General features: G+C 38.1%; 1 protein-coding gene and 1 pseudogene across 1 annotated transcript; one reads left to right on the top strand and one right to left on the bottom strand.

Moving 5' to 3' along the window:
- Positions 1 to 16,472: 16,472 nt before the first annotated feature.
- LOC149141248 (F-box/kelch-repeat protein At3g61590-like) lies at positions 16,473 to 53,065 on the top strand (annotated as a pseudogene).
- A 6,616-nt stretch (positions 53,066 to 59,681) lies between these two features.
- LOC149141247 (uncharacterized) lies at positions 59,682 to 60,077 on the bottom strand. Its single transcript, XM_089451198.1, has one exon. It carries the CDS (start codon positions 60,075 to 60,077, stop codon positions 59,682 to 59,684), a length of 396 nt encoding a protein of 131 aa, XP_089307324.1.
- Positions 60,078 to 72,089: the final 12,012 nt, after the last annotated feature.

Below are 72,089 nucleotides of genomic sequence, written 5' to 3'. Positions count from 1 at the left end.
TCTTGGCCGCATTAATAACCAATTCAGATTCTGCTTCAATGATGGACTTGTGTAAATTTGACTCGATCAATATTTCCAGGCACTACTCTAAGGCCATGAGCTCCACCATGTTATTAGTGGCAGTCCCCAAATGACTATGAAAGGTACCCTTTATGCGCCCCTGTTGATCTCTGATGACCCTACGAAATCCATCCATCCCTGGGTTACCCTTAGAGGCTCCATCTATATTGATTTTCAAGAAACGATGAGGATGAGGTTGCCAGAAGTCTTTACCCACAGTTATCTCACTCACACCCTTGTTTATGCTTTGGGGAACTAGCGAATGGAGACCCAACTACAACAGTATGCAGGCATCCTAGGGTAGAGTAGGTTCCTCAGGAGGTCTCCACAAAAGGGCTCCAACAATGTCATTGAGTTGTCATAATATTTGTGCAATAATGTTATGGGTTGATCTAGTTTTGTTCTTGAAAATCCTACCATTTCTTTCTTTCCAAACATCCCAGATTTTAAAGCCTGGAACAAGAGTCCAAGCTTTGTTGATGATTTCATTGCCTGAGAACTATTTTCTCCAATTCTTCAAAGTGTTAGTGATACTGAGTCTGTCCCTGTCAGTTTGCCTGAAGACTGAGGCCACCTAATCCCACAAGGTAGAGATGAATGGGAAGAGGTTGAGTCAGTGCTCCATCGTCTTGTCTTGTAAACCACATAGATGGCATTTGGATGGGCCAACAAAAACCCTTTCTAGAAGATTTTCCCAAGTTAGAATTTTCTTTTGTTGAACCAAACACATAAACATCTTTATTTTCATCCCATGTGGGTGCTGCCAAAGGTCCTTCCATACCTTATCAGGATTTTGATAGTCAAACCCTAGTGCCAATTGTTTAGCTTCTTTGAGGTTAAAGTTACCTTTTGTGTTTCTTCCCCATCTCAGTTGTTCAAACTAGGATGATACTAAAATCTTCCTTTGTTCCAAGTCTAGAGCAAGAGAGCATGCCTAGGCCTTCAAAGGGTTCTCTTCACTATAGCATATATCCTTCCATATTCTCCATTTACCATTTTTCCTTGCCTGATCCCAAAAGTCACTTACCATACATAAACCTTTGTTGTCAATGTCATTCTTAAGAGTGGTTAGTTCTTCCCTAAACAAGTTTGGTTCCTGTTGCGAGTCATCCTCCCAAAATATTGCTAGGTTCCCAGCTCGGATCTCCCAGAAGCTATGATACTATACAATGGCTCTATTTTCACAAGCAAGCTTCCAAATGTGGGAGCCCATGATAAACCCTGACATTCGGATATGATCCTTCTCCTGCCAATTATTTGCATATTTATGTTTCCAAAGTTTCGCCCAAGGGGTTTCTGATTCCTTAAGCCACCTCCACCAAACGTTTTGCCCCCAAAACTCTACTGAGGGTTTTGAGGGTCATGAATCCCCAAACCACCATGGGCCTTAGGTTTGCAGATCTTGTCCCAAGCTAACAAAGCTCACTTCTTCTTCTCTACCCCTTTGCCCCAAAGAAAATCTCTTTGAATATTCATGATTTGTTGCATAACTCCTTTAGGAGTAGGAAGAGCTGACAACATGAAAATGGGTATGGTCTGCAAGACAACCTTTGTAAGCACAAGACACCCTACCAAATTCAAATACATGCAAGTCCATTTCCTGATCTTGTCCTAAACTTTTTTAATTACTAGCTCCCACACTCCCTTGCTCAGAGCGTTGTCTGTAAGTTGGGTCCCTATAATACTAGTGATTACCCCATTACTATTGTAATTATACCCCTTATTAATATTGTTGTGCCCCTATTATCCCCATATTGTTATTATTGTGCCCCATAGAATCCCTCTATTGTTATTTTTGTGGCTTTATATTATTATTGTTAGGTCGGCTGGGTTATATTGTGACTCCTTAGACTCCTATATATAGAAAGGAGGTTTTGTCATTTGTGTCATCCAAGAATTATTCATTTATGTAATGTAAAGGAGTTTTCCCACTCGAAGAGGCTGAATTTTAAGGCGTTGATCTATCTTTTCTATCTCTTTCTTGAGCTGGTTTCATAACATTTGGTATCAGAGCTTTGGATTCTAGGGTTTCGCTGCTCCAAACAGGTCATCGTGGAATTTTCGCTATAACTCTTTTCTGCGTCGTTTTAGAAGCTAAAAAAAAAAACCCATTTGAGAAGACGTCGTGCTGAACGTCAGGCCTGACTTTTAGAGATTTTCTCGCTATATTTGTGGAGATATGATCTGAGGAAGTTGGTCTTTTTGCAGACTCCTGAATTACATTCCAAACAGGTGACCTGGGGAAAATCGTCATAACTTTCTCTATGAGCATTGGATTGAAATTTCATTAGAAGGTATAGACATAGGACGGACTGTAGCTTCATGTATATATTTTTCAGAGCCAAAGGTCGAAACAGTGACTCGTGGCACATCGTACAAGTTCGCTCTACTGAACTAGTCTATAATCAGGTCACTGTGGGAGATTTCACATAACTCTTCCTTGGAGAATCCAATTTGGATTAGACTAGTGGCATTGGAAAGAGGACACAGAGGGCTACTACAGGTGTCAATTTTAGAACTAGATGATTTGAATGTACAGAGATACATCAGAGGCAATATCGAGCTCCTACAAAGTGAAAAAAGGTGTGTAGATTCTTTTAAATTTTTGCTTAAGATTGGTTTGAAATTTATTTTGAAGGAATTCAAAGGGCATATTAGAGCATTATTATTGGTAACTGATGCCTCGAGGAAAGAAAATACAAACACCTAGTAAGGAACCTGAAAGCTCTAGCATGACTCATGAAGAAGAGGAAGAAATGCAACATGATATATCAAAATTACAAGACCAAGTGCAACAACTGTCCCTTGCACAAAAAGGAACAGAATCTAAGATGGATGGTTTAAAGAAAGATGTAGAAGCTAAGATGGATGGTTTAAAAAAAGGCATAGAAGCTAAGATGGACTGTTTATAGAAAGGCGTAGAAGCTAAGATGGATGATTTGAAGATAGATTTGAAGACAAACATGGAAGATTTGAAGACAGGTATGGAAGATTTGAAGAAAGATTTGAAGACAGATTTAACAAAGTTTCTACAAGAAATTTTTACTAATGGTGAAAGGGTAGTAAAGGAAACTCATGATGAGAACAAAAGAAATGTTAATCATGATTTCATAGACTCCAATGTTGGATCAAAGACCCACCATATTCCAAAAATCGATATGAGGAAGTTTGATGGCAAGGATCCCGCAACATGGATATTACAGATGGAGCAATTTTTCGATCTCAATAATGTGAAAAACACACAAAAGGTACGTATTGCAACTTTATATTTGGAACAAAATCAGTTTGTATGGTATCAATGGCTTTGCTCTCGTAAACAATTTATCACTTGGCCAATTTTTACGGAAGAATTGATAGCACATTATGAGGATACAAAAAGCAACACTTTTTTTAGTCAATTGATAAGTCTCAAACAAAAGGGTTCAATAATGGAGCACATTGAAGAGTTCCAAAAATTGAACATAAGGGTAAAAAATATTCCAGAGGAGCATAGGATTGATGTGTTCATAAGGTCTTTAAAGGATAATATCCAACATGATGTTTGCCTTTGGGAACTTGAATCATTAGAGAAGGCATTTAGGTTAGCAAGAAAAATGGAAAGCAAAATTATGGCAACCAGGAAGCATACCACTCACAACTATAAAGACGTAAGTGTTGTTGCCCCTAGTCTTCCATAACCTATAAGGTTGACACCACAACAATTGGAAGAAAAAAGAGCAAAAGGGCTTTGTTACAGTTGTGATGACAAATACACTAAAGGTCATAAGTGTGCCGAGAAGAAAATATTCTACATAGATTGTGAAGAGGAAGAAGAAAAGGAGAAAGAAGGGTCAAAAGAAGAGGATATACTGCAAGAACAAAGCCTACATAAAGAAGAAATGAATCCGACCATATCTTGTAATGCATTGGTGGGAATTACCACTCCTCAAACCATCAAGATAGAAGGACAAATCAAGAAGAAAAAGGTAATAGTGTTGATTGATTCAGGAAGTACCCACAATTTTATTCATTGTAAGGTAGCAAAAGAATTGAATTGCTTCTTATATCCAACACCAGAGTGTCAAGTGATGGTTGCAAATGGAGGAACAATAAATTGCTCTAGGAAGTGCCATAATATCAAGCTATCCATGGGAGAATATGTATTGACTATTCCAATGCTTTCCATTCCAATGGGAGGTGCTGATGTTGTACTAGGAGTCCAATGGCTACAACCCTTGGGTACAATAGCTTTTAATTTTCAAGAACTTTTCATCAAATTTTCTATGGAAGGAAAGGAAGTTGAATTAAGGGGTATTGCAAGGAAACCAGGAAAGATAATCAGCTCTAATGGTATGACAAAGCTTCTAAAAAAGGAACAAAGAGGTGTAATTGAACAATTATGTTCGCTAGATGTTTCCACATCGGAATCATCTATTTCTCCAGATCTCAAAAAAGTCCTGGACAATCATTCCAAGGTATTTGAGACTCCCAAAGGTCTCCCACCTATGCGTGATCATGATCATGCTATTCATCTGATTCGAGGAAGTGTTCCTCCAAACATCAGGCCGTACAAATATCCCTATGCCCAAAAGAGTGAAATTGAACGTATGGTTGCAGAAATGCTAGAGGATGGTATAATTCAACCGAGTCAAAGTTCTTTCTCTGCTCCAGTAGTATTGGTGGACAAGAAGGATGGATCATGGCGCATGCGTCTAGATTATAGGGAGCTCAACAACTCATTATTAAAGATAAGTTTCCCATTCCTGTCATTGATGAATTACTGGATGAATTGCATGGATCAATTTACTTCACCAAGTTGGATCTTCATTCAGGATATCTTCAGAATGAAGATTGAAGACATTCTGAAAATAACATTTAGAACTCATGAGGGTCATTACGAATTTTTGGTCATGCCTTTTGGCCTTACCAATGCACCTTCAACATTTCAAGGTTTGATGAATTCAATTTTCAAACCATTCTTTAGAAAATTTGTGTTATTATTTTTTGATGATATACTAATCTACAACAAGTCTTGGAAGGATCATGTTGAGCATGTTGACAGGGTGCTACAACTATTGGAGGAAAAACAATTATATGCAAAAAGATCCAAATGTTTCTTTGGAGTCCAAGAGGTGGAATATCTGGGTCATATTGTATCTCATGAAGGGGTTAAGGTAGACCCTAGCAAAATTAAATCCATTAAGGAATGGAAAATCCCCACATCCATAAAGCATCTGCGAGGATTTCTTGGGTTGACAGGGTATTATCGCAAACTTGTTAAGAATTATGGGAGAATAGCAGCACCTCTAACAACATTATTGAAGAAAGATGCATTTTCATGGACTCCAGAAGTAACAAAGGCCTTCGAACATCTTAAAGAGGCAATGTGCCAAGCACCGGCCTTAGCTACACCGGACTTCACAAAAACCTTTATTGTGGAATGTGATGCTTCAGGAAATGGAATTGGTGCTGTTCTAATGCAAGATGAAAGACCCATTGCTTTTGAAAGTCGTCCAATAAAGGGAAAGTTTTTACACAAAGCTATTTATGAGAAGGAAATGTTGGCAATACTCCATGCACTTAAGAAATGGTGACCCTACCTAATGGGAAGACACTTCAAGGTAAAAACAGATCATGATAGCCTTAAATACTTTTTAGAACAAAGATTATCCTATAAAGAGCAACAAAAGTGGGTCACAAAGATGTTGGGTTATGACTTTGAAATCATCTACAAAAAAGGGAAGCAAAATGTGGTGGCAGATGCACTCTCAAGAAAGGATGAGGATGTGGAAGCATTGTTGCGCGCCATTTCTATTATCCAACCAGATTGGATAAACGAAGCAAGGGAGGAATGGAAGAATGACGAAGAAGTGTGGGCACTTATTCGAAAGTTACAACAAGATTCTAGTACGTCTGATACATTTAGCTGGCAAAATGATTCATTATGGTACAAAGATCGCTTATACCTCTCTAAGAATTCATAGCTAAAACAAAATATTCTTATGGAATTGCACACTTCTCCCTTAGGAGGGCACTCAGGATTTTTAAAAACTTACCACAGGGTTAAGAAGGAATTTTTTTGGGATGGCCTTAAATCAGATATTCAAAAGTTTGTGGCGAAATGTTTGGTTTTCCAACAAAATAAAGTTGAAACAATTAAGACACCGGGTCTATTACAACCTTTATCCATTCCAAGCCAACGTTGGGAGGAGGTTTCAATGGATTTTATCACAGGTTTACCCCAGTCTGAGGGAAAGAGTGTCATCATGGTGGTAGTTGACAGACTTACCAAGTATGCACACTTTTGTGCATTATCACATCAATTTAAAGCCAGTACAGTTTCTACTGCATTTATGGAAACAATTCAAAAGCTACATGGAAACCCAAAGATTATTGTAAGTGACAGACATCCCATTTTCACTGGAAATTTTTGGACAGAATTATTTTCCTATCTTGGTACTCAGTTAGCTCATAGCTCATCTTATCATCCTCAATCTGATGGGAAAACTGAGATAGTAAACAAATGTTTGGAAGGATATCTTCGTTGCTTTGTATCTGATAAACAGACACAATGGGTCAAATGGTTGCCTCTGGCTGAATGGTGGTATAACACTTCCTTCCATACAGCAACAAAAATGACCCCATTTATGGCACTTTATGGGTATTAGCCACCATCCATCACATCATATTTAAGAGAAAATTCTAAGGTTCAGGCAGTGGAACATCACATCGAACATCAACAACAATTCCTCCAACTCTTAAAGGATAACCTTGTGTTGGCACATAATAGAATGAAACAACAGGTAGATCAACATCGCAGCGAAAGAAGTTTTGATGTAGGTGATTGGGTATTCCTACGGCTACAACCATATAAGAAAATGTCCCTCAAGCAAGCTAAGAAGGATAATAAATTATCACCAAAGTATTATGGTCCATACAAGGTGTTGCAAAGATTGGTACTATGGCATACAAATTGGAGCTTCCTGCAGCTTCTCGATTGCAATCAGTTTTCCATGTTTCATGTTTAAAGAAGGTTATAGGCAACAAGCTCCCAATTCAAACAATATTACCAGAACTTGACGAGGAAGGAAAAATTATATTGGAACCGGAAGCAGTCACAGAAACAAGAACTCGACAACTACGAAATCGACCAATTTCGGAGTATCTTATCAAGTGGAACAACTTATCCACTGAACATTCCACATGGGAGGATGAGAATTTTATACAAAAGTATCCAGAACTACTCAAGCGTTGAGGACAACACTTTTTTGAAGGAGAGGGGCATGTTGGGTCCCTATAATACTAGTGATTACCCCATTACTATTGTAATTGTACCCCTTATTAATATTGTTGTGCCCCTATTATTCACATATTGTTATTACTGTGCCCCATAGAATCCCTCTATTGTTATTTTTGTGGGTTTAATTATTATTGTTAGGTCGGCTGGGTTATATTGTGACTCCTTAGACTCCTATATATCGAAAGGAGGTTTTGTCATTTGTATCATCCAGGAATTGTTCATTTATGTAATGTAAAGGAGGTTGCCCCCTCGAAGAGGCTGAATTTTAAGGCGTTGATCTATCTTTTCTATCTCTTTCTTGAGCTGGTTTCATAACACCGTAAGAGAAATTCCAAGGTAGTTAGAAGGTAACTGATCCCTTTGAAACCCAAGAATTCTGGTGAGGTTCCTCTGAATAGCAATGTCAGTGATAAAAAAGAAGACCTTTGATTTGTCAAGGCTTACCTATGTACCAACGGCCATAGCAAAGTCGTTCAAGATTTGTTTGAAATCTTTGGATTCCTTAACTGTGGGAATAGCCTGTAGCATAGTGTAATCCAAAATTTGTTGATGAGTCGATGCAGCACCATCTATGGTTAGTTTCAATCCCTTGATTCTTCCTTTAGCATTTGGCATTTTGATGGCTCTGCCTAGCCCTTCCATCATGAGAACAAAGAGGAAGGGGGAGAGCTGATCTCCTTGTCTGGGACCTCTAGAAGACATAAAGGTTCTGGAGTGTGATCCATTAAGCAGGATTTAAAAACTAGCCATTGATACAAGGACCATAACCCATCTAATCCAGTTATGGTTGAAACCATAAGCTTTTAGCACTGCCTTGATGTAAGACCAACTTAGCTTATCAAAAGCGTTTGCTAGTTCAAGCTGTATGAAATACCAGCTTTCTTAATGATCTTAAGAGAGTGTACCACCATGTGAGCTTGTATGTTGTTATTGAGAATCTGTTTTCCTTCCACATCACTAGTTTTCTCCTCTGAGACAAGAGCTAGAAGAAGGGTGTTGAGTCTATTAGCAATCACTATGGAAATATTTTGTAAACCACATTACATAAAGCTATGAGTCTGAATCTATCCGGTGTCATAGTGTTTTCTTGCTTTGGAATCAAAGCTATGAAAGAGGCACTGAGAGCCTTCAAAACTATTTTGGATCTTCTTGAGTCTTCCACAACATCAAGGATATCTTGTTCGATTGTTTTTCAGCATGCTTTGAAGAAGTCCACATTGAAACCATCCGGGCCAGGAGCTTTCTCATTTTGCATCTCATTGATAACTTCACTGACCTCATCTTCAAACACTAACCTGCTAAGATTTTGATTGTCTTCCCTAGTTACAAGCCTCAGAATGTACTTTGTCAATTTGTTAATGAACTGTGATTTGTCGAGGAGAGGATCGTCTATTATAATAAGGAAGTTTTTAGCTAGGACATATTCCATTTCTTTGTGGGAGACGAGCTCTTTCCCTTGAACATATATGAGTTTTGAAATTACGTTATGTGACCTGTGATCCAAAGTTGATTTATAAAAAAACTTCGTATTTCTTTCCCCTTCTCTGATCCACTGCACCCTCGATTTATGTCTCTAGAAAATGTCCTCTTGCATGCACCTATCTTCCCATTCCTTCTCAAGAGAATCAGCTCGAATTTTCCTTTCCTCAGTAAAACCATCAGTGATGATGATCCGATTAATCCCTTCGAGTTTCTTTTGAACATCCTTTTTGGCTTTAAAAATATTACCAAACTCATTTTTGTTCTAATCTTTAAGTCTGTATCTGATATGTTTAAGTCTTTGTTGGAGCATGAATATTTTAGTGCCTTGAACGGACATATCTTCCATCTACCATTTGTCAATATTGTTGGTGAAGTCAAGGTGAGAGAGATAGACATTTTCAAACCTAAAAGGTTTGTTCCAAGGAGTACCCATAAAAGTGGCTTCAAGTTAGACAGACTAGTGCTACGAGCCTCCAAAGGGAAGGATTGAAGCTGACATGTCAAGGCCTATGAGAAGGAGGCTCTCTGAGATTATGAATCTAACTAGCTTAGAGGCAACTTGAGAAGCCCCTCCCCTCTTATTTTTCCTGGTGAAAGTAACATTTATCATTTCAGTATCCACTAGTCCCATGTTATTTAAGAAGTTCTGGAAGGCAATGGAGTATCTTCCTAGTATGTTGGTGCCACTTTTTTCTCTGTAAGAGATTTGATCATATTGAAATCCCCTGCCAGAATCTAGGACATATCAGGATATCTCTCTCTCAACTCCTTAAGGGAGGTGAGAATCTTGAGTTTTTCTTCTATTTTTTGTGGACCATAGACGTTTGTAATCATGTAGATCTCTTTATCACCCAAAGTTTGAATAACCAGTGATAGATAGTTCCTAGATGCTTCAACATCTAAGATTCCAAGTTTTTCGGGATCCCAAAGTGTAAGAATCCTCCCCACCGAGTTATCTGCCTTAACCTCTAGATACTCATACTTTATTAACCATTTTCCATGGCTTTCTCTAATCTTGTCCATCGAACACTTTGTTTCTTGAATAAAAACCATATCTTGTTTTTCTTCTTTTATTCTACTGCTAAGATTTCTTTGTTTCCTTTTACTTCCTAGACCCCTAATGTTCCAGTTTGTAAAATTCATTAAGAAAGGTTTGTAAAGGAGTAACTAGTGAGTTCTTTCATCTTACCTGAGTTAATCATAAGTTTCCCACATTTGGTCAGCAACTCATACTGTCTTTTCCTTCCTCTTTTCCTACCCGAGTTCTTGGAAGAGTATCCATGTGTTTCCTCCATTGTTTTCATCTCTCTATTCTCCTGGCTGTCATAGTTTCTTTTGACTCTAGAACCCTTCGATGGGGATCTCCAGAGGAAGAGCTGTTGAACCCTGTCAAACTCCTCTTTTGGCAGGAAGTCAACCCCTTTGGTAATTCCCTGCTCTAGAAACTTTTCCACATCTAAATTCTCCCTCTCTAGAATCTCTTGCAATTCCTGGTCCTCCATTCCCACCTCACTTAGGGTTATCTCATGGTCCATACTGAGCTCCATAATGCTCGGTATATCACCCTTTTTCTCATTGTTCTCTGGTATATCCTCCATGTTAGCATCCCTTTACTTCTCAGTGGGATTAGTCTCTGGTTGCTAGTTCCCCCCATTGTTTCCAACTTCTTCTTCTAAGATCTAGAAACAATTGTGGCTCAGTTACCCGTCCTTGTTCATTTTCTTTTGGTACCCCTTTCCTCCTTTCCCTTCACCTCTGACCTTAGTGAAACCCTCGGGATCTTTTCCTATGGTGGTTTTTGTGTTGCTCTCCAGTTTGTTTGATTGGCAGTCTCTGTATAGGTGCTCGTGTTCATGGCACTTATGAAACCTAAATGGGACATGTTCATAGTCCATCACGTGCACCCATTCTTCTTCATATATTTCTAAAACGATCTCAGCCGGAAGTGCCCCAGATAAGTCCACTTCCACACAAATCTTGGTGAAGGAAGTGTATTTTCCTCTTAGAGTTGCATATGATGTCTTTATAAAATGCCCTAGCTTGTTGCCGATATCCTTTAGAGACTCTGGCAGCCAATAATCTAAAGGAAGGGAGTAAATTCTTATCCATATTGGTATCGAATTGAACATTTCTCATTCTGGGACAAAATTCATCACCCATGGTCTCATGTAAAGGCCTGCAGCATTGTAAAGATAGTGTCCTCCCCCGAACATTCTGTCTTTATCCTCTAAGCTTGTCAACGCCACTGTAAAGAAGCCCTTGGACCCAAAGTGAAGGTTTATTTCTCCCATTGGTTTCTAGTGATTCGTTATCCATGTGTGCAAGGCCTTCTCCATCGGCCAAATCCCCATAAATTTGCATACAACCGCATGTTCCACCATGTGATCTCTGTGCACATGCATTGCTGAGTCACTTAAAACTACTCGAGGAAAAATGGTCGACTTGGGTTTACAGACCCCTGTCGCACTGAAAGGTGCAACTTTCTCACTACTACCCTTTATCCTCTTCTACCTACTATCTTCCGCACGATTCTCTTCCTGTCCCTGAGGTATGATACTTTCTGTGTTAATATCTTGAGTTGTCACCTTCGTTGGTTTCTTGAACCGACGCTGACCAGCTCCCTTGCTTTTGTTCGCAGCCACTTGACTATAGGAGGGAGCAGAACTCCCTCCTGTGTGTCTCGCCATGGTTACTAGCGGCCAAACCCTAACTGAAACCCTATTCAGATTGCAGAGCGCTGCTCCACAGTTCTTCCCTTGATAAACTTCTTTGATCAGGAAACTTTCACTTAAATTAGATTAGTTCAATTAAAAAAGTTTTAATGTTATAATTCTAGGTTAATAATATATATTATTTATAATGCGTTCACCTTAATATCATAATTTAAGTATTTATGTTTAATTAACGATATTATTGTAATTCAATAAATAATTTTAATGACGTATTAATTCATAATTATCGAAGAGAGGGAACAAATGCAGAAGAGGGAAGGGAAGAAGAGGAGAAAAGAAGGGGTGAGGATATTTCAAGGGAGAGGTAAGGAAGGTAGGAAATGGGGTTGGATTTAAATTTTAGAATACTTAAGAATTCTAAATTAGGGGAAACCTACATTTGTTCATTTCAAGACCATTGTCTCTATTTAGGTTGTTAGGGTTTTTTATTATCTCCAAAGCTTCTCTTAAGAGTCTTTTTAAGTAGTGGCTTTTCGTGGCAGTAATTTCAGTTTTCTCATGGTGTTTGGTATTGCTAGAGTGCTCGGCGATGGTGGAAGAGTGAACACGTTCATGTCTAATATTAGTAGCATGTTCTTTCATCCTAATTCCAAAGGATCTTCCAGTCTCCCTAATGTAGCATTTACCATAGGAACGAATTATTTTTTAGGTTCCTTGGCGTTGATGTGGGTCAATATGATCTTTGATGGACCTCATTTCATGATGGATGCTTTTCATTGGTTTGGAAGAAATGGAGAGGTGATTCTGTCTTAGAATTTTTGTAATTCTATATGTCACACCATTCATGTATGGTCATGTATGTAAGATAAATTTTTGTTTCATAATGGTTGGGGTTTACGTGGTTGTAGCCTTCTTTTTTCATCTTTTCTCAAAACTTTTATGATGTAATTTTCTTTGTAACCAATATTCTTGAAGGCTTTGATTAACTAGTTTTTTTGTTTGTGAGTGTGGTTAATGTGTGAAATTCTAAGTGCCCGTATGACAAGAGTGTTAAGAAAACCAATAAGGTTTCATATTGTTAAATATGATAAACATAGGGTTGACCAAGGTTGATCATGGTCAATTATTTAAACATTGAATATAAAAGTTGACTTTGTTTGACTATGTTTGACTATATATATATATATATATATATATATATATATATATATATATATATATATATATATATATATATATATATATATATATATTGTATCCGAGAGGAATCCAACAGTCTGCCTAACATGTAACTACTATTAAATCTCTCGGGGTCTATGTCATGTCCTCCTCTATGTACATCGGGTCACAACTGGGGATGATTTGAACCTTGGATCTCTTAGTTTTCTCATATTTCACAATACTTCGATCACCAATTCAATTGCCCCCCTCAGACATGTTTGACTATTAATATTACTCAACAAAAATAACAGGTGATTATATTTGATCGAAATTGAGAGTGTTGACTATCAAACATAGTGAACCACGTGTAAACCAATGTGTTTTAAACCATATCAATATTAATATTATTAAAAACTTTAAACAATGAGTATTGGTGGATTTTAACCATGGGTTAACATGGTTTCACTAGGTTCACCATGGGTGAACATGCTTTCAATAATTTGACCATGGTTGATAATAGTTTTCTATGAGAATCATGGGTGTCTATATTGATAATGAATGGCTATGGTTGACCATGTTCTACCATGGTGACCTGTGTTGACCATGTTAGATCATATTAACCATTCTTGGCCATGTTGAGTCTGGCTTTAACATGGTTTTCAAATGTTGACTACGATGATTGTAGTTGACCAAACATGACCATGATTAACCTTGGTTGACCTAGGTTTCCCATGATTGAACATGACTAACCATGCTTGACAATGATCAACCATGGTAACTAGAGTCAACTATGGTTGGAAATGGCTGACTATACTGACCATAATTAAGAATGGTCAATCATAGTTAATCATAGTCATCCATGGTGATGATATTTAATGATGGCTCACCATGGTTAGACTATGGTCGACTATATGTGAGCATTATTAAACATTGTTGACTATGGTTAACCATGGCTCGTTATGGGTGGATATGTTTTGACTATTGTTGACCAGGGTTAAACTTGGTTATCCATGTTCACCCTATTTAATCATCGCTCACTATGTTTTGACTATGCATGACTATGTTTAAAAATTGCTTGACTATAGCTGCAGATGGTTGATTACAGTTGTCCATGGTTAATCGTGGTCATCCATTATACACCTACATGGTTAACCATGGGTATCCACTATGGTTCAATATACATCATTATGACTCACTATAGGTTAGCTACAAATAGACCATGACCTTGACGTTACTTGTAAGTATGGTTCACCATGGTTGTCATGTTCACTATTGTTGACTATGATGCCCATGTTAACTATAATTGATCATGTCAACAATAGTCAACCATAATTGATACGTGTTAACGTATAAATTAATAGTTAAGTCATTATAAATATGTAAATTAGTATATTATTAATGTGTTATTAATATTATATTAAAATGTTATTAATATGTTAATAATATCTATATATATATATATATATATATATATATATATATATATATTATTATATTAATATTAAAATGTTATATTATATATTAATTTTTATTTTAATTGATTAAAATATTAAATATAACATTTGCCTAATAATTAAAACATAATAGATTTAATTACTATATATTAAATCATAAAACCATTAATAATATATAAAATGATTATATATTAAAAAAGTCTTATATTAATCATTATATATTAAATTACAATTTATTATATTAAATCAACATATATTAAACCAAAAATTAATGTATCCAAAAAGGAAATACAATATTTATCCACTAATAGATTTAACTTAATGGTAAACCACCGTATATTAAAGCACAATATATTTAACCATTATATTAAACCAATGCACATTAAACCACATTAAACGGCCGTAATTATATTAAACCGTTATACATTAAATCACAAAATATTGTATAAAACCATTATATACTAGAACAAAGTTCAATATTAAGTTAATGTATTTTAAATTACAAATTATTATATTAAATTAATGTATATTAAACCACAAATTATTGTATTAAACCAATGTATATTAAACCACCAATTATTGTATTAAACCATTGTATAGGACAGTGCTAAAAACTATACAGCATTATATTAAAACAATTTGGCATCTCAATCCCACAAGGAGAAATCTGGTTACTAAAAAGGCAATCCAGAAACTCGGCCATCCAACACAATAGATTTAACCACTGATAACTATAACATAATCTTTGACCACCTACAGATTTAACATAATCTTGGAGCATTCGAAATATCTAAGGTCTAACCAATCCAACACAATAGATTTAATCGCTAATAGATTTAACATAATCTCGAAGCATTCAAAATATCTAGAGTTTAACCATTCAACAAAATAGATTTAACCAATGTTCTGTTGTGGGAAGTTTGAGAGCATTGAAACTATACTATCTTGTTGATATGGCTGTCTAACACGACCATCTATATCACCGCTGTATCACAGCCATCTGTATACCTGCTGCGTTATTCTGTTTAGTGACTCATGAAGGAGACAAAGTCCTAAATAGCTTGTTGAAATCGGTGTAAGGTCACAACAGATAAATTGCTTGATATCACAGAAAGATCCATTCCAGTATTTTTCGGCATATTCCACAATCAATAGTTGATTTCAAAACCCTACCAGTTCTAATTGTGTAATTATTAACTTCATCATCTGCTGTACCCAGAGTATTGTGTTGTCCCTTTTGAGTCATTTTCGAATCCTATAACAATAGAATTAGGGTATTTTATGAATTTGTAGAAGAGATAGACATGGTAAGCCATCAAGAAAAAGAAGTCCTGTAGGAAGAACCGCCAAGTCTAGATTTATATATTGCGTTTCTGAAAACATCTTGCTTGAGCCACCTAATATCTTTTTAACAAATTAATTTTGTCCAAGCAGGGATCGAAAGTCCTCAGCCTTGTGGTTTACCGAGATTCTCAACTAGAGGCCCTGTAACAAAACTACCACATATATAACAATTCACCACACCGTCGTAGCTGACCCTCTTACAAGCGAAGAAGTCGTCACACGAATCGCGTGAACAAAGAAACCCTCGATGTCTCGACAACATAATAAATTAAATGCGCAGATTTCAGAGACAGGAGATTAGCCAAAATAGAATGGCAGGAAAGATCTACTATGAGAGGAAGTCACTACACTTTTACGCGACTGAGACCAACATTGGAAAATAAAAATGATAAGGATAATAATCGATCAAAACCTGTGAGCAGTTTTGGCTTACTAGCAAACCCACATTTTGGAACATAACCAGAGCACATATTCCTGTAGGTTGTCCATAAGCTGAATGAAAACGAACCTATGAATCGAAACCAATATTCAAATGGAACTATCCTCCTGGACGGCATGCTCGAAACGCGGAAATTGAATATTGAAACGAAACGATTCTGATAGGTTGTCCATAACATAACTTGAATGGCTATGAATTGAAACGAATATTGAAATGGAACTATCCTAATAGACATAACGGGCAACGAGGAAATTGAATATGGAAATGAAACGATTCCAATAGGAGTAGTCTATAATGAGACCTTTTAGAAGATTGAAAAGAAACTATTCCAATAAGAGTAGTTTTTAGTTAGTTTTTTTTTTTAAGATTTGGTCATCCAAAAAAAATACGCTATTCCCGCCATCCACCTTCATCCGTCACCTTGCGAGAAGGTTACTCGTCTCCTTTCCCTCAGCTCACACACCAGCTAGAGCATTAATTTCACCAACCCACGACACCAACTCAGCTAATGCATCAACCTCACCAACCCACGGCACCAACTCGGCTAATGCATCAACCGTCCCAACTCCATTTGAATTTTCTTGTGCTGGCCTCTCACAAGCATAGTCCGCCTTTGGTGTGTGTAAGAGATGGAATTCCCTCGTTCAATTCAAGAGATTTCAAACAGACTTATCTAAGGTTTCGAGTGACATGCCATGGTTCATTGTATGCATTATTCTGATAAAGAATGAGAAAAAAAGTGGAGGAGAGATTTCTTTTAAACAGATTACATTGTAAACATCAACAATAAATGACTAAAGTAGAACTCTACATCTATGGACTAGAACTGAAGTAAAATTGAATTGTATATGACTCATAGGAGAAAACAAAATCAAATAAGATGACACCTAACTTATTAATATTTCAACATCCCATGCAAATCTTAACTATTAGATTTAGAGATACTTATAATGCTTAATTGTTCTATTTGAAATTCAGATACGCTCTTGCTTAGTGGCTTTGTGAAAAGATATGCTAGGTGACCTTTGGAACCACAAAAAGAAAGTACTATGTCCCTATCATTGACAAGCTCATGGATGAAATGAAAAAGGGTGTCAATGTGCTTGCTCTTTTTGTGGAAAACATGATTTTTTGATAAAGAAATTGTTGCACTCTTATCACATTAGATTGGAGTTGGTTCCTTCTTAATACTTGAAATAACTTTGAGTAATCTACTCAACCACACAGCTTGACAACTTGCTGAATTTGTTGCTACACATTCTGCGTGTGTAGAAGATATTGAAATGATTGATTGTTTCTTGGATGCCCATGAAATGAGATTGGTTCCAAGATGGAAAAACATACCCTTAAGTGCTTTTGAGATCATCTAAACTCAATGTATAATCGTTGTCTTTGTAACGTGAAAGTGAAAACTTTTGAGAATGTGTATAGAACAAACCATAATCTATTGTACTTGCAATCTACCTTAAGATCATTTTTGCAACCTTCGAGTGAGTGATCTTAGGTGACTCCATAAACGTGGAGACAAAACTTGGCGCAAACATAATGTTAGGTCTAATTGTAGTTAGATACAACAAACAACCAGCTAAACTTTTATACATTGTGGAATCAACTTGTGGTGCTACATCTTCTTTGCTCATTTTTGCATCTTGGGAAATTGGTGTATTTGCAAATTTGCAATTGGTCATTCTGAACTTTTGAATGATATCAATGGCATACTTTTGTTTACTAACAAAAATGCCATTAGAAGACTGGTGAATTTCAATGCGTAAGAATTATTTCATGACTCCTAGATCTGTCATATCAAACTTTGTTTGCATTTTTTCTTTGAAATCTTCTAACATCATTTTTCCTGTATAAATAAGACCATCTACATAAAGGCATAAAATGAGAATTTTACCTTCATGCATTTTGGTATAAAAAGTTGGCTCATGATTGCTTTTGCAAAAACTACTTTTGATGATATAGGTGTCAATGCCACTGTACCAAGCTCTAGGAGCTTGTTTCAAACCATAGAAATCTTTCCTCAATTTATATACCTTATGCTCCTGTCCTTAAACATCAAAGCCATGAAGTTGCTCTATATAAACTTCTTCCTACAATATACCATTTAGAAAGGCAGATTTTACATCAAGTTGATAGATTTTCTATTTGTGTTGAGCTATTTTTAACAAAATGGTTCTCACAATATCTAACCTTGCTATTGGAGCAAAGGTTTCACCATAATCGACACCAAAACGTTGTGAGAATCCTTTGGCAACTATCCTTGCCATATGTTTCTCAATCTCTCATTTTTCATTCATCTTGGTCTTATATACTCATTTTACACCAATTATCATTTTCTCATTTGCGAGATCAGCTAATTCCGAAGTGTGATTCTTCTCTATGGCAAGATTTTCTTTGTTCATTGCATCTACCCAATGCTTTTATTTAATTGTTTCTTCAAAATGAGTTGGTTGAGATGAAACAAATGCAAACATATTTTGTTGGTCAAACTCATGCTCCTTCTCATATATTTCTTTGATGCTTCTTGTTTTCTGATTGTCTTCTGAAGATGTTGAATCACTTATAGATTCACTACTTGAAGATGTACCATTTTCATAATGGTATGGCTCTTCTTCAACCTAGAATATTGGTGGTTGTGGTGGATAAAAAGACTGATTTGAAGCTTCATCAACTTGATCAGACCAAGATTTATTTTCAAAAAATTTTACATCTCTGCTTAAAGAAACTTCTTGGTAACTGGATTATAAAGTCTGTAGGCCTTTGACTTCTCACTATAGCCTACGAAAATACATTTTTCACTCCTATCATCAAGTTTCTTTCTTAGCTTCTGAGGAACATATGAAAATGCTACTGATCCAAAAATTCTAAAGTGAAATACATTTACCTTTTTACCATCCCATGCTTCTTGGGGCACTTTCTGGAAACTGGTTGTTGGAGATTTGTTGAGGACATACACTGTTGTCGAAACTACTTCAGCCTAGTAGTTATTTGACAACTTCTTCTCACGAAGCATACATCTGACCATATTCATGATTGACTCATTTTCCCTTTCTGCTATTCCATTCTATTTTGGAATATATCTTGTTGTATTCTGGATTATGATTCCTTACTGTTGACAAAAAAACTTGAATTCATTGGAGCTTTACTCTCCTCCTCTATCAAATTTGAGTACTTTCAATGGGTTTCCACTCAGTTTTCTACTTCTGCTTTGAATTCTTTTAACCTTGAAAATGTATTTGATTTATTTTTGAGAAAATACACCCATGTCTTCCTCCTATAACCATAAATAAATGTCAGAAAATAGAGACTGTTGCAAATGGACTGTGTTTGCATTCGACCACATAAATATGTATGAACAAGCTCTAAAGGCTCTTTTGCTCTAGGGGAAGATGTAGGAAAGCTATCTCTTTTATGCTTGGACATAACACAAATTTCACAATTACAGTATTTTTCAATCATAGTAGGGAGACCAATGACAATTGACTTTTTCTGAAGTTGACTTAGATTCTTGAATGGGATATGGCCATATCTAGAATGCCATAGCTGAGATTCATCTATTCTTGACACATTGTGGACTAAAGACTATGAGAGATTTTGACTTCTAAGAGTCAAAGGAAACATCATATTCTTGGTTTTTTCAACCTTTGCTACGAGTCATCTATTGGGAGGTTTGTCATAAATATAACATATGTTCCCTTGAAATATTATATCATCACTGTTAGGCCCCTATACTACTAGTGTAACCCCTTATTGTCATTAGTACAACCCCCTTATTATATTGTTGTACCCATGTAGTCCCCATATTGTTACTATTGTGCCCCATATAAGCCCACTATTGTTATTATTGTGCGTGTCAGGCCAGGCTAACTCTAGAATGAATGAGCAGAAGAAAAGGCTGATTGCATTATTCATTAGATAACTATCATTTATATACATAAATATGATGGATCAGTTCATCTTCTTGATGACTGTCCAGTTCACCCATCCGTTGAGGATTAGGTGTCAACATTCCCCCCCTTAATCTGAAGGGATGTTGGTGAGTCCAAGCATCGTTCTGAATCTTTCAAGCTTTTCCCTTCGAAGCACTTTGATGAAGATGTCTGCAATTTGCTCGTTTGTGGAACAATGATGGATATGGATTGTTCTGGCCTCATCATGATGTCGAATCAGATGATATTTAGTATTGATGTGCTTAGTACGATCATGGAACTTTGGGTTCTTGGCCAACTTTATTGCAGAGGTGTTATCAATCATGAGTGGAGTTGATTGTATTTTTTTTACCTGCAAATCTTCAAGAATTTTCTTGAGCCACACAATTTCTTTCGTTGCTTCAACTGCTGCCACATATTCTGCTTCTGTTGTGGAATCTGCTGGTACTGGTTGTTTGCGTGATCTCCAGGAGACAGCTCCTGATCTAAGACTCATACCATATCCTGAAGTAGATACCCAAGTTTCTTTGTCTCCATCGAAGTCTGAATCAAAGTATCCAATCAAGTTGAAGTCATCCACCTGTGTATACTTGATTCCAAGGTCTTGAGTTCCCTTCAAGTACCTTAGAACTCTTTTTGCAGCAAACCAATGTCCCTCACAAGGCTTTTGCATAAACCTGGAGAGGATTCCAACAGCAAATGAAATGTCTGGTCTGGTAGTAGTGAGGTAGATAAGACTTCCTACAAGCTGTCTATACTTTGTTGCATCCTCAAATTCCTTTCCTTCAAAAGTTTTGTTCCATTGGAGTAGAAAGAGGATTGGACTCTGTCATGCGAAATCTATTTAACAAATCTCCAATGTATTTCTTTTGAGAAAGAAATATGGACTTTGGATGTTGGGTTACTTCAATGCCAAGATAGTAATGAACATAGCCCAAATCATTCATTTCAAAAAAATTTCCTAATTCTTTCTTTATGGATGCAATATAGCTTTCATTGTTCCCTGTCATTAAAAGATCATCTACATATACCATAAGATATACAACTGTTTTGCCAACTTTCTTGACAAATAAAGTTGCATCATCAAGATCAAAATGATTGAAGTTGAGTTTCAGAAGATGCTCAGTTAGTTTTTCATACCAGGCTCGTGGTGCTTGTTTGAGGCCATACAAGGACTTCACAAGTTTGCATACTTTATGTTCATGTCCTTTCACAGCAAATCCTTCAGGCTGGGACATAAAAACATTCTCTTTTAGATCTCCATTCAAGAATGTAGTTTTTACATCCATTTGATGGACTTTCCAACCATTCTGAGCAGCTAGTGCAAAGAGTGTCCGGATGGTGGCCCATTTTGCTGTGGGGGCAAAAGTTTTCTCATAATCGACCCCTTCCTTCTGTGCAAAACCTTTTGCCACAAGCCTAGCTTTGTGCTTGTCAAGTGAGCCATTAGCTTTGTACTTGTTCTTGTAGACCCACTTGCAGCCAATTAGTTTGGTTCCAAATGGAGGGTCAACCAGCTTCCAAGTGCCATTCTTTATGAGGGCATCATACTCCTTCTACATCGCTTCTTTCCATTCATCATGAGAAGCAGCTTCTTTGAAGGAAGTTGGTTCAAAATCTGTAGACAAGTTCAATTCACAATCATAAGTAACATCCATATCAACAGGTGAATTAGAGTTATCTACATCACCTCCATCTTGTCGGTTTGTATTTCTGGTTCCTGTTTTTCCAATTTCATCAGGATGAACACTTTCAAGTGTCTTTGTCAGCCACTTTTGGGGACCTTTCTGAGATGGTCCAGGCTGCTCTGTTGATTGAGTTGGGACTGAATCAAGATTAGTCTCCCAATTCTATCAATTGCATCACTTAAAACATCATCCGTTGTTGGAGTGTCATGCAGGGGAGATTGTTCTTCAGAAGAAGATTCCACATGTTGATCTAGTATACGAATCCCCCCTTCAAGATGTGGAATCTGATTATCAAACTCTTGAAATGATTTCGGTTCTGTGAATCTATCCAAGCGATCAAGTTGCCGCTCAACAACACTATCAGATTTGGATGATTCAAGAAAAATGACATCTGTAGATACAACAAACTTTTTATTTACTTCATCATAGAGATGGTATGCTTTAGATGTGTTTGAATACCCCAGGAAGATACACTTACGACTTTTAGCACCAAGTTTGTTTCTATGTACCTTTGGTATTAAAGCATAACAGGTGGAACCAAAGATCCTGAGATGTTTTACCGAAGGAACATGTCCATACCACAATTCATAAGGAGTCTTGTTTCTTATAGCACTAGATGGACATCTATTCTTTATATATGCAGCACATAGAACAGCATCAGCCCAAAAAATTATCCTTACATTTTTGAAGAACAGCATGGATCGTACCATATTCAAAATTGTTCTGTTCATTCTTTCAGCTACACCATTCTGTTGAGGATTATAAGGCACAGTTGTTTGATGTTTAATCCCATGTTGGTGAAGATAGTGTTCAAATTCATTTGATGTATATTCTTTTCCATTATCAGTGTGAATAGACCCAATATGAGATTGTGCATCATTTTCAATCCACTTATGAAAATTCTTGAATGTTTGAAAAGCATCATATTTGTTCTTCAATAAATAAACCCAACACATTCTGGTGTAATCATCGATAAATGTCATGATATATTTATTTCTATTTGCAGAAGGAACATGCATTGGACCACATAAATCTGAATGAATGAGTTAAAGCTTCCTATGTGCTCTTGAATGTGAATCATGAAAAGACTGTTTGCTATGCTTTCCTAGAATGCAAGCATCACATTGCTTATCTTTTCTAGGAATTGTAGGCAAACCAACAACACCATTTTTCTTCAACAAGCGGAGACTATCATAGTTTAAATGTCCAAATCTAGCATGCCATAATAAACTTGATGGAAGTGTACCTTCTTCATGATGAGAAATATATGAGAAATGTTGTGCATGAGCAGAGGTTCCTTGCAGTTTAAGAAGTCTTTCTTCTTCTATACCCCTCATGACAAGTGAGTGGTCAGATGCCTTTCTTACCTCAAGCTTTCCATCAAACATGTGAATGGAGTGACCTTGCTGGTGGATGTGGACGAGGGACAACAAGTTTCTCTTGAGCTGTGGGAGATATAGAACATGATCCAGAAGAAAGTCTGGAAGACCAGGCAGTTTAAGCCTGATTGTGCCAAGCCCTGATGGCTTGGTTTTTGATTGATCTGCAAAGTATACTGCTCCATCAACATTATCAGTGAAATCTTCAAAAAAATCTTTCCTATGAGTCATATGACAGGTTGCTCCTGAATCAAGCAACCAGTCATTTTTCGAAGAAGCAAGTGAAGCATTAAACAAATCTTCATTTACTCCAATGTTACATTGTGCCTCAATATAGTGAGTGGATTCAGGTGCTTTACCTTTGTCTGTGTCATCAGTTTTACCTTTCTGCTGATTTCTTCTTTGCTCAATTTTGTCCCATGGTAGCTTGCATGTAGAAGCATCATGTGATCCATTTCATTTGCAGCGAATGCAATGCAGATCTGCCTTTTCTGCTTGAGAATGTCTGCCCCCCCTGCCTCTGAAGTATCTTCCTCTTCCTATTCGTCCACCTCTTCCTCTTGTAGACTCTTGAGCAGGATGCTTTTCTTTATGAGCAAGGCAAACAGTCTCTTCAGAAGATTCAGGGATTGTTTTCTTTCCAAAGGCTTTCTCTCTTTCAGCAAACTTTATCACAAGAGACTCAAAGGTTATGTCTTTAAGATTTCCATTTGCTTGTAAAGACTCAAGATAATTGGAGTAGGTAGGATAGAGTGCTTTGAGAAAGGGAATAAGGGAGATATCCAGCTCAACCTTAGTGGATTTAATATCATGCATTATAGACTTTATTTCAGATGCAAGAGCAAGGGGATCATTATTTTTTAGTTCAAGAGTGAAGAGTTTAATCATGAGCTGAACAACTTCAAGTGCAGAATGTGAATCATAGAGTTCTTTCAGCTTTTGTAAAGCTTCAAAGGAAGTGGAATAGGATGAAATATGACGACTTACTTCTTCATTTACAGATGCTGCGATCAATGCATAGGCTTTGCTATTTTTATTTTCCCAAATGACAAGTTCTTTATCTAATGTAGGCTGCACAGGGTCTTTGTCTTCTTCTCCGACACACACTCCTTTCCACAACTCATTGTAGATGAGGGTGTGTTTTACCATCCGAGACCATTCAGAATAGTTCTCCTTGCCAGTGAGAACTATTCCGACCATAGAGATGATTGAATGCATTCTGTAAAAATTACTTCTGCTGATAAAAAATCCTTACGTTACAGCCTTCAAATCCTTCTGATATTTGCTAAAAGCATCAGCATTTCATTGTACATATCACTGCAATACTACTATGTTTTGAAAAAATGCTCAAGGGATCACTTCAATGTATTAATATATCTCTTCAATATATCAATTTATCATGTAACACTAAAAACACTCTGACTGATATAACTTTGAATGCTTTGAAAACTGCCTTAAATGATATATATGAACACTTTGAAAAAAACAGCGCAATGCTTTGAATGCTTTGAAAACTGCCTTGAATGATATATATGAACACTTTAAAAAAACAGCGCAATGCCCAATACTACAACATTATCATTCAAATGATAAAGAATTGTGCAATATTACTATTCACCTCCACAAAAAACAAGACTGAGCAATACAATTCCGTTGCCCTCGATTTACGTATAGCACTTGTGGATTGTGATGATGGCCGCCATACTTATGACGTAAGCCATTTGATACGTCCTCTCTGCGTTGCACTTGTCACTAATGTTTTGTGGACCTCCCGCTGGAGCACAGGATCAATACTTCGCTGTCGTTCTCGTTGAAGAAGAGCTTCTGGATGCAGCTGTCACGCAGGTAGGGCAGGCAGTGTAGTATGATCCAATTCGGCTTCCAATTTCGGATGACCCTTCTCAAATTCTTTATAACCGCAGAACGCTGGAGGCTATCTGGGACGGCAAACAGGATGCCATGAATCCATACACTCGGCAACCCTTCCATATTGGCGATGTCATCCCACAGACGGAGGTCAGGCAACGGATGTGCCAATACATTCTCAACAAGAGCAGCCAAGGCATATTTCTAGGGCTTCATGTCATTCCTGACTACACTCAAGTTTTGAATGAGACAGCTATGAAAGATCTGTTGAAAGAAATGGTTGCAGCTGCGATTCAATGTTCAAAGAAGGCGAAGAAGAGACGAAGTCCTAGAAATAGAAATAGAAAAGCAGATGCCGGTGAATTAGAGCTTTGGAACGCACTGTGGAGAAAACTGAATCTTGTACGTCTTTATTGCCAATACAGGGTAGAAAACAGAGAACCATTTTTTTGTTCAATCAAAGGATATGAATACTTGTTCAAGGTAATCACTATACCGCTACTAAATTCATGCTATTCACAAACAAGGAGAGGAAGCGGCAATTGAAAGCCCAGAAAAAGACTCTGAAATTAGCTGAAAAGCATAGGTTAAACGTCAGAGGCGGAGGCAGCGCTATGTAATGCATATGTGCAGAGAGACTAACGTCTATAGTATGCGTTGGTGTCTGTCAGAGGCAGTGGCAGCGCTATGTCAGGCATATGCGCAGAGAGACTAACGTTCATGCAGACAAAGGCGTTATAGCCAGGCAGACGTTTCAGGCAGAGGAGTTACAAGGAATCCCATCTGGGACCTGCGCTCTGATACCATGTCAGGCCAGGGTAACTCCAGAATGAATGAGCGGAAGAAAAGACTGATTGCATTATTCATTAGCTAACTATCATTTATATACATAAATATGACGGATCAGTTCATCTTCTTGATGACTGTCCAGTTCACCCATCCGTTGAGGATTAGGTGTCAACAGTGCCCTTAAATTAATATTTTTATGTCGGCTCTCATTACATTATGACCCCTTAGACTCCTATATATAGAAAGGATTTATTTTCATTTGTATCATCCAAGAATTGTTCATTTGTGTAATGTAAAGGAGGTTGCCCCCTTGAAGAGGCTAAATTCTAAGGCGTTCAACCATCTTTTCTATCTTTTTGTGAGTTGGTTTCATAACATTTGGTATCAAAGGTTTGGATTATAGGGTTTCACTGCTCCAAACAAGGCATAGTGGAATTTGAACTATAACTGTTTTTCTATGACATTGCAGACACTAAAACAAAAACCCATTTGGGTTGAAATTGTTCTCAACCTCGGGTCCGAATTTCAGAGCTTTTCATGCAATATTTGCGTAGATATGATTTGAGGAAATCGATCTTTTTGTAGACACCTGAATTACATTCCAAACAGGTGACCTGGGGAAAATAGTCATAACTTTTGCTTTGAGCATCAGATTGAAATTTCGTAGGAAGTTACATAAAGACGATAGGTTGTAGTTTATGTGTATATTTTTCAGATCCTAAGGTAAAAACAATGAAATGTGGCACTTCATACAATTTCGATCTTCTGAAAAGGTATATAATCAGGTCATCTTGGGAGATTGTGCATAACTCTTCCTTAGAGAATCTAAATTCAATCAGACTGGTGGCATTGGAAAGAGGACGCAGAGGGCTACTGCAGGTCACAATTTCAAAACTTAAAGATCCGAAAGTATAGAGTTATAGTCGTTTCAAGATCGAGTTCCTAAAATAAAGAAAAAACGAGATGAGGAAGTTTGATGGCAAGGATCCGGTAAATTGGATGCTTTAGATGGAGGAATATTTTGATCTACATGGTGTAACACTCTTAAAGAAGGTATGTATTGCATCTTCATATTTATAACCAAATCAATTTCTATGGTATAAGGAGCTTTTTTCTTGTAAACAACTTGTTATGTGGTCAATTTTCACGGAGGAAATGATAGCACATTATGAGGATACAAAGAGTAACACCTTCTTTAGAGCAACACCACAACAATTGGAAAGAGTAAAAGGGCTTTGTTACATAGTGGAAAGTAAAATTATGGCAACAAGGAAGTCTACCCCTCACAATTATAATAATGGAAGTGTTGTTTCTCCTAGCCTTCCACAACCTACAAGGGTTACACCACAACAATTGGAAGAGAAAAGAAAAAAGGTTTTGTTACAATTGTGATAGAAAATGCACTAAAGGTCATAAGTGTGCTGAGAAGAAATTATTTTACATAAATATGAAGAGGAGGAAGAAAAGGATCAAGAAACATCAAAAGAAGAAGATATGCACTAGGACCAAACCCCAAAGAAAGAAGAAATGAATCTGACCATATCTTGTAAAGCATTGGCAAGAATTACCACTCCTCAAACTGTCAAGATAGAAGGACATATCAAGAAGAAAAAGTTTCAAGAAGTGAAATACCACATCAATAAAAAAGAAATGAATCCAACCATATCTTGTAATGAATTAGCCAAAATTACCACTCCTCAAACTATCAAGATAGAAGGACATATCAAGAAGAAAAATGTTGAAGAAGTGAAAGATCACATTGAGCATCAAGAAATGAATTCAACCATATCTTGTAAAGAAATGAAATAAATTACCACTCCCCAAACTCTCAAGAAAGAAGGACATATCAAGAAGAAGAAGGTTCAAACAGTGAAATATAAGGAAGAAAAGTATCAAGAAACATCAAAAGAAAAGGATACTCCCCAGGAACCAACCCCAGAGAAAGAAGAAATGAATTCGACCATATCTTGTAATGCATTCGTCAGAATTACCACTCCTCAAACAATAAAGATAGAAGGACCTATCAAGAAGAAAAAGGTAATAGTGTTGATTGATTCGGGTAGTACCCATAATTTTATTAATTGTAAGATAGCCAAGGACTTGAATTGCTTCCTAGATCCAAAACCAGAGTGTCAAGTGACGGTTGTAAGTGGAGGAACCATAAATTGCTCTGGAAAGTGCCATAATATCTAGCTATCCATGGGAGAATATGTATTGAATAGCACAATGTTTTCCGTTCCAATGGGTGGTGTTGATGTTGTACTAGGAGTCCGATGGCTACAATCCTTGCGTACAATAGCTTTTAATTTTCAAGAACTTTATATGAAATTCTCTTCGGAAGGAAAGGAAGTTGAATTAAAGGGTATCACAGGGAAACCAGGAAGGATAATCAACTCTAACAGAATGACAAAGCTTATAAAGAAAGAACAACGAGGCGTAATTGCACAATTATATTCGCTAATTGTTCACACATCGAAATCATGTATTTCTCTAGATCTCCAAAAGGTCTTGGACAATCATTCCAAGGTATTTGAGACTCCCAAAGGTCTCCCACGTATTCATGATCATGATCATGCTACTCATTTTATTCTAGGATGTGTTCCTCCAAACACCAAGCCTTATAGATATCCATATTCCCAAAGGAGTGAAATTGAACATATGGTTGCGGAAATGGTAGAGGTTGGTACAATTATCCAACCAAATTTGATAAACAAAGGAAGGTATGAATGAAAGAATGGCAAAGCAGGGAGGGAAATTAATCAAAAGTTGTCGAATATCGTAGTTCCAACAATATTTCCAGAACTTGACAAGGGAGCACAACAATTTTATACAGAAGCATCAAGAACTACTCAAGCATCCAGGACAACACTTTTTGAAGGAGAGGCAGATGTTAGGCCCCTATACTACGAGTGTAACCCCTTATTGTTATTAGTACAACACCTTTATTATATTGTTGTACCCATGTAGTCCCCATATTGTTACTATTGTGCCCCATGGAAGCTCACTATTGTTATTATTGTGCCCTTACATTATTATTGTTATTTTGGCTCTGATTATATTATGACCCCTTAGACTCATATATATAGAAAGGAGGTATTTCATTTGTATCATCCAAGAATTTTTCATTTGTCTAATGTAAAGGAGGTTTCCCCCTCGAAGAGGTTGAATTCTAAGGCGTTCAACTATCTTTTATATCATTTTGTGAGTTGGTTTCATAACAATAACCATGTTCCATCAATTGTCCTACACTAATGAGGTTATGATTCAAACATGGAACATAATAGACATCGGTAATGTATTTTTGTTGATTCTATTTAGTAAGAATATGGACTGTACCTTTTCATTCACCTTTAATGTAAGAACAATCTCTAAGAGTAATTTATAATGTTATGGAAGCAACAACATAAGAAAGAAGATTTTTGTTACCTGTCATGTGATTGCTACAGCCACTGTCCAGCAAGCAAAGATCCTTGTTCTGACTGTCATCAGAAAGATGACAGGAAAGAAACATTTTTTAGAGGATTCTCCTTCACTGTTGGAGAGATGGAAATTGCCTCTTTGTTGATCTCACTGTTTCTTTCTACATTGATGTTCATAATGCCAAAATTTCCTGCAGTAATAGCATCGGACATTAGATTTTCTCCATGTTTTTCTTCTCTAATTTTGGCTTTGTGGAGATCTCCACTCCTCTACTCATCTACCTCTGCTTTGGCCTCTCCCTCGCTTTTTTCCACCTCTGAATCCTCTGCCAAAAGAGAGTTGTGCTTTGAAATCTTGTTCCATGGAATCCTCTACCAAGTTGAGTCTTGTTTCGTGTGCCAAAAGCGATCCAGTCAATTGTTCTACTGAGAAACTTGTAAAATCTATGGATTCGAGAGTGGCTGTTACAATCATGTCATATTTCTTGGGCAAACTTTGAAGGACTTTTTGAAAAAAAATTCCGATTTGAAATTTTTTCACTGATGAGATTGATTTGATTAACTATTCCCACCACTATAATCATGAATTGGTCCACATTACTCTGTCAATCATCTTTAGGGTTTCTAACTATGATCTCAATGCATGTAATTTCACTGCCTTCACTGTATCATTACCTTGATATGCAACTTTTAATATTTCCCAAATTTCATATGATGTCGATTCACCTATTATCTTATCGAAAATAGAGTCATCAAATCAGTTTTGTATCCAACATTTGGCTCTGTGTTCTTTCTTTCTGAGTTCAGTAGCTACATTCATCTGATTATTGGACATGGCCGCCAATGCTTCTTGGGTCGGCTCTATATAGGTAGTCTGAAGTGTATCCCAACACTCTTGAGCTTGCAGGAATGTCTTCATTCTCAAAGACCAAAACTCGTAATTTTTTCCAAGTAGAGTCGGGGTTTGTGGCAAAGCGCTAGAGGAAGCCATTTCTTCAAATAAAAATTTGCATGACTTTTGTCATTTTAAAAAAAAATCTCCTCCAAAAAAAATTCAGTGCCCTCTTTTTTATAACTAGTATCACCTTCTTAAAAAAATTCCTTTTTCTTTCCTAAATTTTTTATTTAAAAAAAAAAACATTTAAAAAAATACCAAACCATCTTTTTAATAGTCCCTTTTAAAACCATACATGAAGGGATTCCATTTTTTAAAATAAGCTCTTTTCAAAAAACGCTTTTCAACTCACGCATACCTCATAATCTCATGAGGGAATATCATAAGGTTACCTAAAATACTTTTAAAAAATAAAGGCTTTCATGATATAAAATAGAAACTTGTTTGTTTGAATAAGAAGGTATTTTACCTGCTTGAAATGAAACACTTAAAATAAAAATAGAGATACCTCATGACCTCGTAAAAAAATGAATCTCATGCGTCCTCATAGAACTTTTGAAGCTTGTTTGATTTGCCATAGATGAAACAAGATATAAAGCTTTCAACAAAGACTGTGGATTGAAAAATAGGAGCCAATCATACCTTAAAAGAATGTGCTTCAACTTTTTCCTTGTGCGGAGCTATGACAGGATCTTATGCGTGCGATTGTGCACAATTCTTTAAATGCACAGTGTGTGAAATTCAAGAAATTTGTAAGTTTACAAATTTCTACATAATTTCTTCTTAGCTGAGCTACGAACACTGCACTCTGGGCCTCTTTTACAGCTATGCAATTTCTCTAAAATCTCTTTTCTTTTCGTCTTCTCACTCTTTTTATTTGCAAGCCCAAACGATTTGAAGTGTTTCTCTATGTGGAGGTTCTAATACCATGACAAAGAATGAGAAAAAACTTGGAGCATAGATTTCTCTTCTCAATATTCAAAATGGTTAAATAGATTACATTGTAAACATCAACAATAAATGACTAAAGTAGAACTCGACACCTATGGAGTAGAATTGAAGTAAAACTGAATTGTCTATGACACCTAGCAGACAAAAAAATCAAATAAGATGACACCTAATTGACAGTGAGATTAATATTTCAACATATTGTAAGAGAATCATGTTTTTATGATCCCTCTGTGAACAAATGGCACATCATCATCAGGTCTCCTAAGAATGGCAAATCAATACTATGGCCCTGCATATCAATCTTTCCAGTATTAGGTAGCCCCATGTGCCTGGGGAATCTAATCTCAGAATGTAAAGTGGTATCAATATGAACACCAATAACAACATACTAGAGGAATCTACATCACATGCTACAAGTGAAAGTGAGCCTCATCCACAAGGTGACCATGATCACATACCTTGGATCGAACAATAATTGGTAAAATATCATGGTGAGTGGAGAGAGAGTGTTTCCCACCATGAGTCAGACCCTTCTGCGTACGAACTATTAACATAGGTGTATGATTCAGCTACCGATTCATGGAAGATTTGCGGGAGGCCATTTCTAGACGCCATGTTCAGATCTGATCTAGGTGTATGGTGCAACAATCACCTCTATTACTACATCACTGAACTTCGTTATGGCGTCATGGTTTTCGAATTGAAAATTGAGAGCTGAGATGAGCTAAGGGTCCAGATGCCTCCTATATCATCTCCATCCCTCATGGAATTTCATGGCCACCACTATTATTAGATAGCTAATCCTCACGATTAACCTTGGCTCATTTTAGGTAGTTATTGGAGACTAAGAACTCCCAAGAACTAGTGCAATTGTTTCCTATATGTATTTATATGTACAACATGTACATAATTCTTTGAGATTGACTAACATACATTTGGTTTGGTTTCTAGTCTCATGTGTTCTATAGTGGTATGAGAGCGGGTGAGATGCTGAGTTGAATGAGAGCAAGGTTAATTTGCTCTATCAAATAGAATGAATATGAGGCTTCAGAGTTAATTTGAACATTATCAAAGCCCTGGTTTAGTTGGGATAAAGTTGAGTTGTTTCTAAACTCCATGTATTTGAAATCTATGGTGTAAAGGAGACGAGGAACATTAACGCTGTGAGGATAATTGAATGAAGCATAAGGTTAACCCAGTGGGACACCCAAACCATTGACTCTATAACTTTCCATCATAATGAAATAAGATTGGAGAAATTCAGCAGTATAAAACTTTTTTTTTTTTTTTAAACATATCCTTGGAAGTTCGAATACATGTTGGAGTTTTGAGTCATTGTTATCAATAAAAATTTCCAATACTAAGTCGAATACCAATAATTTTTGGATTATTGGCTAAAATTCTAAGTTCCATGCACCCAAGGGCCACTTGTTATTTTAATTTTGGGAGGTTTTATTTTCATTTACTGCGTCAAACATGAGTTTACTTATAGTGAAAATTCTGAAAGATAGTATTTGCATTCACAGTAAAATTTCTAAAGGATAGTATTTGCATTTACTACATTAAAAAAGAATTTAATCACAGTAAAGTGTCTGAAGGATAGTATTTGCATTTACGACAGTAAACGGGAGTTTAATCATAGTAAGTAAAGTTTCTAGAGGATAATATTTACATTACTAACCAAGTTTTTACTAAAATATTTTTGAAGGATACAAAGTTTTTACTGAAGGATTTATGAAGGATACATAAAATGAAAGATATATATTTTTTGATGGTTTGAATTAAATTTTTAATTTAAGAGTGGTAAATTTTCTAGTTGTCATGGATTAGAAAAATATATTTTTTTTTTTTCAGTTTATATATGGGGTGGACGTAGATTGTCCCCAAGTGTGAAGGGGACTTTGAGAATTTTGCGTAGAAATCTCAAACCATTGAGTAACTGACTATGCAAAGCTTTCAATGGAGAGAGGAGGTATAATTTAGAGGTATAACGTAGCAGAAGTCAGTAAGCATGGAAGAAATGACATTCACATTAAATTGTGGTGAAATTTGAAAATTATTTAAATAATAATTTCTAATGTGAACGCTAATTTTTGAGAAAGCTCTGAAAAGTTTCATTAAATTGATAAAGGAATAAAATATACCCAGGAGTAACGAGTAACTCTGAGGATGCTACCATAATGTTCACATGTAAAATTAACTATTAAAAATATTAAAGTCAACAAACAAACTTTACGTAAAAGGAGCGAAGATAAAAGAAGTGGTAAGGCTTGCTCCTTCCTTCTCTTATTTTCATTAAATGGAGTAATTTTGATTGGTGGCAAGTGGAGAAAAGAAGCTTCTGGGGAATGACATCAAGTTTTAATTTTGTTTTTGTTGAAGTTGAAATAGCAGAGTTTATGGATATAAAATCAAGAAGAGAAAATGACTTTGTGGTTAGTTAAGATTATATAGTTATTTGGTCTATTGAAGGTATCAAGTTCAAATCTTTATAGAGACAATTTTGAAAGATATTTTTCTAAAAGCTAATATTGGGAGATATTTTTGGAGGTAGAGTTTATGGATATAAAATAAAGAAGGGAAAATGACATTGTGGTTGGTGAAGTTTATATAGTTATTTGGTCTATTGAAAGTCTCAAGTTCAAATTTTTATTGTGACAATTTTGAAAGATATTTTATTTTTTTAAGCTAATTTTGGGAGATATTTTTGGAGGTTGTGAACATGATTTTGGTTTCCATCAGTTGGTGACCCTGAGTATGTCATTATCTGATAAATTTTCAACTCGTTCATATTGGATATAACTCACAACAAACTTGAGGTTTCATGGTATTCATTGTATGGAATAAAGATAAAAGTTCCTAATTTTGTAGTTGTAGCTATATAATCTCTTTATTCTTAAATTTTCTTTGTAAATGGGTGAATTTTTTATTGAACCCAACACCCGGTTAATTCATCATAAATTTGTTTATATTGGGTGAATTTTCGGTGGTAGTTGACACCCCTTTTTTGTAGTTATTATATAGTTTAGTGTTATCCAGTATTCATAACAGTGTCCTAGTCAACAAGGACATGATCTATAACATCCACTCATGTTTGCAAAATGCTAAAAGCCAAATTGAATTTTTGGAGCTAGAATCTTAGTTTCAATAAGACGAATTACATGAATTTCTAAAGAATAATTATGAACCTGTTCTTGTTCAGAATAATAGATTGTTTGAGCGCAATCATCAACTAGAAAATGATCAGAGTAATGCAGTGGTTTTAGAAACAAATGAATGTTCTTATGAGAAACCTATTATTCCAAAAACTTTCATAAGGCCATGGCAAGGGATTAGACACAATAAACGCAGAATTTGTTTGTATTACAAAGATGATATTCTCGAGGTATCTTTTCATATACCAGATTTTGGTAAATTGATACAATTTTGAAAAGATAGATTTTTGGACGATGTTGTTCCAGAACAAGTTGATAGATGCCAACATTGTAACAGAGTTGGACATATGAAATATCGGTGTTTTGATCTCCACTTGTGTGAGCATTGTGGAAAGCGAAATCATCACACAAATAGATGTTCTAGAGAGAAGTCTACTACAAGAGAGAACCTGAATTTTGGATGGATTGCTTCTTGGGATTGGATGAAAATAACTAAGAAGATTTACAGGTTGTACCTAAGAATATGTTCCAGAGTGATGACCAACCTTGCAGTGATGAAGAGTACTTCTCACCCTGTATTTGACAAGGGGGGAATTGTTGATGGTATGCTAGAGGTTTGATTTCGAGATGTCAAGCGAGCCTGATCCAGATTTGAGTTGATTGAGTTGATTGAGCACTTCCATGTTTGGAATTGTTAGAGGAACTGTTGTGATAGTTCCAGATTTCGTGGTGACCTTAAAAGAACATTTTTTATTATTCTGAGAACCTCTATGAAGGTTCCAAAGTTGGTGTTGGTTGAGATTTTGAGTTCTCCCATATTGGTTTGTGGTCATCCTTGAAAACCATTTCTTGAGCGACATTCAAATCTTGGCTGAGATGGATCTTTTCATTTTGAGCTCTCATTCGTGGACTTTGTTATATCCCTTTTGATTAAGGGGGGACTGTTAGATAGCTAATCCTTGAGATAAACCTTGGGTTAGTTTGCCTAGTTATTGGAATAATGTAAACTTTGAAACGAGACCTATAAAGTCAAAATGGGAACTCTTGTTAGTAAAACCCCAAAAAACCATGAAAAATAGTGCTAAAAACGAAAAGTGTGTATACTCGAATGATTGTTTTTTTCTTTTTTTTGGTCAATTTTAAACATGTTTTAAAAATGGCAGTGAAAATGAATTTTTTGCGCAAAAATTGTCCAAAAAACACCCTAAAAATTAAAAGTGTTCATACTAAAACGATGGTTTTTTTAGGGTCAATTTTCAATATTTTTAAAAAATGACAGTAAAGCAAAATTTTTATGGGCAAAAAAACAGTTGTTTCTTAGGAAAAAAACACATTAATGTTTTTGGTAGAATAATATTTTTCTTTCCTAAGCATAATTTCAACATGTTTTAGTAATGACGATAAAGATAAAATAATGAGATCTGAAACACATTAAAATTCTATTAGTTTTCATCCATTTTGTTAAACATATAATAACATGACACTAAAGATCGCTAAAATTCTAATTGTTTTCGACCATAATGTTAAAGATACATTTTTTTTTTTGAAAATTTGCAACCATAAAATTAAAAAACCATGACATTATGAACAAATTACATGGTTAAATTAATCAAAATGTCATTATTTGTATATTGAATGAAAGACATTATATCTCTAAGTTATTGCTTCATTGTAGATATTCTAAAAAAAAAAAATAATCATAATTAAAACATATAATCCAACAAACATAAAAATGACTCATAACTTCTGATTTAACACCATATGGAAATCAAAAAAAATTATTTCAAGATACGTTGCAAACATCCGTTATATAAACTGTATTAGACAATTATTCAAAATCACTCATATTTTCTTGCACACCATCAAAACTCACATCTTCAGATGAATGACTCAATGTAGGTGAAGATGTTCCATATTCTCTTTTTTCATCAACTAGTGCCCCATATGAGTCCACATGCGTGCCCACAATTTCAAGTTTCAAAATTCTTCTGGATCTACGAATAGTTTCAACAGACTCCCATCTCAGCATTGTTCCTTATGGTAAAATCCTTTTCAGAATCTCTATCTTCTTGAAGCGAAGAGTTCCTCCCTTTGTTAAATTGAAGTCATAAATAAGTATGTAAACATCCTCCAATTTTAAGAGGCATGTGCAACAACAATTTATATGTGTACTCCTTATTTTTCTCTTTCTGCCAATTTTTTATCAACTACCATCTCTAGCTTACACACACCATTGAATGGGTGTGTATTTTTGGCATACCAATGTACTTCAACACCTTTAACACCTTCATTTTCTGTAATGACCTTTATAACCTTAGCAACCCATAATGGATAACCATTGGGATCTCCATCTGCTAGCATTGTGATCATTCAACCCTCCTTAATATCCTGTATTGAACCCCTGTAAAGGTCTTCCATGGCTTCACATTGTGCACGAGATCTTCTAGAACCAATATACATCTCTCTTTCCTCTGTGTGTGAAGAATTAATAATACCTTGATATAGTTCTTATTCAACAATGTTTCTTTCCACATGTTCATTTGACACATTTTGTGGCCAAATAAATGGATTTTTCAAAGGTATATCTTCATTTGTTGTTCTTGAAATGATATCACTTTGATTAATTAAAAAATACTCCCACCAAACTAAATCAGCAATATCAAAGTACTCATATGTATATCTAATACATTTCTTAATTTTTTCTAGGAAATCAGAATAATTTATATCTATATTCTGTGTGCATGCATTATGAACTCCAACAGCTGGTAGTAATAACAATATATTTGATACAAATATTAGATGATCTGGAATGAACTTCAAAAACTCCAAACCTCATGACGGTTCCCATTCTGCAATAGTTGAATACCTCTTGCCCCATATTAGTGTTTTCCCATCATGTTTTTGATAGGAAATTGATGTTGGAAGCTAATGCCATTAAGTTGTTCAATGAATTTCTCCTCACCATGCAATCCCAGAATAAAACTTCGCATGTCAACAGTTTCTTCCAACACATCAAAAGTAGGGTCTAGCATGTATGATTTCTTAATACATTCAATTAATTATGGAAATCTCCCAACTTCTTTCCTCCTCAATGTGACTGAAAAAATACTGAACATCTGATCAATTTGGTCATGAGTGTGCCCAACAATAAGGAAACCAACCTTTACCTTCTGAAAAATTCTCAATTCAACAACCATGTTTAGATATCTAAAAACAATCAGATTTTTTTTTCACGGCAAGTGTTGTCCAATTGTAGATATAAAACTTCATGAAGATTACCAGACCAATGAGAAAGCACATCATGAATTATGGTTATTACCACATTTTCTTCATTATGAATATTTGGAGCTGTGAAGTACACCATTCACAACACCTTCCCATTTAAGACCATACAACCCACCAAGTGATACCGAATAAAATTTTCCTCTTGTAAATTTTTGGGTGTGCAAAAAAAAAGTGGTAAAATTGTTTTCTTCTGGTCCATACCATCAATTATCAACCCCAAATATTTATTCGGATTATCATAACACTTGTTTCGATACTTGTACAACTTTTTCTTTCACTTGTTTTTTGTTCGTGATGCTCCTAGAGTTCTTTTACAATGGAATCTACACAACATAAAAGAAAGTCATTAATAAATACATTTTCATAGTTGACGGCTATTCAATTTTAAAAAATTAAAGTTATGAATGCTTACTTCTTTCTGACCCTTCACATTTATCCCCTTTTTCATTAAGAGAAGAACATGTACTGAAAATTCCCTTCCTCGTCTTCTTAGGAATAGGGACATTGTTGAATTCTTTCTTCCATACCTTCACAAAGTATTGATATGTAATAAATCAACCATGTCCCTCAACACCTTTTGTGTATTCTTTGTATAAGTTGTAGATTTATCGTCTTGAGAAATTATTTGGAATATGTATTATCTATCTATTTTGCGTACATTCTCTATGCTTTGAAAAGGAATATTTCATCCATGACATTGGAGTATTTGATAATGGCCCAAACTGTCATTTATGACGTACTTCTGAATAAAATGTGGGAAAATTTTCAAAATTTTCTTGGATTCTTGACAGACGAAAATTACCCATTGAATGAAACCTTTTGAAAGCCTTTCTATAGATAAATAAAGGCCCATTATGATAATCATAACCTGGAAATGCAAATTGCATGCACCCCACTAAATATGAATTTTGCATGCTTTTATTCATTGACAAATATCTCTTCCTTTTCTCTAATGAAAACTTGAAATCCATATGTTTCAAGCAATCTTTTTGACAACATTCACTTGAAATGAGAGCGTTGATAGCACTTCTTCTCATTAGATATTATGCTCCACCCCTTGTATAACTAGAACATATTTGATTGATATGAAAAGGTCTGCTCCTACTCCTCGATACAATATTTCCCCGCAACATCTCCATCATTAGATCATCATTTGTATAAGAATTTTCATCATCACTCTGAAGAATGCTATCCTCATGATGATCCTTTATGCCTTTTAAATACTGACTTCGAGGATATTCTCCATATTTCCCTTCAATAGTGCTACTCTCATAGTCCTTAGAATTAGGACTAAATGGAAAATTTGACTCAATGTTTACTGGATATTTTTCATCATGTGCATTGTCAATGCTGCTCCCATAGCCCATAGGATTAGGACTGTGTCGAAAATGTGAATCTTCACGTACTAAAAATTCTTCATCCTGCCCTTCGTCATTGTTGCTCTCATATTCCTTAAGATTAGGATTAAGTGCTACATCCTATCCTTCATCACTACTGCTCTCATAGTCCTTAGGATTAGTACTAAGTGGAAACTACGACTCTTTATTTACTTGAAAATATCAATCACTGCTGCTCTCATAGTCCATAGGATTAGGATTAAGCGGACACCGTGACACTCCATTCCTTTGAAATTCTTCATCATGATCTTCATCACTATTGCTCTCATAGTCGATAGGATTAGGACTAAGTGGACATCTTAACACTCCATTCTTTTGAAATTCTTCATCATGCTCTTCATCACTGCTACTCTCATAATCCATAGGATTAGGACTAAGTGGACACCGTGACACTCCATCCTTTTGAAATTCTTCATCATGCTCTTCGTCATTGTTGCTCTCATAGTCCATAGGATTAGGACCAAGTGGACACTATGACACTCTATTCATTTGAAATTCTTCATCATGCTCTTCATCACTGCTTCTCTCATAGTCATAGGATTAGGACTATGTGGACACTGTAACGCTCCATTCTTTTGAAATTCTTCATCATGCTCTTCATACTACTACTCTCACAGTCCATAGGATTCAGACTAAGTGGACACCGTGACACTCTACTATTTTGAAATTATTAATCATTGTTGCTCTCATAGTCTATAGGATTAGGACTAAGTGGACACCGTGACACTCTATTCATTTGAAATTCTTCATCATGGTCTTCATCACTGTTACTCTCATAGTCCATAGGATTAGGACTAAGCGGACACCATGACACTCCATTCTTTTGAAATTATTCATCATTCTCTTCATCTTTGTTGCTCTCATAGTCCTTAGGATTAGAATTAAGTGGAAGATTTTACTCTCTATTCGTAGTGGAAGAATTTCCGTTATATTCATCAATATGAATAGAGTTGTTACGTGACGAAGATGTTGATGCTTCACAAAGCGAAACTTCACTATCAGAATAATCCATGCCTTTCAAGCATAAGATGTTGAATGATACAGATTCACTCTCTCCTAATGATAATATATAGCTTAAAGAATGAAAATTTCCCTCCAAAAAATTTCGCCAAAATGTTTCCCTCCAAAAAATTCATTTCAGGTATTTCCCTCCATAATTTTCTTCTACAATTTATTTAAAAAATTTAACTAAAATTTTCTTATGAAATAAATATTTTAAATTAAATATTTAAATTAAAATTGTAAACTAAATCTTTTACTTAAACTAATTTTTTACTTAATCTATATAATATTTACTAGATAATTTAATGCTTTTTTATTTTTATTTTTATTATATCTTCTAAAACAAATTAATCCCACATTCACTGTGTTGTAAAACAATTATGTAATGTTCACTATATCATAGTTTACTATATCGCCATAACATGAATTATATGTTACAATCTTCTGTAATATTTGTTTTATCATAGTTTGTATATCACCATAACAAAATTTACATGTTAATGTTTTTATAAAAACAAACTAGTCCCATATTAACCGTGTGGTAAAACAATTCTATAATTTCCACTATAACATAAATTTCATTATCACTATTCCTCACATTACATCAAGATTTTCAAGGTTCGTTAAAATACTTGGACCAAATTTGTGGAGCAACTACATTGCTATCAACGGAAGGTTATCACATTTGAAAGGTTAGTTTTTCTTTTGTCGTGTGGAAGTTTTAAAATTCAGTATGTTTAATGAATTTTCTTTTTTTTTAGAAATTAAAAGTTTAAATGATTCAGGTTTACCCACTGCATCTGCAGTGGGCGTGGTAGGCTCGATCATGCTCCTCGGCAGCCCAATAGGCCTGTGGGGTAAGGGCCGGGGTTGGGTGCCAGCCCCCCCTACCCCACCCCGGCGGTCAGGCGATATCCACCGCGCCCCACCCTGCGGCCCAATGACCCACCACCTGGGTTGACCATTGGGTCGTCGGGGTGGGGCAAGGAGGTTGGCGCCTAACCCCCCACCCCACCTTGGCAGCCCAACGACCATCCTGGGTGGCGATCCGTTGGGACGCCATAGTGTGGATGCGGGGTTGGCACCCGACCGCGTATCCCACCCTGACGTACCAGCAACCCACCACCTGGGCCAGTAGTTGGGCCTCCGGGGTGGGGCGGGGGGTCGCCAGCCGGCCCTGATTGTGGGTCTATTTTTTGGGGTGGGGCGACAGGGGGCTGTATTTTTTTAATTTTTTTTTAATTGTTATGTTTTACAAAATTAATTATTATTTATCATTTTGTTTGTTAATTTAAGCTATTACTTTTTTTAATTTACTAATTTATATGTGTGTATTTGTTTTATAGGAAAATGTCATCAAAGACAATTTCTGTGAATCTTTCTGGACCAATGACTGCTAAAATTAAAGGTGGATCTTCAAAAAACATTGTTGTATGAACCAAACCTGAGATGATAGCTATAAATCGTTCAAGTGCCTCAAATGTTAAGAAGACGATTTCATACTGGAAGAAATCAAAAGAAGTGGGACTTCAAGAAAATATATGGCATTTGAAAGAAGGAGAAGGCGAAGAGGTCCAAATATATCTATATGTTGAAATCCCTAATGATAGTGGAATTTAAGAGGTGCTCGGAAAGGTCATAGACGTGTGTTTGGTACCAAACACTGAAGTTGTTTATATACTTACAAAACCACTGAAGTTGCATGACAGGATTACATATGAGTTATTATGTTCAGCGTATGACATGAGAGTGGTATCCACAAAGTTGTGCAAACAAATCAGAAATGAGATTACACAAGATATCGTAAGTATTGTTATTTATTTTTGTGTTTTGTGTTATTGTAAGTGTCTCATTATATTTTTATATCTTAGTTTTTATTGACATATGATATTTTGTTTAACAAAATTTTGTCCAAAGTCTTTCAATTATGTTGGGAGGCATTCAATTCATAGAGAAAGATGTTATGGATGCTATGGGTGGTTTCTACCCAAGGTTAGAAGAAGATATGGCAAACAAGAAAAAATTATTAATTCATGATGCTACAAAACTACATGTAAGGGAGAATGTTGGACGGTAAAATTCACTGTGTAAGTTTCTAGTTTCTAGGAGGATGGAGGGAATAGGGCTCGACCTGGGAACCCTAGGCCCTAGACCTAGGTGATGCAGGTGTCGCAGGCATGGCAGAAATAGTACAGGTTTTGGTCTGCAGCTGGCAGGGTCAACAAAGCAGCGTGAGGAGGACAGCCGTGTAAACCGCCAGCTGGAACCTGCAAACGGTGTTGGGGTCGTTGCGGAACGGGGTTTTGGAGACTTTCCGTAAAAGGCGGTTTCGATATGGTGAAACCCTTTTTGCTTTGTTACCATTTCTTGTGCATCCGGAGGTTTCGAAGACCAGGCTCTTTGCGCTGTGCACATCCGGTGACGGTTGAAGGGAGCTTTAAGGTAAACGGCGCCGTTTTTTACTATGGTAAACCCTAGAGAGTCGGTCGATTTGGACCCTTCCCCGGAAGATATCCTTTCCGTCTGGGGAAAGGAGGCCTCGACGGAAAACATTGAAGAATACTTTGGTCACGCGGTCAGTCAGGCGAACGCTCTGCTCACGGGAGGAGGCATTTGGCACTCAAACGCGGCAAAAGGGTTGTTGGATGAGAGCCTGGAGCTCTTAGGCGGGGTCGGAGTCGGAGGCAGAGGCACAGTAGAAGCAAACAATGCCGGAGGAAGGGGTTTGGAAGCGACAAACCCTCATGCATGGCCAGGCCTGTCCAAAAGCAAGAATGACGCTTTGCAAAGTTATAAGCCTATCTCCCCGTCAAAAATTTTCACTTCGTCGGGAGGCTTGGAGGACATTATAAATTTTCCAAATTTAAAAGGAGTATGGAGGACTGTAGGAGGGGTTCAGAGTGTGGGGAAAGATTTGGGGGAAGGAAGCAATCAGCCGGCGTTTCTCAAAACCCTGTTCCCAAATGAACCCTTGCAGAGACTTTCCAAGGAGGTAGAGGGTTTAGCTGGTGCGGGAAATTTCAATCCGCCGGGGGCTTCTGTCAACCCTTCTGAAACAGGGAAGGCAACCGAAGGATTTCATCCGGTTTCGAGTGAAGCAGGGAGCCCGGTGGAAGGGCTGGTTGAAACCCCAATCGAGCATCAGGATCAGAGAGTTGGGGAAGATGGAAGCGGCAAAACCGGGGATACAAGAAATCAAAACCCTATCTCAGAAGAACGAGAACCATCTAGAGAGGCAGCGAAGGTAGGGGAAAAAAGGAAGAAGGCAAAATCGTGGAAATCAAAGAAGGTCACAAATTTGGTACTTGGCATGGACGTTCAGGCTGAGGAGGCGCTGGATGTGGCGGAGAGCACCCTTGTGGGCAGAGTGAGAGGAAGATATATTTCTGGCAATTTCCTAAAACAGTGGGCCGAGAGCCAGTGGTCGCATACTCCGGCGAACACATTCACGACTGCTACGCTGTTGAACGGCTGGTTCATGGTGAAATTCGATTGCAAAAAGGCTATGGAATGGGTCGAGGAACGTCTATGGGCTTTTGGGAACCGACCCGTTTTCTTTAAACGATGGTCGCCTATGTTTGATGCATCCAAGGAGAAGGTAGACGAATTACCCGTTTGGGTCAGAGCTCCAAATTTACCTCCATATCTCTGGGTCGACTCAGTCTTCAAGTCTATTGGAAATCACTTGGGAACTTTTCTGGACGCAGACAGATCCTTCTTGCATACTTATGAAAGAGCGGTGGCGAGGATTCTTGTAAGGCTAAACCCGTCGGAAGGACTTGCAAAAACAGTTACTTTGCACTACAAGGATTATGTGTATGAGCAGAAGTTGGATTACGAACTCTTCCCTTTCAGGTGCTTCCGCTGCCATGAATACGGTCACCTGGCAAGGGATTGCCCTACGGGGAAAAGAAGAAGAAAGCTGAAAAGCAGAGAAGAGGATAAGGAGGGCCTTTCGAGGAAAAATGAGGAGCCGATGGAGGATATTAACCCGGAAGCAGAACACCAAAGAGCAAATCATGAGGCTCAGGTAGAAGCGGTCATGCAACGGGAGGAAGCGATCCCTTTGCGCATCAATGAAGACCAGCCTCCAAAAGGAATACCCTTGGATGTTCCAGACGACCCCTCTGCGGATGTTCCAACTGGTATGCAGACTTCTCCTCTAAATCTCTCTTCAATTTCTGAATCTTTAAAGGGTGTATTGTCTCCGGATTGTACTATGATCAAAAATCTTGAAGATCCCATACAAAATATTGAATCTCTTTCGGAAGCACTTCCTTCCTTAAATTTGAACTGTGAGGACCCTTCTAATCCGAGTCAGATCCCAAATAGTTCATCCCCCGTTCGTCATTACAATCTCAGATCCCACTGTAAAAGACCGGCAAATCATCAGTCTGTTCCGGAAACAGTAGGTGGCCTCTGTCCTGAGTCGTCGAAGAGCCACCCAAAAAAAAGTAGAGGGAGAAAATCTCTTCTATCCAAAGCACAAGTTAAGGCAAAATTTGATGTAGAGGATGGTAAACAAATGTCGATCCCTGGGGCGCTTAGAGCAGCAAAACCCCCTGAGACGGTTATCAAATGATCTGTCTTTCTTGGAATTGTAGGGGGTTGGCTAGTAAACCCAAAAAACTAGCGCTGAAAGACCTAATTTCATGCCACAACCCGGATTTGGTATTTCTCCAGGAAACTTTGGGCAACAGTACTGATGTGGAATCCTCCCTTTGCTCACTGTTTCCGGGCTGGGTTTTCACTGCTCTGGATGCTTCCGGACATTCAGGCGGTCTTGCTATTGGATTCAAAAAGGGAAGGTTAAGAGTGCTAAATTCCTGGGGGTTACCCCATGCTCTTGGATTGGAGATACAGTCTCCCGATTTTGAACAGCCTTTTCTGGCCATCAATGTGTATGGCCCCTGTCAGGGCCGAGTCTCCTATTGGAATGATCTCCTCTCGAAAGAACTGCTTCAAAACAAAAAGCTATTAATAGGGGGGGACTTAAATTTTTCCTTGGGGATAGCTGAAGCATGGGGACCAAATGCAAGGGAAGACCCTCTGGCCGATTTCTTCCTATCAACACTTCAGAATCATAATCTGATTGATGTCAACATAATAAAGGCAAAACCGACCTGGAGAAATAGAAGAACAGGGGAGGAGAGAATTGCAAAAAGACTGGATCGTTTCCTCATAAACGATTCGCTGGCTTCCCATATTCCCCTCTTCAGGCAGTGGGTGGGGGAAGGAGGAAACTCGGATCACTTTCCTATTTTCCTAGAATTCTCTAAGACCCCTCCCAAGCCGGCTTCTCCTTTTAAGTTCAACTCTTCCTGGCTTCAGGAGGAGTCTTATATTCAGATGTTCAGAAATACATGGAGGCATCCGGGCATTTCCACTCCGGAAAACAAAGGAGCTCATTTCATGGAGAATTTAAAAAGGTTGAAGAGGGAAACCATTGAATGGGCTGCGGAGAGAAGGAGGAAGTCAAATGAGGAAATGGCCAGCATCGATGAAGCCCTAAGTGCTTTAGAAGATCCTGAAGCTGATGCTTATATCACACAGGAGTCGAAGGATAGAATTTTGGGGTTAGAAAAAAGAAGAGCTAAGATCCTCCTTGACAAAGAAGAGGAATGGAGGTTAAAAAGCAGGGCAATCTGGTTGAAAGCCGGGGATGAGAACACAAAATTCTTCCATAATTATGCAAAGGGGCGGAAAAATGCTAATACAATTTGGAAACTAAAGGATGCAGAAGGCAGGGAGCACTCCACCTTTGAGGCAGTCTCTAATTTGGGAAAGAGTCACTTTCAATCTCTCTTTGCCGATCCAGGGGGAATCTCAATAGCCGAAATCATTCGCACTGCACAAGCTTTCCCACGTTTTGTGGAGGAGGAGGAGGCAGAAAATCTGTTCAAAGAAGTGACTAAAGAGGAGGTAGAAAATGTCATAAAATCAATGCCTAAAGACAAAAGCCCAGGTCCGGACGGCTGGACCATAGAGCTGTTTATTCATTTCTTTGAGCAGATTGGTGATGAGCTGACAGATGTGGTGGAGGAGTCAAGGAAGAGAGGAGAAATCTATGGGCCCTTCAATGCAACCTTTATAGCACTCATCCCGAAAAAGGAGGACCCGGAATCCTTTGAAGACTTCAGACCTATATCCCTATGCAATACTATTTACAAGATCATAGCAAAAGTCATAGCGGTACGCTTGAAGCCCATACTTTCTGTTTGTATTTCAAATGAGCAATTTGGGTTTCTGGATGGCCGCCAAATACATGAGGCCATAGGGGTGGCCCAGGAAACCATTCACAGTATTAGACAAGCAAAGAAGAAAGGGGCAGTGCTGAAATTAGATCTGTCCAAAGCATACGACAGGATTAGCTGGTCATATCTCAGGCTATTATTGACACACCTCGGCTTCAAGGTGGAATTCATAAATTGGATAATGGGGTGTATATCAAATGTATGTTTTGCTGTTTTGATAAATGGGGCTGCCTCTCAATTTTTCAAAAGTCAGCGAGGCCTGAGACAAGGATGCCCTCTCTCTCCCCTTCTATTTCTTCTGGCTGCTGAAGGCCTCATCAGACTGATATCAAAAGCAAAGAGAGCAGGTTTGATAACAGGTTTGGAAGTAGCTGTAAATCTTTTCATTACACACCTCCTATTTGTTGATGATATTCTATTATTTACAAATGGAAATATAAATGAACTAAAAGAGCTCAAAGACATTCTTGACATATTTTTGAAAGCTACAGGGCTCCAAATAAATCCCAGGAAGTCTCACCTTATAATGGAAGCTTTTTCCAGGCAAGAGGAGATCCTGATCACTTCATACTTGCCCTTTGAAATCTGCAGTATGGATCAGCCATTCAAGTACCTGGGGTTCTGGCTAAAACCTTCTTCATACAGAAAGCAGGATTGGAACTGGCTGGTGGCAAAAATTGAGCAAAGGATATCCCATTGGAGCTTCAAATGGCTATCAAGGGCTGGCAGATTAACACTGATTAACTCTGTCCTTCAGGCCATCCTGGTCTTTTGGGCTGCTCTGACCTGGATCCCAAAAGGTGTTCTTCATAAAATTAAGCAAATATGTAGCAGATTCTTGTGGTCAGGTGCAAAAGAAGACACAGTCCTTCCATGGGTAGCTTGGGACAAGATAGCTAGACCAAAGGATTGTGGGGGATGGGGCATTAAGCAACTTGTCGATTTTAGTCAATCCCTGGTAGCAAAATCAGGATGGAGAATTATAGAAGCAGAAAACCTGTGGACCAGAGTGGTTAAAAGGAAGTATATTGACCCAGTTCCTCTTGAAGATTGGATTCGGAGCCCAAACAAAAAAGGAAGGAACTGCTCGGTAGTCTGGAAGGCTACCTCAGAGGCTTTCTACATTATAGAACAAGGCCTTGCTTGGCAGGTGGGGAATGGAGAAAACATTCGGTTAGGCAGGGATCCGTGGGTAGGGTGCAACGACCTATTTGCACTATCCCCGGGTCTCCTTGCACATCTAGATTCAAGGGGAATCCTCAGTTTAAGTCAGATAGCAAACATGGAGCTACATTCCATTTGGGGTCAGGAATGGAAATCTGTAGAGGATCTCGGTATTGACAACATATGGAGAAACGAGTGGCAGGTCTTCATCCATGAGCTTAAGCGAACAAGTGTCAGAATAAAGGATCGACCTGATTCCCTAGTGTGGGCACATGCGGAGACAGGTTTATACTCCCCAAAGGCTGGCTATAATTTCCTGATGAAGAGAAAGGGCTGGGATCCCCCCGTTTGGTGGGCCAAACCCCTATTCAAGCTGAAATGCCCCAAAAAAGCCAGAATCTTCCTATGGTGTGCGCTTAAAAGGAAGATACCTACTTGGGATGTCCTTACAGCACGCTATAAGGAGGGACCGAGCAGATGTCCTTTATGTAAGGTAGCTTCAGAATCCATTAATCATTTATTCGTGGAATGTTCCTTCACAAATCAAGTGTGGGACGAATCGAAAAGGCTACTGAATATTAATGCCAGATGGGAAGGGGGAGATCTCAATGCTGCCTGGGAAGGTTGGTGGTCCAATCACCCCGAGAAGAACCTGAGGAATCTTCCTCCTATCCTCTGTTGGGGCATTTGGATAGCCCGAAACCGCAGCATATTCAAAGAAAAATCAACTCCGGCGGAAGCAATAGCAATCCAGAGCATAGCTATCCTATCCAGCATTCCCGAACCAGAGACCCCTTCATCCTCAAACCAGCGGGCAGAAATTCAGATCAAAGATGGCATCCCCTGGGCTTTCTTCGACGGGGCAGCACAAAACAATATTACTGGGGCAGGAATTATTATTCACCTTAGCTCTACTCATTCTCTTAAAGCCTCAGTGGGGCTCGGGACGGGCACAAACAACTTTGCCGAATTATCAGCTTTAAAACTACTCCTTTGTTGGCTCATTCATAGACAAGTCCTCACAGTTCAGATTTTTGGAGATTCATCAAATGTTGTAAATTGGGTCAATGGGAAATTTAGATGCAGAAATTATTTATTGATGCCTCTGCTAGAAGAAATTCAAAATCTAAAATCTTCTTTCACTGTTTTCTCTCTTGATCACATATACAGGGACAAGAATGTTGAAGCAGACGAATATTCTAAGGCAGGTTTACAACAGGCTGTGGGTTCGTGGAGGATAAAGGAACAGGTTCAGGACCAGATTCGTGAGACGGATTTGGCCCCTTACACTTAATGTTTTGTGCATCATGCTGGGAAGGCGTCAGAAACAAATGTGTCACTTTAATTTGTTTTTGGCGGTTTATGTTATATGAACATTCACAACTCTTACATTACAGCTCCTGTATTGGAGAAGCTCCCGGAAAAACTATGTTTTCTTTTGTTATGACGCGGGTCGTTTTCCTTAATGGAGGCCCAGTTGTTCTAGACAACCTCTGTTATTTTTTGATGCGGCTGTGACAGGCCGAGTTCGTTAGAACTTGGTGTTTCTTGTTTTTTATATCAGTCATTCTAGATGACAGCATGGAGATGGACGGTTTTTACCTCTCTGTTTCAAGCAGTGTTTATATCTGATGGATGTTAACTCATCGGATTGTAGCTCTTTTATTTTTATAATAGAAAAGCTCGGCTTTTTTCCTTGGAAAAAAAAAACTACATCTAAGGGATAAAAAAAAATGCCTCGAGTGTATAAATCTAGCAAAGGTAGATAGGTTACTTTCGAAGATGAGGAATTTGAAACTGACACTGAATAATATGTTTTCATTATTGAGGATGACATTAGAACTAATGTTAGAAAGCAGAAGAGCCATAAAAGAGCAAAAGTAACGATGCCCAGGAATGTATCTGTTCTAGTTAATGATGAGAATGTTAGGATGAAGAAAAGTAAAGTTTAACATTCTCAAGTAATCATTACCAATAGTGAGGATCGTAGTGAAACTTCAAAATAAAGCAGGGAAATAATTACACCAGGAGCTAATTTAGGGGATGGCATTATTAAACAAAAAAAATCCATTCGACAGAACTTGCCAAAGAGAAACTTAATTGACGGTGGTCATACATTTCAGCTTAATGTGAGACAAATTTATAATCCAACCATGAGGAGAGTATGAGAAGCCCCTATTTGCGCATATAAACATTTAGGTGATTTCTTACTGTATTTATCTCTTCCAGTGGGCATTTCAATAAGAAGGATAAGTTTGGTTCCACTTCTTTCTATTTGACTTGTTTAGATTGATGCTAGTTAGTCTTTGTGGTTTGCTATATTTATTCATCTTATTGCTTATTGAATCACATGTTTACTTGACTATTGGGTAGTGCAACTGAAAGGCAATGTAAATATCGAATCAAAAATCCACACCACCTGCATGTTCACAACTTAAAGTCATTGATGAGGTACAATCCATATGATCATGTTATTAATTATGTGCTTCTCATTTATTTAGTTCAAGTTACCAACAAAGAAGCTTTTGATAAGTCAAAATGTTTTGAATACAATTAGTATGGGCTTGGGGGAAACCATTCTATAAAATCTCAAAGACTATTGGCACAGGAATATCCCAATAACCCACATTTTGAAACAATGAAATGTATCATTTATGGTGGTTTATGAGATACAAAAGCAAAACTAGTGGCATGGGATCATAATTTAGATAATGAGTATAGGATATCTATAACATTCATCCAAAGGGTCAGATTTATTCATTGTGAATTTGAAGAAAAATGTGGTGGGGATAAAATTAATGTTACTATAGATTTCTGAAAGGAATGTTGTATTTAAATAAGCTATCAAATTGAGGAGAAAATCAATTCAAAATGTGGCAGAGTAAATATTGATATGTTCACTAGTATTTATAACATTTTCCAGTTGGGATTTAGAACTAGAGAGATATGGGAATTGATTAATGAGATTTTTAGCATGTGGGAGAACATTGACATTAAAAACCAGAAGGCTAGAAATCCTAAACCATTGATATGTAGCAAAAATAAATTAGAATCTGAAATGAAGCAGCTTCCAGAAGATATGACTATCACACCTTGGAGAGGATTGCAGAGTGAAGGATGAAAAACTTGTCAAAGAAATATTATCTCATGTGATTTTAGGGGAATTAACATTGGAGGAAATGTTTGAGGAATTTCAAAATTATGTTTGTTGAATTATTTTTACTTATTTCTAGATTATAATTTCCTTTTAAATGTAACATATTGTTCTTGGTAGTATTTGTTATACATATCATTATATTAATTTTTTTTACTTTATCTATTCAGTCAAAAATTTTACATTAAAATACAATAACAAATGGTTAAATTGTTGAATCAAGATAGTTGGGATGATGTTGTATGCAACTATCCAGATTCAAGTTCTACATCAGCACTAATTATTTTTTATCTTGCATTTAAAAATGTTTGTTGATTTATGCATTCATTTTTATTCATCTGTATACTATTTTTATTTTATAATCTATACATATATTTGTTCATTTTATTAAATATGGGGAAGGATGCAAATGGAGTACTAGATAGTTTCAAAACCTTTTTTGAAAAAATTAAGATCGAAAGACTGAAGAAGCAGCGTCTTAAAAATGTTGAACTTGATCCAAATCTTACTCAGGTCATTTGGAATGGGCTTCACACTATTCAATATCAAGTAATACAAGGCAACTTCTAAGACATTGCTAAACTCATAACTAAAAGGGGTTATGCCCTAGTTATTGTAGATATTCCCCATGGTTTCAGTATCCCAAACATTGACTATGATAGCGACCCTTATACTTATCAATCTTTTAATAAAGTGGATGCAGGATTTGTAGAAGTCACATCATCACCATTATGGAGATTTATGACATTTCATTCAAACACACAATTGGCAATGTTATTGTCAAACTTCAAAGGGAAAACAAACTCAAGGATGCAGCTTACATGGTAAGACGTTGAAAATATATGTTTGATTAATGTTAAAAAAATCATTTATGTACAAGTTAATTAAACTTTTATTATTTGATGTTACAAACAAAATTCAAATCTTCTTAACCATGAAGATAAACCATTTATAAATGATTTTGAGTTCATCCATATTGAGAGTTGAGCAAAAGATGATAACTATATGTCTATGCTTTTTAATCGGGTAGATGGAAAGAGTCATAGCCAAGTACTAGCTTATGATGTTGTTGTGATAAAACTAACATATGAGGACAAAGAAGAAAAATGAGAGATAGTAATATTTATCAAAAACCACAATTATTGATTAACTACCTTATAGACATATGTTCAAATGAAGGAGATTGGGTTCTAGATTTATTTCCTGACTCAGGTAAGTTTTATTATTTGGAATTGATTTCAATATCTTATTTTTAAATGTATATGTCATTATACTAATTTACTTCATTATTTCTTTTGTGCTTGATAATTAGGTACAACACTAGCATGTTGCCTAGAAAAAAGAAGAAATTGTGTTGCCATTGAAAAATATCCAGTATAATGCAATTTTATTCAGAAAAGAATTAATGCTTTTCAATTTATTCAAGATGCAATGCAAGAAATTGGGTTGAATAAAGGGGGTTTTAGTGAATCACATGTGGCAAAAAAGGCAAAGGAACCTCAACCACCATTACATGGAATTATTGGAAAGGCGTACATTGGGAGATTCACAGACATCAAAGATCCACTAGAAGAGGAAAATGAACAAAATGAGGCAAAGAATATTGTCGAAGAAGACAATGATGAAACTCTAGAGGATGAAGAGTTTGGATTATGTGATATTGTTGATTAAACTTAAGTTATGCTTGGAAATCAAGCTCTTTTTTTGTAACTATTAATTAGTTATACTTGTAATGTTTTGACTTTGACATTTGATGAGAAGAATAAGCATTCAATTAATGTTGTTATGTGTTCAATATTTGTATTATGTCATTTTCACAGTAATTTTTTATGTCAAACATTGTTTTTTGAAAAAAACTGTGATTATTATTATTTTTTTGACATGAAATTCATAAAAAATATATTATTTAACCATTTTTTGTTAAACATTTCCTATAAAAATTGTTATTTTGACATGTCATTTCTAGCAAAAAATTATCAAAATGTGTAATTTTTTAGTTATATTTATATTGAAAATGGTTATCTTTATGTCAATTGTTAAAAAATATTGTTTTTTAGAGACAATTATTTAATGTGCATTGAAAAATTAATTAACTATATATAAATATGTAGAATATCAAAACTTTAAAATATTGACCTTCTTATTTAAATATGCAAAACAATAAAAGGCTCACTATAAAAAAAAAAAAAAAAAAAAAAACAAGAAAATATGAAGAAGAAGACCACTTGAAAAATTGTTAGATTTAGAAAATAATTATTTACGTTTCATACATTAGAAAATTTAAAGTCAAAAAATAGGTCTTTTAAAAAAAGGGCCTAATGCAGCATCACCACTTTTTAAAATGAGCATGCAAATCACTAACATTCTAAAAAGTAATGTACATAAAAAAATTTAAAATGCCAAAAAATATGCTAAAAAGGAATGTGTATCCTGCACTGCCACATTTCAAAATTGGGTCACTTTTTTTCTACTTCTATGATCATATGAGTTCCCGTTTCAAAGTTTACATTGTTTTGGAGTCCAAGAACCCCCGGGAACTAATTCAATTGTTTCCTATATGTATTTATATTTATAACATGTACATAATTCTTTGAGATTGATTAATATACATTTGATTTGGTTTCCATTCTCGTGCACTCTACAACTGTTCCATATGGATCAAATAAGCGTACCAGCACTTCAAACTAAATCAAATATACCAAGAACTATTATATGTGAGCTTGATATTTGTCATAGGGAATGGGTGGAAATTTTAAGAGTTCCCACAGAAATTTGCAGGGATTTCTCGCTGAATTGTATGCCCCCTTTGTGTGCTCGGGTCTAGGAAATCACCTCATTTGATGGGATGTTCAAAAAAGAAAGACATGGGAATAATGGCATCACAGTTAGCCTTCCCTGCTTTGACAACACATTGGCAAGTTCGTTCAACTAGTTCTCACTTTTCTTGAAGCCAAGAAATGCCCAAGCCCAATCAAGGGAAAGATAGACGAGAACCTTTGTACCATACCTTGAACAAGTCATTGTGAGAGGTTCAGGAGTTTTTGGAGTGATATTTCTTGACCAAATGGAATATCAACATGTTTAGATGTACCTATTTGAATGCTTAATTTTAATTTCCTACTTGTTGTCTTAGTTTTTCTTTGTGTTCATCTTCATTAATGTCATTGGCTACTTTTGGAAACTATTTTAAACAATTGAACACACATGTTTTCCCTTTTATCAAATAACACCTGGAATGTTTCTTGTGCTAATCCAATTTCTTTGAGCTTGATTATTTAACACAGATTCTTGTGGTAGTCCAATTGTCTTAAGTTGGAACATAGATATAATATCACAGTTCTCCCCTCTCCATTAGTCTCTTTCATTCATAGTAAATTCTTGGGTATATAAATCCAAATTCAAGTATTGTGCGGCTTTATTTTTGCTGGAAAATATTCTTTTTAGCATTTTTAACATAAACTTTCTTAATTGTATATCATCCCTCCTATTATGCCTCCAATATAAGGCATGCACCAGAATAGTCTTTCAAAGGTAAAATTAGACATGTGATTGAAATATTATCTCTGAAATTATTGTTTTTATTCCTTTTTCCTGTTTCTCTAGCAACTTGATAGTTGCCTTCAATACAATACTCTGTTATGGAAGCTTATTTGTCTTCCAGAAATAGTATGACTCTATCTTCGGATTCACCATTGTTTGGTAACCCTAATAATCTTGGAAATTCTTAGGACTTGAAATAGATTAGTCCTTTCCTGTGCATGGATTCATTTAGCATGGTTTTCATTTGTAATCATGTTTTTTTTTAAGAAGAGAGATATTTTGTATTAGAAGGTTTCTAGTGAGGATAATGATATGAATATATTACAATTGTCCAAAAAAACCCAAGAATTGTCCTTTGTAATTTACTAAGTAGAAAGCAAAAAATCCTTGGAAACGATTTTATTTTTTTGTAAGGTTAGGCATTCTTCATTTTAGAAAACATCAAAATACATCAAACTAGAGTTTAGGTGGTTGGTCTGCCCGAAGGAAACCAGACCGCAACCTTTTGGCGTTAAAGCCTGACCAAAATTTAAAAATTTTTAGTTCCTTCTTCCTATCGTAACCATTATTCTGCTTATTAAAAGCAAGATTAACTATATTAACATAATACGGCGGAAGAAATAGTTCAGATTCATCACAAAATACAGTAGAGAAGACACACACACCACTAATCTTCATCAGACAAATTAACCGGGGCAGGCTTAAAATCGTTTGCGCCTAGCTTCAGGATCTTCTGCTCGATGGCCCATTTGAGCTCCAGCATCATTTGCTCCATATCCTTTAGCAGCAGATGATTTCTGGCAACCTGGACTTGGACAGTCGGTATCTCTTTTAGGATAATGTTCTTTATGGAGGCCGATTCTTCCGACAGTTGGCGTTTGAGGAGTTCTTCTACATGTTTGCGCTCTTCATCCTCCTCTTCGCGAACTGCCTGATTAACCTCCATAGCCCTGCCGACCACATGCTTCATGATCCAATAGAATTGTAACGTTCTATTGAAGAGCGTGTTCATGCCTCTGGTTGTGCCCGTATCCATGATTACTTCCCAGTCCTCACGGGGAATCTCTTGGTTTGCATTGATTTCCCTCAGCTCATGCTCCCATTCATGGATAAGAGCGCAGACCTCGGGAGAAATGCCGACCATGTAACCATCGATCAGTTGGAGGAGCTTGTCGAGGTCAGGCTTCCTGCCCCTTTTGTTCGGTTGACTGTTGGTTCCAGCTTCCCTTTTCTTATCAGAACTGGTCTTTCTTGGAGCCATCTTTCCTCTGGTCTGGGGCTTGGGAATAGAGGAAAGTTTCCGACCTGTCATAGCAGAAAACCATAGGTCGGTGCAGAAGTGGTGGAGCACAATCGGGGTATGTTCCTTTGTAACAACAAACTCAGCATGAATGGACTCTCGGAACCTTGGAGTAATTCCATTTTGGGCACAGTGGTTGAACACCCACCACCATCTCACAGGAACCCGAAGAACCCCCTGACCAACAAGGTGGCGAAATCTGAGGGCCTTGGCTAGCAAAAGGGGAAAGAAGAAGAGGAGCCAACCATGAGTGTAGGCCCAAGAGGAGAAAAGACCAGGGGTGTGAGGACCCTCCAAAAGCGTGACGAAGCCTGTTGAAACCTCACACATAGCCTCACTCTCAGAGCAGGATGAAGGACTAGCATAAATCAAAGTGTTCCCCTCATGGGGTTGGGAAAGGAGAAACCAGAAGGAGCCTAGGGAGCTTTTATCGTCGCAGCAACAGGGAGTCTGCCCACAAGGCCAGAGCATATCCAACCAAACCAAGAGAACAGAGAAACAAGCGTGCATGTTTGAAGGACGAGGACTATAGGAAACATCCCACCGTTTCTTGCCGAGGTAGAGGAGGAGGGCTGGTCGCAGAGGTGAGCAGGCGCCTTTTCGTTCTTTTTCATCGTTCTTACCAATCTGAATGAACCTGCCATCTGTTTCCTCGGGATTATTAACGCATTGCCATGTCAAAAGGGCCGCCACTTGGCTGGTTGAGTTCCCGGCCTCCGCTTGGCTATTTATTTTTCCGTCACGCATTCCAGCTTCCCCATCTCGGGAAATGGCGTGGCTTGTCCTTTCCACTTTATGCTTCATTATTCCAACCTCCATTTGGCTACTCTTGTCGTAGCCTTTCTTTACTCCTGGTTCCACCTGTCGTCCTTTCCCTGTCCATTATCTCAAATTCCGGGGCTGGCTCTAGATCATTCCTTAATGATGTCTCAGCTCGCGCGTCCCCTCCGTTTGTTCGGCCATTCTTGCCATGCCCCGTAACCTGCCTACCATGTGCCTTCCTTTCACCTCTACCTATTCCCACGGGTGAGCTGTCTGATCCCTGTTGTTGGAGATTATCTCCGCCTCCTTTGCGTGCCGCCTGATCCTGACTGTTCATCTCTTTCATGCCATTCCAACCTTTATCTACGTTTAGCAGTTGCTGAAGTTGGGTTTTCTACTCCTAGTTCAGATGAGGCAGACCCATGCTGTCAATTTCTTTGCCCCAGTTCCGGCATCACCAATTCGCAAGCCAGTCTATCGGCTTGTTACCAGCGTGCCTGGTGTGAGTCGGGAGGAGGTAGTCTATTTTGGGAAGGAGCTTCCCAATTTCGCCAACCAGCCAAGCGGTTCTCCAGCTTTTGCTAATCCTTTCTGCTGGTATTTGCTACCGGAGCTTCCTAACCATGTCAATTGCCAGCTTCAAGTCTCCCTCGATTTCGAGACGTTTGAAGCTATCCCGAAGAGCTATTTCCAGGCCCCGTTTTAGGGCGTGCAGCTCAGCTTCATTATTTGAAGCTTCCCCACAGTCCATTGCGAAAGTTCTTAGAGTGTTACCCTCTGTGTCTCTCAAGACTCCTCCAATGTCGGCCTTGCCTGGGTTGTGCTTTGCAGCGCCATCGAAGTTTACTTTTATGAAGCCTGGTGGGGGGTGTCTGTACTGGTTGCTTCCGGCATCTGCTTTGGCCAACTCTTTTCTAGAACCTCCGCAGGTGACCATACTCTGTCTGACCTCTAGTTTATTCAGGATTGTTTCTTCCGCAGTCAAGACCTGCCAATCCTCATCCCTCCAGCTTTCCGATAGGATTGTTTCCCGAATGTTTCTGATGAATTTCTCCCAAATTACTACGAGGGTTCTGGTTTCTAATTTGAAGATGACCCCGTTCCGAGCTTTCCAGATATTCCAGAGGAGAAATCCGACGGAGAGGAGCTAGGCGCGGTTAACTACTGGGTTCAAGTAAGGCTTTTTCGGCCAATTGACAATTGTGCTTACGATGTTTTGATGGTTTCTGTGTTGTCGCTCAAACAAATTGCGGTGTTTTTCCCATAGGGAGGAGCTGACGGAGCAATGGTTCATCAAATGCTCCATGGTTTCCTCTTGGGAGTAGTAGAGGGCATAGCGGGATGGGCCTTGGCTTCCCTTCCGCAGAATCTGGTCCCAAGTGAGCGCCCGACCATGTAGAATGGTCCAAATGAAAAAAGAGATCTTAGGCCAGTGCTTAATTTCCCAAATATTTTTCCATTGATTTGTTTCAGGTTACTGATTATGGTTGCTATGAAGGTGGTAGGCTTCTGCTATTGTGAAGTTTCCTTGAATGCGTTTGCCCCATCTGAGAGTGTCAGACCTTGTTTTCTTTGTTATTTTTCGAGAAGCCATCTCTGTATAGTAGTCTTGCCATCTTTCGGTTTCTAGTGCTCCTTCCCAGTCCTCTTTAGATTTCCAATTTCGCCAGTATCCAGCCTCGTCAGGCTTCCAAAAGTTACCGACAGTTGACGCCCCGGTCTGGGACGAAAAGGAAAGGATGGCATGGAGGTTGTATTTTTGTATGAGACGGTCTCTTTGCTGCCAGGATTCCTCCCAGAATCTAGCTTTGTCCTCTGCCCTAATTTCCCAGAAACTATGCTCCCTTATCAAGTCCTTGCTGCCTCTCGCCAGGTTCCAGATTGTAGAGCCTTTGGTCTCTGTCGTGCTTCTTAGTTTTTCTTCGATTTCCCCTGCCGCGTCGTATTTTGTTTCCCAAAGCACCTTCCACAGGTCAGGGCCACCCTGAAGCTACCTCCACCAAAGCTTCGCACCCATAACTTGGTTGAGGGAAAAGGGGTCGCGGAGACCTAGACCACCATCTTTTGGGAGTCGACAAAGCCACTCCCATGAGATAAGGACCCACTTTCTTGTTTTGTTGGTCCCTTTCCAGAGGAAGTTTTTGAACAGGGAGACTAGCTTTTGGCTTGCAGTCTTCGAAATTTCTTGGCATGAGAGCTGGTAATTTGGCATGGCCCGCAGAACAACTTTTAATAAGGTTATCCGACTTGGGGTATTCAACGAGCGGTGGGTCCAGTTCTCTGTTTTATTTCGGATTTTATTTAGTAGTAGATTCCAGTTGGACGACCGGCATTAGTGCTCATGTAACATGATACCTAGGTATTTGGATGGGAAGGATCCCCTGTTGAAACCTAGAGTATGAGCCAGGAATCTTTGGGCTGCCAAGGAGGTATTAAAGAAAAACACTTTCGATTTGTCTTTATTGACTTCCATCTTGGAGGCTTTGCTAAATTGAGATAGGGATTTGATAATTCTTTGGGCCTCTTTTAGAGTGGCTTGACCTTAAAGCATCACGTCATCTACAAATTGCTGGTGGGAGACCGGAACGTCTTCTCCGCAAATTCTGAGGCCTTTTATCTGTTCCTTGGAGACCTGATCCTTAATCAATCTGCCTAGGCCTTCTGCGGCTAGGATGAAGAGGAAGGGAGACAAGGGGTCTCCCTGCCTTAGCCCACGGGAGGGAGTGAAAGCTTCAGAGGGGGAGCTGTTTAAGAGAATTGACATGACAGGAGAGCTAACCATAGACAGGATCCATTTTATCCATCTTTGATCAAATCCATAGGCTTTTAGGATACTTGCCAAATAGTTCCAGCTGAGCCGATCAAACGCTTTGGCCATGTCTAGTTTGATTAGCATGCCAGGGGCACGGGAGCTTTTCAGGGAATGAATCACTTCCTGGGCGACTATTATGCCATCTGTGATCTTCCTTCCTTTGACAAAGCCAGTTTCTCCAGGACAATGAGATCCGGTAGGATCGGCTTAAGCCTGTTGACCATGATAGTTGCAAGGATTTTGTAGACAACGTTACATAAGGAGATGGGCCTGAAACCCTGCGGTTCATCTGAGAAACCGGACTTTGGTATTAACGCCAGGAAGGTGGCGTTCAGACCTTGGCGCATGTGCTTGGAGCATCTAGATTCCTCCACAAGATCAAGCAGATTGTTTCCCATGAAGCTCCAAGTCGCCTAGTAAAATTCGATGGTGAAGCCATCGGTCCCCGGGGGGTTGTTTTTTGTCATTTTGTTTATTTTTTCCTCCAGTTCTTCCTTGGTTATTACTCGAAGGAGGGCCAGGTTTTGGTCTCTAGTGAATTTCTTTGGAATATGGTGGCTGATTTTGTCTATGTCCTCAGCTCTGTTGATATTTGGTTCGGAGAGAATATCTTTAAAGTGCTCCACCAAGAGATGTTCTATTTCATCTTACTAAGTCACTCTGTTTCCTTCCTTGTCTTTCAGAGAGAAGATTCTGTTGTGTTGGCAATGGTTTATCATGGCTTTATGGAAGAATTTGGAGTTTTTGTCTCCTTCTTTGAGCCATTGGATTCAGGATTTCTGCTTCCACAGGATTTCCTCCTGTTTTCACCTTTCCTCTAATTGGGTGATGAATTTACCTTCCTCCTTTGCCAGATCCTAACTTCGTCCTTCCAAGATGATTTGCTGCTGAATTCTTTCCATTCTCGATTGGAGTTTGCCCTGCTCCTATTGGATATTGCCAAATTCTTCCTTGTTCCACTTTTTGATTTTGCTTTTTATTTCTTTGAGCCTTACCTGAAAACAGTGCATTTTGTTGTGGCCCTCCTTTCCACTTTTGTTGTCCTACCACCAGCCTCTTACTTTGTCTGGGAAGTCAGGGGCTCTGAGCCAAAAGGACTCGAAACGGAAGGGTCTCTTTTTTTTCTGATGATTTAAGGCTATTTCCAACTTGATTGGCCAGTGGTCCGACCCTGTTGAGGGTAGTATGGAGGCTTCATAGAAGATATCTAGCCCGATTATGTGCTCTGAGATGAGTAATCTGTCCAGTCTTGAAGCAATCTGTTTGGACCCGCCTCTTCTATTATTCCATGTGAATTTCCCGTTTATGGTTGGGATGTTGACCACTCTTAATTCTGTCTGCACTTCTCTGAATCTTTCCATTCTGGGTCTTCCCTGCTTATTCCACCATTTTTCTCTTCTTGAGAAGCAATTAAGTTGAAGTCTCCTGCCGGGATCCATCTCTACTCCTGGTGCAAACTTTGAAGCTTAGTTAGTTGAGTGAGGAATAGGTCTTTGTCTTCTCTGGTGTGGGGACCATATACCGTCGAGATTACCACCCATTCACTTTGTCCTATTAGCCTGAATCTCCTAGTGAGGATTCTTGGCATTCCTATCCACCAGCCGGCGAGGACTTTAGCTGGGTTCCAGAGAATAGCTATCCCTCCTGCACTTCCTTTGGGATCTATAGTGACATGTTCGTATCTTGGTTTTATTTTGCTGAGGATTTCATCCATTTTCTGGCCTAGGATTTTGGTTTCTTGGAGAAGCATAATTTGAGGTTTGTCTTTTTTGAGTCATGTTGCTAGACGTCTCTATTTTCCTTTGCTATTTAAGCCCCTAATATTCCACGATGTCAAAATCATTGGTTAACTTGGGAAAGGGTTTGGAACACCGCTGATAGCGGGACTACTTTTCCAGTGTTGACTAATGTTTCTCCCATGAGTTGTATGTAGTCCTTAATGTTTCTTCTTCCTCTTTTTTTCCCCCCTTTATTTTTTCCATTCTAATCTGGTCTATTTTCCTTTTGAGTCTCTTGGTTTTCTTCTGATGAGGCTTTTCCTTTTTCCAGTTTGGTTTTGTATTGTTGGAAGGTTTCAGTATATAGCTTCTTTTGTTCTTCGGGAATAAACCTCTCGTCCAGGTTCTTCCATTCATGCAGCAAGTTTTCCAACAATTCCTCTTCCTGGCTTAGGTCCTCCCTACTGGATTCCTGGTCTTACTCCATCCGAACAGATTGTTCGTCTGATTCCTTATCCTGTTCTGGTATCTCACTTGGAGCTTTTCTTTTAGCTGGGTTCCTTTCACTTTTTTCGCTATAGTCTGAGCCTTTATCCTCCTAATTTTCCATGACCTGATCTTCCTCATCCTCCTCTACCTATTGAGATTGCAACAAGATGATGGAGCTTAGTGAAAAGAGTCGCCTTCACTAAGTGGGCCCGCAGGCAAATTATGGCGCAAGTTCTATTTTTGATCACAGTGTGGATGATCACAGTGTGGGTGACCACAGTGTGAGTGATCACAGTGTGAGTGATCACAACGTGGGTGACCAAAGTGTGGGTGACCACAGTGTGGGTGATCAAAGTCTATTTTTAGACTGGCTGTCAAAAATAGAAAAGTCAAATATTATTGTCTCATAATAATATTTGGACTATAAACTTGATCTTATTCTCTTGGAGCACTTCAGTTTGAGCTACAGATGTGGCCCATGCAGCTGTCAGAAGGAAGTACGCTTTTCTTATGAGTCAGTTGAGTTGTTGCATGCATGACTTCAGTTAGAACTCAATTAGTTGAGTTTGGTGGAGTTGATTGTGGAGTTGATGGAGTTATGTTCAGTTTGACCTGGTTAAACTAGTTGTAGTTAGTCTAACTGCAAATAGACTAATGATGAGTTGTTAAACTAATTATTAACTCATAATACAACTATAGAATACATCAGTTAACTCAGTTGCATGTCAGTGCATGTTTAGTTCAGCAGGGACAGGTGTTAGAGAATCAGAATGCTATCAGTTGTGACTATAGTTGTGCATCAGATCTTGCACAATCAAGGGATTGAGTATGCCAATGAGTTTGCTCATGTATTTTCCCAGTTTGTAGCTTTTGCTCACATCTTACACATTGTGAGTGATCCTTTGGAGGTGAAATACGAGTTTGGTAGACCATTCTCATTCATTCTTGAGCAGGTATTGAGCAGTGGAGGCAGGCAAGTAGTGGAATAGATTTGGAGATCAGATCTTAGCCGTATTGTGTGTAACAGGTGGAGATGGTACTTGATTGCTTGTGGTAAGAATTGTACTTTGTAATGTTACATGGTCTCAATCATTAATATACAAATAGTGTGGGGTTTTTAGCGAGATGCTTTCCCCGGGTTACATACTGTGTTAATGTGTGAATGCTCTTGATGTTTTATTGTTATTGATGCTACTATATTGATGATCAACGTAGAGGAGCTTATGTATTGTGTATGTATTCCGCAATAGTACATGATCAGGATAATCTCTGTTGAATATGTGTCATATTATTCAAAAATTTCTACATGGTATCAGAGCTGTTGATCATCATATCTACTATTCAAGAAGTGTTTACATTCTATTTCTTCAGGCAGAGTCTGTAATCGGGCCAGGTAGCCTCTGGATTCATCCTTCCTTTGGAAGGTGAGATATTCGGTGAATGCCCATACATTCAATCTCTGTACGAGAAATATTGTGTTCTCACAAATCTTAGATCCGAGGCGGTTGAGTTGGTTGTTGGTGGAATTCGAATTTGCAGCAGTGTTTTCTTGGTGACAACACAACAATGTCTTTCAACGGATTGCGATTGGAGTATGCTCTTGAGAGCAGCTCAAACTATATTGCATGGAAGGACAGGATGGAGGCAGTATTGGATGATAACGGGCTAAAGGAGTTCATAGATATGGATATCCCAAAGCCTACTGATGCTGCTAAGGCAGAAGTTTGGCAAAAGAAGACCGCAAAATGTCGAAGGATTCTGTTGGAGGGCATGAAGGATCACATTGTGTCCAGCCTCCATGGAAAGGCTACTCCATATTTGATGTGGAAATCATTAATAGAATTATTCCAAAGTAAGAGCGATTAGAGGAAGCTGGCGCTCAAAGATAAACTTAGAAACATCAAATGCGAGAAGGGTGACAGTATTCCCAAGTATCTCATGAAGTTCACTCAGTGTCGAGATGAGCTGGGAAGTGTGGGGGTTACTGTCGATGATGAGGACTTGGTGAGCTTGGCTCTCCTTGGTCTTCCGAAGAGTTGGCATTCCTATCAGGACTCTGTCAATGGTCGGGATAAATTGCCAGGATGGGAAAGACTATGGTCAGATCTTGTGCAGGAGGAGATCAGGCGGAGTACCAGGGACGGATCTTCATCAAAGGGAGCTGATGAAGAGAATTGTGGTTTGGCTGCTAAAGCAAAGAAAGGGAAGAACAAGAAAGCTTCTCAGTCTGGTGCGAAAGGAAAGAAGCAGGATATGTCCAAGGTGAAGTGTTTTCACTGTCACCAGCACAGACACTATGCCACTAATTATCCGTAGAAGAAGAAGAACAAGCAGGCTGCTGGATCTTCAGCAGGAGAGGCTCTAGCCTCACAGTTTGAGCATTATTTTTCATTGATCGCATGCTTGGTTTCAAGTGTGATGGGATCAATGTGGTTCTTGGACAGTGGTGCGTCTTTTCACATGACAGGAGATAGAGATTTGTTCTCTGATCTGGAGGACAAAGATCTTGGAGTGCACATCGAGATGGGCGATGATGGTAGATACAGTGCGACCGGTATCGGTACCATTTCCTTTGAGAGGGAGTCTGGTAAACCCTTCGTATTGAAAGAAGTCATGCATGTTCTAGGAATGACGAAGAATCTCATCTCAGTGGCGATGTTAGAAGACAAGTGATGTGATGTTGTTTTCAGCGAGGGAAAGGCTTTCCTGCGCAGCAAGACAACTGGTGAGACCCGAAAGATAGGGGTTTGAGTGAGGAACCTTTATCAGTTGCATGTAGATGGATGCGCAACAATGGCGGACAAGGCAGAAGGATTGGTGAGCCGGGATGATGGTGAGTTGTGGCACAGGAGATTGGGTCACCTTCACCATGGAGCCTTGAAGATACTGCAACAGATCACTACAAGGCTTCCTAAAGGCACACTTGCGTAGTCAGATTAGTGCAAGGGGTGTACTTTGGGGAAGTTTGTGAAAGCCACCTTTCACGAGAAGGATAGTCATGCCACGACGATCCTTGAGAGAATTCACACAGACGTGTGTGGACCTTTCTCAGTTGCTTTGACAGCAAAACATAGGTTGTATGTGATTTTTGTTGATGATTTCTCTCGTAAGGGCTGGATCTTCTTCATGCATAAGAAGAGCGAGACATATTCAAAGTTCTGTGAATTCAAAGCACTGGTCGAGAAGGAGTCGGGGAAGAAGGTGAAGGCTCTTAGGAGCGATAATGGTGGTGAATACATCTCGGATGAGTTCAAGGATTTCTGCAAGGCAGAAGGGATTCGTAGAGAGCTCATAGCTCCCCATAACCCACAGTAGAATGGGGTAGCTGAGCAAAAGAACAGAACGATTGTGGGTGCTGCACGAGCAATGTTGCATGATCAGGGCCTACCCCTTCACTTGTGGGCGGAAGCATGCAATACAGCAATTTATGTGCAAAACCGTTGTCCTCATAGGATAGTTGGCATGAGTACACCTGAGGAGACTTATTCTGGTAAGAAGCCTGATCTTTCTCATTTGAGGATTTTTGGTGCTAACGTTTACATGCATGTGACGAAGGATGCCAGGAAGAAGTTGGAGTCGACTGCAGAGGTCGGGATATTTGTGGGGTACACTGATACGCCCCACAACTATCATGTGTATTTGCCAGACAGTGGTAAAACTGTTGTGCGACGGGATATAAAATTTCAGGAGGAGAAAGCCATGAAGTGTTCGCTTGAGAGGGAGCTACACTTGCATGCAAAAGAGGAGCTATTAGTTCCTAAGCATGAGCTTTAGGACATAGATCAGCCACAGGACGAGGTTCATGGAGTGGAAGAGACCACTCATGCAGCGCCAACCATCAGAGGGCGAAAGTGCTTGACAGAAGCTGAGCGACTGGCTCAAGATGCAGAGAAATTTGTAGGACCACCTATAGCCCAATGCAGGCAGAGACAGTCACCTGATCGGTACATTGGATACATGGCTCTGATGAGCAAGTGTGTTGTGACTAAGCCATCCTCTTTCGAGGAAGCTGTGGAGGATCCCGCATGGGTAGACGCATGGTGGAAGAGTATGATTCTATTGTCAGAAATAGTGCATGGGAGATTGTTCCTAGAACGGAAGGGAAATCAGTGGTGGGTTCAAGATGGATCTACAAGGTCAAGCAGGCAGCTGATGGAAGTGTGGAGAAGTACAAGGCAAGATTTGTTGCCCGAGGCTTTTCACAGATAGAGGGGATCAATTATGAGGAGACCTTTGCACCTGTCGGAAGGTATTCTTCCATACGGATGATCCTTGCTCTCTCAGCACAGATGGGATGGCACATTCATCAGATGGATGTGAAGATTGCGTTCCTCAATGGAGTCATTGAGGAGGAGGTGTACATTGAGCAGCCCGAAGGCTTTGAGGTCTTCACCAGTGAGTCGCATGTGTGCAGGCTCAAGAGAGCGCTGTATGGGTTGAAGCAAGCACCACGTGCTTGGTACACACGGATAGACAGCTATTTCACAGGACTTGGATTCTCCAAGAGCGAGGCGGATCCTAACCTATACCAGATTGTGGTGGAGGGTAAGTTGCTTATCATTGAACTGTAAGTTGATGATTTGATTCTCACGGGTGATGAGTTGTTGATATTGTCATGCAAGAAGGATCTTGCTACAGAGTTTGAGATGAAGGACTTGGGCCTCCTTCACTATTTCTTAGGATTGGAAATATGGCAGCACAGTGGTGGAATGTTTGTTTCTCAGGGCAAGTATGCTCGGGAGATACTGGAGAAGTTCAACATGCATGGTTGCAAGCCTCTTGATACTCCTCTTCATGGAGGTTGGAGGAAGGAGGATGACACTTCAGGAGAAGAAGTGGATGCCATTGTTTATCGACAGTTGGTGGGGTCGCTGATGTATTTGGTCAATACACGACCTGATATATGCTATGCAGTTAACTAGCTTTCACAAGCTATGGTTAAACCTACCAAGCTCTTCTGGAAGGCGGGCAAGCATGTATTGCACTACTTGAGAGGCACATCGGGATATGGTTTGTGGTACAGACAGGAGGATGAGGTGAAGCTATGTGGCTTCACGGACGTATATTGGGCAGGGAGCCCAACGGATAGAAAGAGCACATCAGGAGGGGTCTTCAGTATTGGATCGACAATAGTTCCTTGGTACAACAGGAAGCAGAGATCCGTGGCACTCAGTTCAATGGAGGCCGAGTATATGGCAGCAAGTTTGGCTGCATGCGAGGCTATATGGATGAGGAAGATCCTGGTTGGTTTGTTCGGTTCTCATTTGGATCCTACTGTGATTTACTGTGATAACCAGAGTTACATTAAACTCTCGGCTAATCCTGTATTTCATGATAGATCTAAGCATATTGACATCAGGCACCATCATATCAGAGATTGTGTGCAGTGGAGGATCATGTTGCTTTCATACATTCCAACGGAGGATCAGGATGTTGATATTCTAACGAAGGCTCTCACCAGGAGCAAATTCGAGTACCACCGAGGCAGGATAGGGGTTGCTGATAATCCATATCTTGTTGAGAGGGAGTGTTGAGATTGCAACAAGATGATGGAGCTTAGTGAAAAGAGTCACCTTCACTAAGTGGGCCTGCAGGCAAATTATGGCGCAAGTTCTATTTTTGATCACAATGTGGATGATCACAGTGTGGGTGACCACAGTGTGAGTGATCACAGTGTGAGTGATCACAATGTGGGTGACCAAAGTGTGGGTGACTACAGTGTGGGTGATCAAAGTCTATTTTTAGACTGGCTGTCAAAAATAGAAAAGTCAAATATTATTGTCTCATAATAATATTTGGACTATAAACTTGATCTTATTCTCTTGAAGCACTTCAGTTTGAGCTACATATGTGGCCCATGCAACTGTCAGAAGGAAGTACACTTTTCTTATGAGTCAGTTGAGTTGTTGCATGCATGACTTCAGTTAGAACTCAATCAGTTGAGTTTGGTGGAGTTGATTGTGGAGTTGATGGAGTTGTGTTCAGTTTGACTTGGTTAAACTAGTTGTAGTTAGTCTAACTGCAAATAGACTAATGATGAGTTGTTAAACTAATTATTAACTCATAATACAACTATAGAATACATTAGTTAACACAGTTCATGTTCAGTTCAGCAAGGACAGGTGTTAGAGAATCAGATTGCTATCAGTTGTGACTATAGTTGTGCATCAGATCTTGCACAATCAAGGGATTGATTATGCCAATGAGTTTGGTCATGTATTTGCCCAGTTTGTAGCTTCTCCTCACGTCTTACACATTTTGAGTGATTCTTTGGATGTGAAATACGAGTTTGGTAGACCATTCTCATTCATTCTTGAGTAGGTATTGAGCAGTGGAGGCAGGCAAGCAGTGGAATAGATTTGGAGATTAGATCTTAGTTGTATTGTGTGTAATAGGTGGAGCTGGTACTGGATTGCTTGTGGTAAGCATTGTACTTTGTAATGTTACATGGTCTCAATCATTAATATACAGATAGTGTGGGGTTTTTAGCGAGATGCTTTCCTCGGGTTACATACTGTGTTAATGTGTGAATGCTCTTGATGTTTTATTGTTATTGATGTTGCTATATTGATGATCAACATTGAGGAGCTTATGTATTGTGTATGTATTCCGCAATAGTACATGATCAGGATAATCTCTGTTGAATATGTGTCATATTATTCAAAAATTTCTACACTACCTACAGTATAGCGAAGCTGTTTGGTTTCGTTGCATTGGGTTGTTTGCCTTTCCTATCTTTCTGGGGGGGTCCTTGTTGGCTTTCCTTTTGTTTCTCACCTCTTGGAATTCCTCCTGGTCTGGATCTCTCTTTTTTTTTGGGGCCCTATGTTTTCTTCTTCCTCCCTGGTTATTGGGCACTCCTTTGCTTGGTGGTCGTGGGTATGGCACCTACAACACCTAAACGGGATGTGTTCATAGTCTATGTTCTGCTGCCAAATTTCTTCATGGTATTCAAGTTCTATAGTGTCAGGAATGGGGTTTTCTACGTTCATGTAGACACAGTTCTTGGCATACGAGTTGTATCTACCTTTCCTCGTAGTTTCTGCTATTTTCATGAAGCTTCCTATTGAGTTGCCTATTCCTTCCAGGATATCCGGGTCCCAGAAGTCTATGGGGAGCCCAAATAAGCGGACCCAGATAGGAGCAACCAAAAAGGTTTCTTTTTCAGGGTTATAACAGTCTTCCTAGAAGCGCATGAACAAACCAACATTATTATAAAAATACGGGCCATTATCGAATACCTTTTCTCTATCTTTCAGGTTAAAGAAGATTACCGTAAAGAAGCCTTTCACTCCCAGCTTGAGCTCGATGTGGCTCTGAGGCTGCCATTTCTGTTGTATCCACTTGGTGAGGTCTCTTTCCGACGGCCAGACTCCGACAAACTTGCAGATGAGGGCATGGTCCCTCATGTAACTTCGGTACTTTTCTAGCTTGTTTGCTGGGGTCACATATCTGGGTTTCTCTGTTGTACATGGTAGGCACTTTCCTCTGTGGCCTGATTGCCATGCCGCTCCTAGCACCGGGCCCGTGTTCTTCCGTTCCTTTGACTCCTGGCTAATCTGTCTGTCTCCTGCCACCGTGTCTCGGTAGGAGGGGATATCTCCCCTCCTGACATTATATGTCATGCCTTTGTTGCTTTAGACGCTGTCAGTTGTTGCTGGACTGGTCTGCGTTGGCTTTCCACACTTCCTTCATGACTTCCTTAGCCTTTCACCGCCTTGCCACCATGAGGGTTTGAGTTGCAGCCCTTGGAAATGATTTTGAATAGCAACTACTTGTATAAATTCTGTAAAAATTCCTAATATGAAGCAACATTTGCAAAACATTAAGCACATTTATTGAAAGAAGTCATGGTGACTATAAGATTTCTCCTCATTCTCTATGTTGGCCTGAAAGTTTTGATCTACAATCATCATTTCCACTTCTTCCTGTTGTTGTGCACAATCTCATTTTCCTTGAACTCCTCCACTACATGCACAACTGACAGTCTAGCCTTTCTAGGCAGCTAAAGTAAGATTTCTAGCCAGCAATCAGTTCTCAAAGGGCAACACACTCATATTGAAGATCTTCATTTTTCCTCTACTAACTGTGTAAGTTAACAAAATCAAGGCATATTCAAAATTTCTGGTTTCTTCCTAGGAATGCATCCTGTCGGTGATAGAGAAAATTGAATTCCCATTATCAAATGTAATATTCTTGTCCTCTCAGAGCTTTGTGAATAAAAATGGTCTCATACAATGGGTATGCAGAATGGGAAACTTGTGTGGCTGTGGAAACTTGTATTAAAGATGAAATTACACATACCATTGATAACCCATGGGGCAGCTAACAATTGTGGGATAGATTGAGAAATATCAACAAGCAAATAAGAGATATATGACTATATATAAGTGTTTCTTTAACTAAGACAAAATATCAATAGTATCAGCACCTTCCAACATGGACAATGCATACATATATGTCATCTTCAAATGTTTGAATGTCCCCAAAACTTATGTACATGTCTAGCAACTAGTTTTAGTATAGACACATGAATTTTATTTTAGAAAATATGATGGAAAAATTCTATTCTAAAGAAATATGACCACTGAGATTATATGTTTATATGATTCTAGTCATTTTGATATTTTTTCAAAGAGTTGGTTTACATACTACCGTAGGTGATTGTTTGAGATTTTATCTCCAAATAAGAAGGTACAATGAACATATATGCCAAAGAGACTTCAATACAAGTCAAATAACATAACAACGATATGGTAGTAAGATTTTTGGACATGCCAAGATCACTTGTATTAAATATGAGAGTAAAAATACCACTGATAACCCATGGGCAAACCAACAATTGTGGTATAGATTGAGAAATATCAGCGAGCAAATAAGAGATGTATGACTATATATAAGTGTTTCTTTAATTAAGATAAAATATCAATAGTATCAACACCTTTCAGCATGGACAATGCATACATATATGTCACCTTCAAATGTTTGAATGTGCCTAAATATTATGTACAGGTCCAACAAGTCATTTTAGTATAGACACATGAATTTTATTTTAGAAAACACCACAGAAAAAATCCATCCTAAAGAAATATGAGAATGCACAGTAATAGCTATTAATAAAGGTATTGGTAAATTTTATCTATTTTTAAACCAAAAACAAAAAAAGTGTTGTCAGAGAGACACATTTTTACAACTTCAAATCATATCCTTTACTTGATGCACCCAACTATTTGATTCCATGCTCAGTAAGCGTACACTCTCATGATATTGTCATCAACCATTACGATAATCTCCACAATGTTTAAAGGGATAAGAAACCAAAAAAAATTAAAAAACCAAAGCGGATAAACATGTAAGTTGCCACATTTCGTTGTTTTTCCTTTTCCATCTAGACTGATCCTGGGTCAATACCAGCCCCAATGTTTGATGGAACAACAATATTCCCACCTGTGAAATATACAATGCAGGAAATGAGGCTAACTTGGATCAGGGCTGAGAGCAAGGTGCTTTATTGATATGGATGGGTGGATAAATATTAGTCAATGATGACTTATAAACATTTTTGTTAGATATTCAATGGGTCCTCTTTTTCTTACATAAGTTATTGATCTAAAAAAAATGGTAAATATTCGGTTTCCCAATCTATTTTTCTCTAGTGGATAAAGAGGAGGTTGAGACCTCCAATGTCATGCAAATGTTGCACTTGTTTTCCATTTAGTTGGAGGTTCATAACAAAATGTTTTTTTAAAAAAAAAATTGTGTATATGGAATAATGTAGCAAAAGGAATTGGAATAATTTCATGGGTGTCATATTTTGTGAAAGTTGCTAGAGAAGTGTAGATGTTTATCCACAATCACCAAGCCTCCTTCACTATATAGAATTCTCACATGAGAAAGTAATTCATCAATTCTACCTATACCATATATATCACCTACTTCCCTTTTGTATAGAAATTGCTTGAGGTGCAAGAGGCATTGCAATATTTGTTGTATACAATGATTTATTGCAGTCTCTCATGTGAAATTGTCATTATAAAAAAATGATATAAATTACCCAAAGAAGAAAGAGAAGAGAAGCTCATAATCAAATCTGGAGGTACTCAATTATTGGACTATTGAAACACTTTATTTATATAGAAATGATGAAGTACATGTACATACTTGCAACATATCACAAGTTGGAACAATTTCAAGCTCTCCTAACCCTAGCTAGTGAAACCAAGAAAACCCTAACAACCAACTCCTCATATATAAGAATCACACCTAACGAAATCTATTCACTACACAAAGAATCCTCAACAATCTAGCATCATCAAACGCAATGAAATTCATGACATGATTGTTGGGATGTGGGAGATTAAAGTAGAAGAATCTTGCATTTTCTCTCACAACTTGTTTTAGAAGCCTACAAGTTGGCTAACCATTATGTCTTTTCCTCAACCCCAACGATTTATTCTATGTCCTGGTTCAATATGAAAACATTTAGACACAACATTAACAACATCAACAACAACTAGTGCACAATTTAGGAGAAAACTAAGAGCATAGAGATAGCAACAAACTTGGAAAATCACCAATTTTGATGTTTTCAATGAGCCAATCATGTTCAGATGGAGGGTGATCCATTGAAGAAGTGTATGTATCAATAAGATAACAATGCAATTTCCATTAGACGGAATAATATCATGTGAATTAATACAGGCATCAGAATACAAACTATATCAATTAGCAATCCGATTTAATGCAGCTTGACTCATGTGATCAATAGATTGATGGTGATTTTGTCTACTTGCTTCAAGGGAAGGAAAAATATTTGGATGGTTCACCCTTGCAAAAATTCAAACACTACATTCACAACATCAAGAACAACTAGTGCACACAATTAAGAGCAAAGACATAGCAACAAACTTGACAAATCACCAATTTGCGTTTTGTCAATGAGTGAATCATGCTCGGATGGAGGGAGATCCATTGACGAAGTTCTTTTATTTGTAACATAACAATGTAATTTCCATCAAAGAAAGTAATATGATGCTAATTTATAGAGTCATCGTAATACAAACTACATCAATTACGTTTCCCATCAAATGCACCTTGATTCATGTGATAAATAGAGTGATGGTGCTTCTGTCTACATGCTTCAAGTGAAGGCACAATATTGGGATGGTGCACACATGAAAAGATTCAAACACTACATTAACAGGATAACCAACAACCACTTAACACATTTAAGAGCAAAGGCAT

The sequence above is a fragment of the Pinus tabuliformis genome, chromosome X (assembly GCF_031772625.1).
Source record: "Pinus tabuliformis cultivar Carrire ecotype Pingquan chromosome X, CPIR1, whole genome shotgun sequence".
NCBI lineage: Eukaryota > Viridiplantae > Streptophyta > Pinopsida > Pinales > Pinaceae > Pinus > Pinus tabuliformis.
The sequence above is the reverse complement of the archived record's forward strand: the minus strand, read 5'-3'. Positions and strand labels throughout refer to the sequence as shown.

Bases quoted from the DNA above. Each gene is read 5' to 3' on its own strand.
- LOC149141247 (XM_089451198.1), bottom strand. From the start codon at position 60,077: ATGGATCCCGGCAGGAGACTTCAACTTAATTGCTTCTCAAGAAGAGAA.